Source organism: Spinacia oleracea, chromosome 1 (genome assembly GCF_020520425.1).
Source record: "Spinacia oleracea cultivar Varoflay chromosome 1, BTI_SOV_V1, whole genome shotgun sequence".
Taxonomy (NCBI): Eukaryota; Viridiplantae; Streptophyta; class Magnoliopsida; order Caryophyllales; family Amaranthaceae; genus Spinacia; species Spinacia oleracea.
Genome location: NC_079487.1, coordinates 7136201 through 7208289, shown reverse-complemented (window position 1 = coordinate 7208289; position 72089 = coordinate 7136201). Strand labels below are relative to the sequence as shown.

At 39.2% G+C, this 72089-nt stretch overlaps 4 protein-coding genes and 1 long non-coding RNA gene across 5 annotated transcripts; 2 read left to right on the top strand and 3 right to left on the bottom strand.

The window, feature by feature from the left end:
• Nucleotides 1-21833: 21833 nt before the first annotated feature.
• LOC130466250 (uncharacterized) lies at nt 21834-25210 on the bottom strand. Its single transcript, XR_008926284.1, has 2 exons — nt 24868-25210; nt 21834-22978 (listed from the first exon to the last, which is right to left on the bottom strand). It is a non-coding gene; the product is annotated as an uncharacterized lncRNA (long non-coding RNA).
• A 5427-nt stretch (nt 25211-30637) lies between these two features.
• On the top strand, nt 30638-32492 carry LOC110779034 (UDP-glycosyltransferase 75C1-like). Its single transcript, XM_021983567.2, has one exon. It carries the CDS (start codon nt 30800-30802, stop codon nt 32219-32221), a length of 1422 nt encoding a protein of 473 aa, XP_021839259.2. The 5' UTR covers nt 30638-30799; the 3' UTR covers nt 32222-32492.
• A 2623-nt stretch (nt 32493-35115) lies between these two features.
• LOC110779036 (receptor-like kinase TMK4) lies at nt 35116-37404 on the bottom strand. Its single transcript, XM_056831398.1, has one exon. It carries the CDS (start codon nt 37402-37404, stop codon nt 35116-35118), a length of 2289 nt encoding a protein of 762 aa, XP_056687376.1.
• A 620-nt stretch (nt 37405-38024) lies between these two features.
• On the bottom strand, nt 38025-38753 carry LOC110779037 (lysM domain-containing GPI-anchored protein 2-like). The gene has a single exon (XM_021983569.2). It carries the CDS (start codon nt 38751-38753, stop codon nt 38025-38027), a length of 729 nt encoding a protein of 242 aa, XP_021839261.2.
• A 30551-nt stretch (nt 38754-69304) lies between these two features.
• On the top strand, nt 69305-71555 carry LOC110778715 (phloretin 4'-O-glucosyltransferase-like). The gene has a single exon (XM_021983271.2). It carries the CDS (start codon nt 69723-69725, stop codon nt 71235-71237), a length of 1515 nt encoding a protein of 504 aa, XP_021838963.2. The 5' UTR covers nt 69305-69722; the 3' UTR covers nt 71238-71555.
• The last annotated feature ends 534 nt before the right edge of the window (nt 71556-72089 follow it).

The following is a 72089-nucleotide window of genomic DNA, read 5'->3' as shown; positions in this document are numbered from 1 at the left end:
TCAAGTGGAGATTTACGTTTTCATCATCGAACCTTCCCTTTCGGGAATGGGGACAAAAGTAGGTGTCTACAGTTAGCCCCCACTTTGACTGAGTCTTGGAATAAGACGATGGTCAAAGTATTAGACGGAGTGCGTCGCACAAGCCATGGTGACCTGTTTTGGCGAGGGTCTCACGAGCCCCCGAGTGATAACATTTGACTTAAGGGTCATCACTTGAAGTGTCGACATATCCCTCACGTGTCATTGGGATTTGTCAACGAATAGTATAGAAACTTCCTCACTTTGTCATTGGAAGGATCTAAAGGTGCGCAGAAACTCCCTCACTTTGTCATTGGGAGTAGCTACAGAGTTTTTCGAAATCAAAGCTATAAAGTGTAATTGGGCCTGGCCAAGCCCAATCACGAGGTAAAATGTTTATAAAAATTCTCATTTTCAAGGCTAGTTAAACGAGAAAACCCCCTTGTTTTTATAGGACGTAAAACGAAGGAAAATCCAGCACCCTAGTTTTTATAGGACGTAAAACGAAGGAAAATCCAGCACCCTTGTTTTTATAGGACGTAAAACGAAGCAAAATCCAGCACCCTTGTTTTTATAGGACGTAAAACGAAGGAAAATCCAGCACCCTTGTTTTTATAGGACGTAAAACGAAGGAAAATCCAGCACCCTTGTTTTCATAGGACGTAAAACGAAGGAAAATCCAGCACCCTTGTTTTTATAGGACGTAAAACGAAGGATAATCCAGCACCCTTGTTTTTATAGGACGTAAAACGAAGGAAAATCCAGCGAAAGTTATCGCTGCAGCGACTAAGGACCTGCGCGGTTTAATGGCGCAGACCCCGACGGCTAAAGATGGCGAGCCTGTCCGCTAAGGGTGGACACCTCGTCCGATAGAAGTGGACGAATCTGTTTTTGAAATTTGAAAATAAGGACCTACGCGGTTTGTGGCGTAGAACCCGCCGGCTAAAGATGGCGAGCATGTCCGCTAAGGGTGGACACCCCGTCCGATAGAAGTGGACGAATTTGTTTTGAAATTTGTTTGTGCTTTTTGAAAATAAGGACCTACGTGGTTTGTGACGTAGACCCCGCTAGCTGAAGAGGGCGAGCCTATTTTAAATTTGAAGACTTTATTTTTCGAAAACTGAGGACCTGCGCGGCTAGTGACGCAGACCCCGCCCGCTGAAGGTGGGCGAGCCCTGTCCGCTAAGGGTGCACGCCCCGCTCGCTGGAGGTGAGCGAACCTGAATTCGTCTTTTCGATTTGGGATTCGTGTGCCGCGATCTTGTCCGATTGAGGTGGGCAAGTCCCTATTTCATTTCTTTTCTTGTGATTTCTTTTGAGAATTTTTTTTCATTTATTCTTGCAGGAGCGAATTCTTTCGAGGGATGCTCGGATTTAGTTGCAACCTGAATGTGGGTTGACAACATGCTTAGACGGACCATTGTCTTATGGTCATCATCTTTATGGTTTTGAGTTAGTCCTTACGGCTCAATTTTGCCACTACCTGGGTCCTTGATTAGGGGACTATGTATAGGTATCAACGGCGACCTTTGTCTTGAGGTCGTAAACCGGTTTATTTTTTATTTTTTGAGACATCCAAACACGGGACTTCGTATAGCGTAGTCTGGGAATATTGTTTTTAACTTTGTATACTCTATATTTTCTTTCGAGCCCCTAAGAATTCGTGCTTGACGGTCATTTCTTGTTGAAGAGGTTCCTTGGGGATACGCATTTCGTAATGTCCTTGATCGTGTTTGGGATTGCGCTCGTAAGTGCGAGCGATCTTTGTAGTGGCGTGCTACTTTTAACAAAGCCGTGAGGTGCGACTTTCGGCAATTTTAAAGTCGAATGAATATGGCAGGGCCCTATAGAAGTCAGAGCTGTTTTTTTTTTGGGTCTGTGATCATTTTCGGCGCCCAAGCCTGGGCGTTAAAGATTTCGGCGCCCAGCGCTAGGCGCTGAAAATAATTTCTGGCGAGGTTTCTTGATGACATAGTTGGCCTCTTGTTCATTCGCTTATTTCACTTGGGAGTTCTATGTATTCTCTCTTCTTTTTTTTCTTTTTTTTAGAACGTGATGATTTTCTTGAGAAGCCGTAGCCGATTGGTGGACTACGGTGCTTGTTCCTTTGGGGCAATTATTTTAAGGAACTGTTGCTCTTAAGGCGTACAGTTATTGCGATAGTTGGGCGGGTCTATATGGCCCGAGGAACATACCTTGAGGTGTAAGACTTTGATCGCTCTTATATTTTTTTGAACGTGTTCGTGAATGATGATATGTATGTGCGAACGAGCGTTCATAGAATGGCCGTTGTGTGCGGTCCATTAATCAGATTGCTTGAATTGTTTGATTTTTTTTTTGAGCAACGACTGATTTTGAATAGTTTGCTTAGAAGCTTGATAGGGTTCAGGCCCATTCATGAAGTGGGCTCAAACATCGTGCCCTTTCGATTGTTCAAACATTTGCTTCGAGATTTTTTTTATTTTGCTATGGTCGTTTCGTAGCTTGGAGCTCCCAAGTATGCATGTTGGGATGCTTCCTTTTGGCGTACGATTTTTGTAGGTTCTTTCGAGAAAGATGCCTTGGGGTTCCGCTCGTGTAGGTGCGAGCTATCCCTTCCGTGGTAGGTAATATTTTGCTACCTTTAATCCTTAATGTAGAAGTCGTGTGGCTTGCATTTTGAATTTGGGCGATAAGTAGTCTTTGCCTCTTTTACACGTGCTCTTGGTCGTGCCTACATTAGTGCAACATGCCTTACTCTTCTTTTAGACTTGTACCGTGGGACGGTTGAACTTATGGTGCGACGTAGGCTTGTGTGGCCTAACGGCGTGTCTTAGAACATTCTTCCGGGTGTTGGGATATCATTTGCATTGGAGTATTTCATCATGCCTTGTTCAGGTGCTCGAATAAGTGTAGCACCTTCTGCGTGGGTTTGCACGGCTTATTACTTCGTTCGATGCGAGGATTCATAGGTGTTTCTTTCTTGTTTTTATATCAGGGCAAGATTTAGCAAGCAGAGATATTCAGCGCCCAGGCTGGGGCGTTAAAGATATCGGCGCCCAGCTCTGGGCGTTGAAAATGATTTCTGGGCAGAACTTTGACAGTTTTTTTGATTTTTTTTTTCTTTCGCTTTGGAACGATGTAGACTGTGTAACGGGCGCTTTATAGGGCGAGCGTTATGTGCAGTAGTTTGATCGGAGTTTTGGTGACTCGCGATTTTCAGTTACCCTTGTTAGTGGGGTGACTTTATATATTCTAAGTAGCGTTTAGAATTTGGGAGGGGTTGTAGCCATTCTAAGGTTAGTTTTGCACGATTAAAGCTTAGGATTGAGCCCCTATGACATGTATAGCATTAGCGTCGAGAATTTGCGATAAAATCGTCATTTCGAGCATTTTTAGAGTGTTTTTCTCAAGCCCCCAATTGTAGCTACGGGATTGGCTTGGTGCTATAATGCTTTGCATACGTTTTTATGCATTCATGGTGACACGGATCATGAATAGTTTGAACCAGACTCGTTTAGTGCGGGGTATGTTCGAGTAGTGATTTGCTACTTCTCTTGTAAATGTCGTATTGTGTGACATTGCCATGGTCAAGGTAGTCACATGTTGAAGTGTGCCTTGACTAAAAGCTAGGTGTCTTTCTTTACCCATAATCATATTTAAAAATCTTTTTGACTCACTTGCAACGTTGAGATGGACGCACACTAAGCTTAAACCAACGACACTTTATTTGTCCGAAAAAGTCTTTAAAAATCATTTGAAAATTATTTAAAATCCGAGTCCTATTGTGTACAATCCGAGGTGTCCTAAGTAGGTTGACTTATAGAAGGGTTCGTACAGGATTACATGAGTGAATCAAAATACTGTTACGATTTTTGGAATGCTGTCTTAGGATTTGCTGGAAGCCAGGGTGCAGGCGTCAAGATACACTTGTGCCCGTTTGGCATATGCTTTAGGCTCTTAGGGCCATCTTTTCCAGAATTGCAGGAATATAAACCGTTTTCAAATCGACTTAGATTTACTTGGTGTATGTCTGCACAAAAGGTCAAGGTATACCTAGTTCTTTCCCTAGCTCTTTCATTTCAATTTTTAGCCCCCAGTTGCTATTATGTCTTCCCATTAATGATGTTTTTAGATTTCGATTTTAGATGCCCGTGTCATATGTCTAAGTAGGGTGAGCCTTGGTTAAGTGCCAAGTCCTGTTGATAATGTCTGTTTTTTTTTCAAAGGGGATTCGCAAGCATTTGAGTTACCATGAACGGGTGCCCTGAGTTCGAAGGAACGATGGGGCAATGCCGTAGAACAATTCTCTTTATTGCAAGCTTACTGCCTTTACTACTTGTTGGCGATTATGACTGTGTCTAGGGGTGAAAGAAGGTCTTTAAGCGAACGACTATGTCTAGTGGTGAAAGAAAGTTTTTAAGTAAGTTAGTTCGCTTTAGGGAGGGTCAAGTTGAATACTTTAGAGGTCATGGACGCTTGCGCTAGCCCCCATTCAATTGAGGCAAAGCGATCTTTTTGAGTCTTGGCTAAGTGCCTAGAAGTGTGAGTGCTCCTTCTGGCAAGGGTACGTGCCCTTTATTATTTTTCGATGTGTGCTCATTTTGGCATTTTGATGACTTGGATTCTTCCTTTGATTTAAATTTTTCTTTCAACTTGGATTGCAAGTAATTAAATTTCAATAAGGGACTTCTATTTTTTATTCTTGTTTTTCTATAGGCTTTAATATTTTTGCAAATTGGTTGGACCGAATCATGGATTGCCTACGTATCCGCCTTAAATAGATTTAATTTGGAATCAGGTCTTGCGTAGTTCTTAGCCTAGAAAATGGTTTCTCAGAATGCCGAATTCGATAAGTATGTTCTGAGATGGAAACATATTATTTAAAATGGTAGAATAAGTGAAGTTTATTATTATTTAAATCTGCTGCCTTGCCGTAAGCCAAAAAATTTGTTTTATATATTTTTTGATTGAGTGCATGTATTTCTTTGGTGGTACGTATGTCTGAATACGTGTTGTACCCCTCCAAGTGTTCGTTATTTTTCCGTGCATGTGCGGATAAAATGACGAGCACTTCTGGACAAATTTTAGCAAGCAGAGAGAATCAGCGCCCAGGCTGGGGCGCTAAAGATTTCGGCGCCCAGCTATGGGCGCTGAGAATGACTTCTGGAATGATCTTTTTTGGTGCGCTAAATGCTTCTTTTTCTTTTTAGACGAACTTTTAAAGGCTCTTTGCAAAGTTTGCTTTTTTATTATTTATTATTTATATATATTTTTTTGTACTTTTCATTTGTCTTCCTTTTTTATTCGTGACTCAAGACGGTTTGAAAGATGGGTTGAATGAGATAGGATAATTTGTATAGGCATTGGTCAAGCATGAGGATTATATCTGCTAGGACTCACAATTTGCAGCCTCAAGCTAGTGTCACGCGTTTACATCAATCAAGGCCAATGAGTAGTATGGGGACGGCTTAAGGGTATATCAACAGGATGTATCCACACAAGTTATATGGTCATTATGCTAATGGTGGTATAAGAGCAGGTTTTGGAAATAATGTGTATGACGCATGCGTCAATGGTCGTGCGTGGTTTGCGGTTGACAACAAGTTCAAGAATAAGAGTCGAGGTAATGGTTTCTTGGGCTATGGCAATGAGAACATGGATGGGCTAAATGAGCTGAACAAGGGCCCAGAGCGAAGGCGTCTAAGAATATAAGGATTGGAAAGGGTAGACATCGTAGAATTTTTTGTAGTTTTTGTGACATGATTTGGATTGGTTGACTCAATTCTTTTCCTTCGTTTACTTGGGTAAATTTCGCACTTTGGGAGGTACGGGCTAAGTATTTCATGGCTCGCTCTTTTCGCTCTCCCTTTTCTCTTTCTATTTTTTTCTTTTTGCTCGGGATTTCTCCCCTCAACATAATTTTTTTTATTTGGGCTAAAAGGTAGATGGTTGTGGTCTTTGAGTCACGAGGCGAGACTGAATGAGCCTCGTTTGGTAGGCCTATAATGGAACTTTAATTTTAGTAGGCCTAGAGTGGACCTTTAATTTTTGTTGGCCTAGGGTGGACCTTTAAATTGTCTTACTTTGCAAGCGTGTTTAGTCGTTTCTTAGAATGTGCAAATAGCGTAGATTCAAAATGTTGTTTTTACCTTATTGAATTTTAACGAAAGAATTACATCGAAAATAATTTTTTGCTTCTTTTCAGATTCCAGTTTCTGGGATTTAATTGGAAGTTATGATTTAGACTCATACTTTCATTAATCTTTCTGATTATAACCCGTGTATGAATACAAGGAGGTGGCCTAGACTCAAAATAATGACATGGCGTAAGCCTATAATACTTGACCAAGCGACTCTCAGACTTAGGCTAATTGGACCATAACTTTCGTTGGTTGACACTTTAGATTTTAACCCTTGGGTGTTCACTTGTCAGGCGCCATTTTGCTTAATGTTGGCAAGGTAGTTAGTTGGGGAGATCGAATTTTTATTTTTGCAAGACTAGAATCATTAGTGCGGCTTCTCTCTTAGTGTGTATTGCTTTACCCCAATGGTAGCCTTATGGTATGCCGATTTGGGTATTTTCATGGTTGGTCATGTTGCATTCATGGAAAATCTTTTAGTCCATACTTAGTAGTATTTCAAGGAGCGAGTGACTCGAGAGGACTATGATAGTCATGACCCAATGTGATTATAAGCCTTGAGGCCATTAATTTTTTTCTTTGCCAATGGTGTTGACACCTTAGGTTCACTTTGGGGGTTGTGCGACTATGTGGGAATGATTTTCAAAATGTGACTGTTTCCATTTTGCAAATACTATAATATATTCTTTTTATTGGTGAGAGAGAGTATTGAGGCCGTAGACTCTTAGCAAGGGATGACAATTACATATGGGTGCTTTATTGATTTAAATGTTAGAAAGGGAGACTCAATATGGTTTAACCTTTTAATTTGCAGAACGACACCAAGCATTAGGACCGATTCTATGGATAAGACAACCAAGACTTAGGATTTAGATTGTACTTTGGCATAGCCTAGTCTAGACTCGGATTTACTTTTTATTTGAACATTATTTTTTGAAGACTTTATTCGAACACCATTTTTTTTTGAATTCTTTGCCCATGTGACATTCAAGGTCGTTTAATTAGCATGCTCGGTTTTGGTGCCGAGCATTGTCGTCGTAGGAGGCGTAACAACGACACAAAGAGTTATTTTATTTTTCACAAGTCGCTTTTTAGAATCGAGTGCCTTTCATACGCCCTCGCAGCAATTTTCAAAAAGTTTCTTTTTTTTGCTACGTATATTTTTTATGCGCGGGCACCGAGGCTGCTGTGCCTGACCAAAAGGCCAGGCAGCAACTTCAGCGCCCAGCAGTGGGCGTGAGAAATTCCGGCGCCCAGCCAGGGGCGTTGAAAATGCGTCCCTGGCTGGTTCTCGTTTTCAGTTTTCGTCTACTTTTGTTTTTGCGACTTTAAATTTGCGTGCTTGCCCTATAACGTCCTTTGCGCGTTGTGCAGCGTTTGTGGGATTTGTTACGGCCATCCCGAGCGTCGCTTATTTTTGTGGCGATCGTTCGGGCTTGCGGAACACGTATTTTGGTATAACTCTTTGGCCAATTGGTTCATGAATGTTCGGGAAATTTTTAAGGTCGTTGGTTTCCTATCATTATTTGTCTAGCATTATTCGTACGCACAATCATAACATAGTCACATAGTTCGCTACACATAACTACATTACAAACATGGATTTGAAACTTAAATATGTCACGTAGTTTATGATAGGCTTCTACGGGTAGTATTTGCGCCTGGCTTGGTACCGCTTCTATCGTAGATCCAACACATGCCCCGGTCGAGGTAGTGTCTTCAACAGACGAATTTCGCTCAAGAGGTCAACCCGCAAGTGCAAGCCAAGGGGGCATGCAGGCGAGAGGGACCTAATGAGCGAGCGATTGGGTTCGGGATAGGTGTACTACCTGCACAAGTACCGAGTGGGCAACATGCGCGGCGTATGCACCCCCCTATTGGCGAAAAAAGGTATCCTTAGTCCCAAATCCCGAGGGAGCCGAGATTCGTTATGCGGTTCTGCCCGTTCACATTAATATGCTGATTTTCAGGTCGTCCCAACTTGATGGGGAAATAAACGCGGGGTAGGATCGTTTCACCCTTCGGCTATTTTGATTACTTACAAGCACGAGTATTTCCTTCACTATCCCCAGCGGAGTCGCCACTGTGAGGGGGTCGAAAAAGCACGAGGCTAATGCGTGACCTCGTCCCTCGTGGGTGTGACGATTCTTTTATTCAATCAAGTGTGATTGGATTTCCTGTGAGTATACACCCAATTGACTAGTAATATAGGAGTCGCCATTCAGTTTTTAACGACAATGAGAAAAACTGACAAAACCCGGTTATCGTGACATAAAGGGAGTGCAATTATGTTTGACCACGAGGGCCGTAGGTTCCCTTGTGATCCCTGGTGTGGGGATCTCTCAACATACACCCGCAAGGTAGAGATTGAGGGTTCGGGGGACTGTAACTACCGAGAGGAGTACTTCGCTCGTCGATAACTCCAGAGGCAGGACATCCTTACTAGCTCAGCATAAATAATTGAAGGGACATGCGTTAACTATTAAACTAATCTGAGTTGATTTTAGCAATATGCAACATATAATACTAGATCGATCGTGATTATCTGATTTAAATAGTATTAAGGGACCTAGCATGATAATCCAATTTCCCAAAAATATTATATTTGTTAGGCGTGATAGAACAATCAGATTAGGTTAGTTTAACAGTTCATAAAAAGGGCGAGGAAAGCAGTTAAATCATCGAAAAGGGACACATTACGACGCACCCTTGAGAGGTGCGTCACGGTTCTCAGAAAACTAACCACTTTGACTTTGCTATTTCTCCTTTTTATTTAACGAATCTCAATTATGGGACAGGATACGTTCTGTTCGATTTATGGATCGATTGCGACAGAACGCGTGAACAGTTTCGCAGCGTGAGGCTTAGGCTAAGGGTTGGAGTCAATACTCAGAATATAATTATGTGTTGTGTGTGTTCTTTTCACGTCGAACTTAGGGGCTTATGTATAGGAAAAAGTGGCGTAGAAAGATAGTTTTTCAGGAATTTGAATACGAAATGGATTAGGAAAAGAAGCCGTCCCAGGTATATTCGGCGCCCAGCTCTGGGCGTCAAAGATTTCGGCGCCCAGGGCTGGGCGTTGAAAATAAGGTCTGGCAGAATTCTTTGTCAGATTGGACTCTAGAGTACGGAGTTCATTAAGAGACTTAATCCGAGTTATATGGTGCGTATCAATTTACGACGGAATGCGTCTGGGCCCTTTACGAACTCTAGGTTCGTTATGAGTTTAATTAATACGTTAACTCTTTTATCGAACTGCGATAGGAATAGAATTCCTTTTACAATTTCTATTTCTTTTAGGATTTATGTTGGAGTGCAACACCTAATTCTGACAGGTTTCTATCTTTTTATTCTTACTATTTTTAGCAACTACCCTTTACGGCAATTACTATTTTTAGCAGGTTTCCATAAATAGCAGGTTTCGGGTGAAATGAAAAGGGGAATTGAGATTCGTTATTTTATAGGAGATGCGTTGTCAAGTGGAGATTTACGTTTTCATCATCGAACCTTCCCTTTCGGGAATGGGGACAAAAGTAGGTGTGTAGCGGATTGGGATACCCACGGGGTTCTTAAGCATTGCCACAATTTACCTTGTAGTGGTCATCTTGGTGCTATTCCGACCGCCCATCGAACTCTTCAAAGTGGTTTCTATTGGCCTTCTATATTCAAGGATGCTCGTTTCTTTTGCAATGCATGTGACGAATGTCAACGAACGGGCAACGTTTCGAAAAGGCAAGAGCTACCACAGACCGAAATTCTTGAGGTTGAGCCATTTGATGTATGGGGCATTGATTTTATGGGACCATTCCCTTCTTCATGTGGGAACCGGTACATCTTGGTTGCCGTTGATTATGTTACAAAGTGGATGGAAGCTATTGCATCGCCAACCAACGACTCTAACGTCGTTAAGAAGATTTTCAAGAAAACTATGTTTCCGCGCTTCGGAGTCCCAAGGGTCGTGATTAGTGATGGGGGTTCCCATTTTCATCAACGGACTTTTAAGGCTCTTCTGAAGAAGCACGGAGTTACTCAAAAGGTTGGCATGGCTTATCATCCTCAAACGAGTGGCCAAGTTGAAGTTTCTAATCGACAGATCAAGAGAATTCTCGAAAAAGTGGTCAACAAGTCTCGAAAAGATTGGTCGTTGAAATTGGATGACACATTGTGGGAGTTGCGCACGGCCTACAAGACTCCGTTAGGGACAACTCTGTATCGGTTGGTGTATGGCAAAGCTTGTCATTTACCAGTTGAAATGGAATATCTCTCCAATTGGGCTGTAAAAGAGATTAATATGGATCTAGAGGCGGCCGGTGAAGCGAGACTTCTTCAATTGAATGAGTTAGATGAACTTCGGTTTGAAGCTTACGAGAATCATAGACTCTACACGGAGCAAACTAAGAAGTTTCATGATAAGATGATCCAAAAACGAGAGTTCAACATCGGTGATAAGGTCTTGCTTTACAATTCACGATTACGGCTTTTTCCAGGAAAGCTTAAGTCTAGATGGTCCGGACCTTTTACTATCACCGAAGTCAAGGAACATGGAGCTATTGAGGTTGCTAGTGAAAATGGCACCAAGTTCAAAGTGAATGGTCAATATTTGAAGCTATACACAGAAGGAGCGTTTATTGGAAAATTGGAGACGATCTATTTCTCCGATCCACCCACTGACGCTTGACTATTGAGGTTTGGAGTCAAGCTAATGACTTAAAACGAGCGCTTATCGGGAGGCAACCCGATTTCTAACTCTTTTTCTTTTCAATTTTTTCGTTTATTTCTATTTTTAATCTAATTTATTTTATTTATTTGGTTATTTTATTGAAAAAAAAAATTAGAAACAACAAAAGAACAAAAATATTTTATTTTGATTTCACTTGAATTCGTATTTTTATTTTATTTTTAGATTTATTTTTCGTTCATCGTATTTATTCATTTGTTTTTGCGTGTTCTAACTTTTACTAACGATCCTAGTTTTTTATTCTAGTGGTGCTTGATTTTTTTTAAAGAAGTGTAGGTGCAAGATCAGAGATCTCGCGACAACCAGCTACACTATGCGCTGCACCCTTGCTAGCGAGCCCAGCGAGCGCTCCCTCGATACAGCGAGGGATCTCTCGCCATTCATGACTACCCAGCGCTCGCCCAGCGAGCCCGCTTGCCTATTTTACCCAAATTGCTTCGTTCTCTGCCTTGCCCGCTGGCAAACCAGCGAGGTCGCTGGATTTCCCACCCCACCTGATTCAAAATAAAAATACGAAGTCAGCCACCTGCTCGTTCTCTCGCCCAACCAACCACCCACCATCCCTCATTCTGCTCGTTCTTTCCTCACCCACCATCACCCCTCTGCCGTCGAACCAGCCGGCGCCACCCTTTACCCTACCGTCGTACGGCGACCACTCCTCACCCACCTTCCCTTCGCGAATCGCCCCCCTTTCGTCCAGTCCACCCACACGAACCACCAGCACCGACCACCCTTTCCTCGCCCACCTACCCTCCGCCGGCCGCCTGTACTACGGTGGTCGGCGCACCACTCCACCCCACCACCTTCCCTCCTCTTCACCTCCACCATTATCTTGTTCATGAATTTTAAAACCCTAACTTTTAAAATCAATTTGGGGGTTTTTGATTCTTTGTGGGCATTGATAAATTGTGTAGTATTGTGGCTTGTTTGTGGAATTCACATGCTTTCGTAACCAAATTCTAGTCTTTGTGGTGCACAAAGGTATAAAAATTTCAATTTTTCTAAAGTTTATTCACTTGACTCATATTTTGAAAAGGAAATAGGAATTTTTATGTCAATGTTGATTGTTGAATCGAATGGTTGTCATTGTTGGTGAATATTGATTGAATTATTGGTTGAAATTGGTTGTCGCTTGTTAGTTGTCGAAGTTTGAATTATTGGCATTGGAGGATTATTGTTATTGCTTGAGTTGTTTGTTGGGATTGGTCGTTGGATATTGAATTGTGCGTCGATTTGGTTGATTGGAGACTTGGAGTACTTTGAATTGTGGTTGTTGCATCATGGGAACAACTAAACCAACTAGGTCTCACCCAAAATCCACCGCATCCCCACTTGCTCCTAAAAATTCCATTGCAAAGAAGCGTAATCCTACCCGCAAAGCAAGAGCCAAGCCACCACCAAAGAAATCCACCAAAGCACCATCTAAAGCCACTCCATCCACTACACACAAACAACCCCCCACCCCATCATCACCTTCTACGTGTCCCAATTATCCATGGTTGAGTGACACTCAACAAGAGACTTGCTTAGCCTTGCAAGGTCGGAGCATCATGCCCACTCTTCGTTATTCGGCCAAGCATGCTAAAGCCATAGGGATAGATGATTGCTTGCAAGGTCTTGCAAGCAAATATGGATGGTCCAAGGTTCTCAATTTGAAAGTCGAGGCTTATCCGGAATTGGTGATTGAATTTCTTGCTTCGATTGAGGTTGTTTCAGAGACAGGTGACATATCTTTTTACCTTGATGAGGTGGAAAGAACTATGACTTCGACGGAGGTCAATGAGCTTTTTGGATGGCCATGTGATGGGACCATCGGTCCTACGGAGTTCGAGTCATTCGACGGAGACAAGAATGGGCATCAATTCTTTTCAAAGGCCTTTTGGAAGGAGGTGACGGGTCAGGATGATTGGAGAGTTGGTCTTTCAAAGGCCTTCTCCTTTGTGAATCCGGCTATTCGTCTTTGGCATCGGATCATGACACATGTGCGTTATGCAAGGAAAGATCTGGTAATCTCACAACTAAAGATTTCAAGATGCTATGGTGGTTTGTGCATGGTGACAAGGACAAAATGGGTCAACTTGACTTTGGGAAGTTCCTCATTGATGCGTTCATGCGAGAGCGCCAAAAGAAGAAGGAAAGCATTACAATAGGGAGTTTTGTCACTCCCTTTGCCGAGCATGTCGGAGTCCCCTTGTCTTCTTTTGCAACTTTGAAAAACATGGCTCCCCTTACTCATCAAAGGTTGGAAAATTTTGACTGGTTATCGGCATGTGGAACTAGCACATATATGTGGTATATAAAAGGGGCAACGGAGGGCGCATGCAAGGTCTCTTATTCACTCCTCCCTAATCCTGCTACACGGTTGAGTTTGCCTAATGCTTTGTTGTTCACCCCTATTACCAACAAAACGCCCACTATGCAAGCAAGTGTTGATCTCTGACAACATGATACCACTACTTCGGTGCACGAGCCCTCATATCCACCTGAGGTGTATGATCTTGCGACCCCGAGCTCTGCCCCAGTCACCATGTAAGCGTTCCGAACGCTCCTAGATTTCTTTACTCAGTTCTCCAAGGATATCAACTCTTCAATATTTAGATCCCGCCTAAGTCAAAAAGTATTTTAGAGCCCTATCTAGTTCTCTAATTCTCTTTATCAAACAAAATAAAAAATAGTTCTCTACTTCTCTCTGCTTGTCCATGCTGCTTCGCGCACCACAACTTACATCAACTCCACCACCGCTGCGCTCCATTGTTGTCGCCTGAGTTTCTCGCCGGCGTCTCTTCTACTTCGGTTGTTATGATGCCCCCTTCTCTTCTCTCTTCTCCCTCGCTGTTGTTCCGCTACTCTTTTCTCTCATCTAGAACTCATCGTTCTCAGCAAGAGTGGGTACTTTTTCTCCTCAAATTTATTTATTTCTCAATTTTTCTTGTTTTGAGATTCAATGATTTTGATTTATTAAAATTTTAGGGTTTAGTTTTGTTATTCCGATTAAATTTATTTCGGTTAATTTTGATTTTCTGGGTTGTATTCTTAAACCCTAATTTCGTCCAAGGTCTTTTAATTTCATGAAAATTGACGATTGTTTCCCAATTCCACATAGTTCTTACAATTTGTGCTTAAAATTGATTCATGTCGTTCCTTCTTTGGGTACGGTATTTTTTCCCCCAACTAAGTCTATTGAGGAATTTCTTGTGGAAATTAGTTGTGTAAGTTTGATTGATTTTGTTTCTAGGTTGCCGAGTCACGAAGATGCGCCATTGGAGCTAAGTTTGGCTGAAGATTCATCAATTACTTCGAATTGACAGCTAGGGAGTGTTCCACTTAATTTGGTATTATCATTTCATTTTATAATGCTCTTATGTTGATCTAGCAATTAATTGTGACTTTGGTTCTCTGAAATTTAAGGTTCTATGATTCTCTTTTATTTTTATTATCTGTTACAAACTTTTGCACTGGTATTGGATCTGATAGATGATGGACATAATGCGGAATTGCAGACTCAATATGTGAAAGAACATCAGGATGTCTACATCTTACCAACCTAAGCAATGCTCTAATACCACCCTCAGCTCGTAGCTTGACCTTCTAGCTTGTCTGAAATGCAAACTCACTTTTAAAAAAGAACACTTCATAATAAGTTTGAATAATTTGCATACATAGTCTATACGACAGGTAATAACAACAGGCTGGAATTACTATTTAATGGTTTCTTATTTTCTTAATGTAGGTAACTTGAGGGTTCCATGGAGGGGAACCACAAGAGTGCGATGAGAATCAATGTGGCAGACTGCCATATGTGGGGGAGCTCCTCTCCCTAATCTCAGTAATTAGCATTAGATTGAACTGATGTACATGAACTATAAGGTAACAAAACTGACCTCCACCACTCTGCTTTTGTTCAGCATCGTATACTTCCACTTATCTGAACTAGAGGCACCGAATGGGTTGGTTTAGGGATTGTGGTGTATTTGATTGAGTTTATGATGGTTGGTTTTTCTTCCTTGCAAGTAATTATGGATGATTGATGTTGGTTGGGGTTGATTGCACCACAAAGATAGAAGCATATCTGAAATCGGATTGGTATTCTTTTCCCTCATTTGCTTCCTTTCCTGTTATTCTTTCTGAATCGTGAATCTCCTCTCTTTCCCTCCTCTCTTTTGCACTTCAAATTAAATTATGTGTTCCTCTTTACGACCTGTTTTTTAGTGATTATTTTACATTTTCTTATCTTTGCAATTTATTTTCTTTAAAGAAATTCTTGGTTCTTGCTTGTAAATTATAATTATTTCTTGGTCACTAGTAGAAACACCTCAAAGCTTCCAAACATATGCCCTGATCTTTCTAGAACTGGGCATTTCATAGAAGGAAAGTTGATTTTTTATTTTTATATTGAACTGCAGATGGCCTAGTCATGTGTAAAACATGAGCATTTTACTTATAATCTGCTCTCTTTTTTACTTGACCGCAACATTTGCCGAGTCCCCTTCTCGAGAGAGAAGGAGAAACTGGTATTCGGGTTTTTTATGTTTGGATTCATATCTGATTTCATGTTTAGCTTAATTGTCTGCTGAGAAATCTTAATACAATTCAATCTTGTTTGACTATGATCTTTCTAGTTTGAATTTAAGATTTTCATGTGTCTTATGCAGTGATACTTCATCGGATTTGAGATTCTCATGTTGTCTTATATTGTGATACTTTATCGAATTTGAGATTCTCAATTGTCTTTTGAAATATAATGCTGCCTTATTTCTTTGAGTTACACTTGTTTTATTTGATTAGCATTCAATATTCTCTAATCAGTTACACATACTCATTGTATGTAGTACTCCGTATAAATCTATGCCCAAAACAACTAATTAGGTAGTTTGGGAGGCGTAGTGAATAATTTGATGTGTGGAATTTTGTGCTAGATTATTAAGTAATCATTTACTTGTAGTCGGGCACCCATTTGACTGCTTAATCTCCCCTATTCTAAGTAACTGAAGTTTAACATACTACAGGTGATCATATCCTTGTAAAGATTCACTGCTGGATGCATTTTTCAGTTGGTAATTGTGCCACCAGAGCCATAGAGGAGTTGCTACGGGTGCTGCACTACTTTTTCCAGCTCCTGCAATTGTTGTTGCTTGGTGTCGACAAAACAAATTGCAGGATGATTTCTTTGATATGCCAAGTTAGAGGAAACTTGAAATATGGCTTGTGTTGACATTACAAAATTGCGACATAGTAATCTAAGGTCATAATTTCACTAATTGCAGCACATCTGATAATTTTAGCCACAACAATATTGTTGGAAAGGGTATGGATTGGCTGATGGATCTCTTGTGGTAGTTTCTTACTGTTGTACTGAAATTGTTGATGGTGGCTTCTAGATTGTTGATTTCCAAGTTATGTTTTGCAGGTATGTTGAATTTTTTCTCTTTTTGTGGACATGATATTGATTTTTCTTAGTTTGACACTCTGCGTAGTCGCTAGAAGCCTAGCCTTTGTAAGTCATTTAAGCTGATTGTACTTGTTTTTCATATCCTTTTTCGTTTTATTTTTAATTTAAAATTTGGTACTATATTCTCTTATAGTATAAGTTTGCATTTAGGTAATCAGATTATATTGCACAGAAGCTAACACAAAATCTATTCTTCTTTCTTTTTTTTTTTGTTGCAAATTTCCCATTTGCAGATACACTGAAATTTTGAGGGGTGCTGGAAGATAATTGGAAGCGGATAAAGAGAATAACATGTATTTTTAGATTTATATTTTTAAATGAATATACTTTTCTCATATTAATAATTTGTCATGTCGTTCGACCATGACATTTTTAGGGGAACTATATATGTAATGCCTGTAATTATTTATAGATACATTTTTTTTAGTTAATTATTCCATTATTTTTTTTTTCATAATTTTTTTGGTTTACTTTAGCTATTTGATTATGATTACGTCTTATAAATGATCGTACTTGGAAATGTATGAAATAAAATTTTGTAATTTAAAGCAAGATATATAATAATGTCAAATAAATGAAATAATGAAAAATATTATAAAATTGCAATAAAAACCAGGTGGAAGTTTTAGATATTTATGGTTGCCCCTAAATGTAAGCCTTTAGAATCAACTTTTAATATTGCCTCTAAATATGTTTTGAGGCAATAATACATGTTAGCCTCTAATTATATTTGGGGGCAAGAATATACAAATGCAACTAATTATATTTTGAGGCAAGAATATGTTGTTGCCTCTAATTATAATCCGAGGCAAAGATATAAGTTGCATCTAATTATATTTTGAGGCAAAGATATAGGTTGCCTCTAATCATGTTTTGAGGCAAGGATATATTGTTGCCTCTGAATGTATGGACTTTTAGAAGCAATACATTATGTTGCCTCAGAAAGGGGCCTTTAGAGGCAACCAATAATTAGCGACGGACTTATTAGAGGCATCCACTTTTTTGCTTCAAAACCCCATTAGAGGCTAAATCCCCATTTTTAGAGACAATTATGACTTGCCCCTGTATCCGATTTTTCTAGTAGTGTCATGAAATAGATTTTAAAGAAATTTTAACGTTTTATCAAGTAATTTTTTTTCCAATCGTGTTAATAAGTGAAGTTGATTTTTCAAAGAAAAACATAAAAACTAAAACTAAAACTATTATCTCGGGGAGAAGTATTCTCTGACACCATCTCAAAGAATCAGGGTGCTTTTATCTCAGGGATAAGTATTCTGCACAATGTTCTTATCTGCCAAGATTTGGTTAAGCATTACACAAGGAAAACAGGTCAAAAGAGCTGCATGATCAAGATAGGTATCAAAAAGGCCTATGATACAGTAGATTGGGGTTTTGTGGAAGAAATGTTGAAAGCTCTCCATTTCACACATCACTTTAGTAAGCTTATTTTGGTTTGCTTGACTTCTACTAAGCACTCTCTCCTTCTAAATGGTAGCTCTCATGGTTATTTATCTGCTAGGAGAGGTCTCGGACAGGGGGATCCTCTCTCTCCCCCCCCCCCCCCTATTATTTGTGATTTGCATGGAGTACCTATCTAGAACAATGATACATGTAGGCACCCTTTCTCAATTCAAGTTTCACCCAAGGTGTGCTGGGATGGGTTTAAATCACCTTTGTTTTGCTGATGATGTTCTGTTGTTTTGCAAAGGTGATTTTCAGTCTGTGTTTTGCATGATTCACGGTCTGAATCTCTTTTCTAAAACTTCTGGTTTGATGGCAAGCAAGGAAAAGACAGGTATTTATTGCACTGGAATGGAGGAAGGGGATACTCAAAGAATTGTTGCTGCTTCTGGGTTCACCCTTGGCTCTCTATCTTTTAGGTACTTAGGGGTCCCTATTAGTACTAAGAAACTAAATGTAGCAGATTGTGAGCAGTTGGTGGAAAAAATCACAGCAAGGATTAGGGTGTGGCAGTCTAGACATATATCCTATGCAGGAAGATTGGTACTTATCAATGTTGTTTTAATGAGCATTCATGTCTATTGGGGGCAGATTTTTATCCTCCCTAAAGATGTTCTCAAGCAGATAATCTCAATCTGCAGGGCTTTCCTTTGGTTAGGTGACCTAGTTAGCTCAAGATGTGGTTATGTTAGTTGGGAGAAGATGTGTGAGGCCAAGAAGGTGGTGGTCTTGGCATTAGGAATATCCTCATGTGGAACAAAGCTGCAATAGGAAAGCTGGTTTGGAACATTGCTCAAAAACAAGATTCCTTATGGGTGAAATGGATAAATGAAGTTTATGTGAAGCAGGGTAATTGGTGGGTGTTTGAAGCTCCAAAATCTGCTAGTTGAGGTTTCAAGTGTATATGTAAGGTTAAGCAGGAACTTGTCCACAAGTTGAGGTGTAACACCTGGCCTGTGGGGCAACATTATTCCATTTCTCAAGTTTATAAACAGCTGCATACACCTGGTATGACCTTGTACTGGTCTAATTTCATTTGGGCTAGGACTGTGATTCCTAAGCATAGATTTATTCTTTGGTTAGTGATGTTACACAGGCTTCCAACCTGTGCTAGATTGCATCATATAGGCATTGCTGCCTCTGATGCTTGTGTGATCTGTGGGTCTGCACCAGAAACACAAGATCACCTTTTCGGTCCCTGCATCTATGCTAGTAGATGTTTTACTGCTATCATGCAGTGGCTCTGATCGAGGGAAGAACTAGGTCGTTACTAGTCTCTCCTAATCAAACAAATTACCTAAACTAACCACTAAACACAAGTAAAGCGCTAAGTAAGGGTCGAAATCCACAAGGACCAAGGTGCGCTAATTTATGCTAATCGAACAACAAGCTAGGTAGGAAAAGGGTTGGAAAAGTCAACTAACCAACTAAAACTAAACTAACTACCAAAGGACAAAAATGGTCAAGGAATGAGATCAAACACCAACAATAATGAAACAAGTATACAAGCAACAATTAAGAATGATGATGCACAAGCAAAGTATGAATGATGCGTTTGCTAGAAATAGATCCCCAAATGACTCCCGCCAAGGATCAATTCTTAGAATAGTCAAATGCGAACTCCCGTCCTACACACAACTGATAGGTTATGATACATATGACAAAACATAAATCATGCAGAAAAACCTTAATGCCAGGAAACATATTATTTACACATAATCATTTAGCATAATTTAGGAGCATACACTTTGAAGCGTGCCCTTTCTAGCTGCGCCCGAACCGAACAAAAACAAGATTTTGGGACTCCAAATGTCGTCCCTCCGTAGATAGTCCACAGTACGCCCGGATCCGCCTCAAGTTAGACCAACTAGAATCGCCCTTAAGGTTACTAGGAAATTCGGTTAAGTGTTTGGCTTATTTTTCTTTCGAAACTTACCCTTAGAATACTTCAATCCCATGTGTATAAATTATGACCCTAGGGCTCCTTTATTTATAGAGGCTTGGAAAGGGAATTGGAATCCTAGTAGGATACGATTTAATTAAACTTAGAATCCTACAAGGACTCTAATTAATTAAATAATCCTTTTAGGAATAGGAATTTAATCATACACCAAATCCTAATAGATTTAGGAATTGTGCATGGACACAAACACACACACGCACGGCAGCCACGAGGGCCACCCATGCGCGTGCGCTTGGCCCACGCTACGCAGCCATGCCTTGGCGCGCTGGGCCTGCCTTGCGGTGGGCCAGGCGCTGTCATGGGCTGTGCGTGTTGGCGTGCGTCTTGCTTGCTGGGCGATGGCCCGGCTTCGTGCTGGGCCTTCGTCCGGCAGGCCTCGTCAGATGCTAATTCGTACGATACGCTTCCGATTAAATTCCCGGTTCCGGAATTCATTTCCGATACGAACAATATTTAATATTTCCGATTCCGGAATTAATTTCCATTTCGAACAAATATTTAATATTTTCGTTTCCGGAATTATTTTCCGATTCCGATAATATTTCCGATTCTGACAATATTTCCGTTTCCGGCAATATTTCCGATTCCGGCAATATTTCCATTTCCGATAATATTTTCCGATACGTACCATGTTTCCGTTTCCGGCAACATCTACGACTTGGATAATATTTATATTTCCAATACGATCCATATTTCCGTTTCCGGCAATATCATCGTTTCCGGAGTATTCACTTGCTTGTGACGATCTCAGCTCCCACTGAAACCAAGATCCGTCGATTCCGAATATCCATGGATAGAGTATTTAATGCCATTAAATACTTGATCCGTTTACGTACTATTTGTGTGACCCTACGGGTTCAGTCAAGAGTAAGCTGTGGATTAATATCATTAATTCCACTTGAACTGAAGCGGCCTCTAGCTAGGCATTCAGCTCACTTGATCTCACTGAATTATTAACTTGTTAATTAATAATGAACCGCATTTATTAGACTTATCATTGAATGCATACTTGGACCAAGGGCATTATTTCCTTCAACAACTACCCTTAGGTCACAATTAAGCACAAACCAAACAATAGTCAACTGGGGTCACGATCCCTCGATTTTCCTAAAGTCAACTACCCCAAAATCTAAGTCATAAACAAGTAGCTAAATTGCATACAACCAAGTTCGAGTATGATCAAACAAACAATAATTTAATCATGCAACATCACCAAATTCAAACTCATTTACCCAAATCAATCATTGTTAGGTTTTCACCCAAACCCTAACCAATAACTATTCCATAATCACAAAAATATGAAATTTATAGAAATTAACAAGTAAAAACATGATTCTAAACATTAATAACAACTAATCTAAACATGAATCATTAACTAAGCAAAATAATTAAACTAATTCAACAATAAATAAATAAAGAAATAAATGAAGAAATAAATAAAGAGAGAGATAGATAGATAGAAATTTCTCATTGATTAATGGTGGAAATCTTCAACCAAATTGCTACGGTTGATCAACAAAACCCCCAATTTCATTGATGATTTCTTACTTTTCTCTCTCTCTAAAAACCTAAGTTAAAACCCTAAACCCTAAGAAATATAAGAACTAAAACTAATTATGTGCCTTCTTCCCCTTACTTGATTTCTAAAAATTACTATTTATACTCTAATCCTAAAAACAAAATAAAAGAGAAAAGAAAAAAAAAATGAAAATGAAAATGAAAACTGAAATTAATTAAAAGAAATAAGAAAATGAAAAAGGAAGAAAAGAAAATGAAAAAGGAAAAAGAAGGAAAAGGAGAGAGATTTCCTTCAATATTGTATAAAGATCCAATAATTCCCAAAATACGTTACTTTCTAACTTAATTCCCACCATACCATCCACGTCAGCAAGAGAGAAAGAAAAGTATTTTTTTTTCCGGGTTCAGCGTTGAACCGCCATCTGAGATGACGGTTTTGTTTTAAAGCAAACCGCTATCTCAGATGGCGGTTCAATGGTATAAACCGCTATCTGAGATAGCGGTTTGTTTTAAAACAAAACTTTATAAAACCGCGTGGTTTTATAAGCCGCTATTTCAGATAGCGGTTTACCTCTTTAAACCGCTGTTTCAGATAGCGGTTTATTGTAGATTTTATAAAAAAAATTAGACCGGCTTTCTTGCTGACGTGGACAGTAAAGTGGGAAATAAGTGAAAAAGTAGCATATTTTGGGAATTTACGAATCATCAAACAATATTGAAGGAAATCGCTCGGAAAAAGAAAAGGGAAAAGAGTTAAAGAGATAAAGAAAGAAAAGGAGGAAAACCACCCTCCTTTTGTTTCACTCCTTGCAAAACCCCAAAAACCCCGTAGCTCCCCTTTTTTCCAAAACCAATCAGACCCCCTAGTCCTCTCATCTTCGTCCCTTTTCTTCTTTCTGCTACCCTGCTACGCTGCTCCAATTAAAGGAGGTGGGGATCTCCTGCTTCGCTGCGCCTCATCTCCTTAGCCACCACCCACCACCATCATCATTCATCAACGACCATCATCCTCTGCCATCGATCTTCATCAACGGTCCATCATCATCTTCAATCATCAGCCATACCCTAATCGCCTCCGTTCATCTTCATCAATCAAATTGCAACCGTCGATCGTCAATTGAATCGTAGCCGTCGAGCTTCATTAATTTTGTACCAAAACGCGCTCAATTGTTTGTCCGAACACAATGGAGCTTCGGCCGGACTTCGTTCTGGTTTGAGCGAACTTCATTCGGGTTCGACCGAACCTCATACAATCAGGAACTCTAAATTTTCGGTTCGTTCGAACTCCGTTATGGGTTCGGTCGAACCCGAATTGTTCTGTTTTTGCTCTGCTTTTTGCTCTGTTTTCTCTGTATTTTTGTGCTCGATTTTGATTGAGTTTTTGTTGTTGTTGTTGGTGGTGTTGATACAATGACAGTGATGATTGAATATTTTGGTGGTGATTAGATGTTGGTGGTGGGCTTGGTTTGATGGTGTGCGTGAATATTGAAGGGAAGGGGAGCAGTGATGGAGATGCGGTGAAGGTGTTGTGTAGGATAGGATGTATTAGTGGTGTAGGATAAGGTGGAGGGGTGATGTAGAGTAGGTGGTAGCATGGAGGTTCGAGACCTACAAAGACAAAGCCCAAGTTCTTTCTTTAATTCCTTGACAAGTCAACATATTGACTCAGATCGTTGAACTTGTGCCCGAATCTTAAAACACCAAACCACCTGCACATATAAAAACAACGAAAATTTCATGAAATGCCCTCGAGTTTTGCCATAATTCACCAAACGCCCATCAAGTTTCAATAATTCATAAAATACCCCTCACAATTCGTACAAATACCCAACATACCCTTACTAATAACGGGCCGTTAGTCCGCCGTTAGCCAAGTTTCCAATTTACCCAAATGCCCCTAGTCTGAAACTTATTTCACCAAATGCCCCTATTATGAAACTTATTTCACCAGATGCCCCAAATTTAAATATAGCTATTATGATGTTCCGACGGCTAGTTTTTGTGTTTGAAAACTGGTTCTTGGTCATGGTTGGCTATAAAAACCCCTTTGCTGAATGGTTCTTGTATTTTAGATGTTATTTTACTTTACTTTGCTAATTTCATAAGATTTGTGTCATGAGTTTTCTTTCAAAATCATCTTCCACACCCAATGAGTCCACATATATTAGGGTACCTAACAAATTTTGTTATTGTAGTAGGAATGGAGGTTGAAGTGGTGTTCCACAAGCTCTTCTGGATAGCTGCTAATGCTTTTTGGGGTAGTTTTTTGCACATCTGTTTTGATCTTGCACATATTCATTGAGTAGAAAATAACATTAAATGTAGTTGGTGCAAAGATGTTTTGTAAGTGAAGCTAAAAACAGAAATGCTTCCCAGTTTGGTATTTTGTGCAGATTATGCAACATCAATTATTTATGAAATGTGAATTTGTTTCTCATTACTTGTGTTTACTTCATAATTACAAATAGTAAAATTACAAACATCAATATCCCCATTTGTATTACAACTTTGACTACTTTTTGTTGTTGTTTTAGCTTCTTCTTCATTTGCTTCAATTCTTCTTGCATCTTACTGTTTCGCCTGTTTTCAATACTTTCTCCTTCGTCTAAGCTTCCCCCGCATTGTCCTTCGTGTTGTTGCCCCTTGTTTTCTTGCTCAACTACTCCCTTGCACCATCTCAGATCGTTTCAAGGATCACACTTGTAGTACAACCTTTGTGGATTGAGTGTTGTATCAGAGCTTCGAATGACAAATTTCCTACCACAATAATAAAATTTGGTAGGTACTCTAATATATGTGGACTCGACCATTGGGTGTGGATGATGATTTTGAAAGAAAACTCATGACAAAAATCTTATGAAATTAGCAAAGCAAATCAAAATAACATCTAACTTACAAGAACCATTCAGCAAAGGGGCTTTTATAGTCAACTGTGACCAACAACTACCCTTCAAACACACAAACTAGTCGCTGAAACATCAAAATAGCTATATTTAAGTTTGGGGCTTTTGGTGAAATAAGTTTCACAATAGGGGCATTTGGTGAAATAAGTTTCAGAATAGGGGCTTTTGGGTGAATTGGAAACTTGGCTAACGGCAGACTAACGGTCCGTTATTAGTAAGGGTATGTTGGGTATTTGTACGAATTGTGAAGGGTATTTTATGAATTATTGAAACTTGATGGGCGTTTGGTGAATTATGGCAAAACTCGGGGGCATTTCATGAAATATCCGTAAAAACAAACATGAGGGAAGAATCACGAAATAAAATAAATATATAAATAAATAAATAAATAAATAAATAATAAATAATAATAATTAGAAATGGAAATAAAATTAGAAAATTAATAACGGAAACTAAAATAATTAAACTATAAAATTATAAAACAAGTCAAATAAATAAATTACGGAATTAAGATATAAAAACTAACAAAAATAGCTAAAAATGCTAGACTAAGTTATAAATAATCGGAATAAGAAATTAAGGAAAATAAATATTAAAAATACTAAAAATAGAATAAAACGACTCAAAATATGCCTAAATCACTATCCTATGAGCGACATAAATGTCACTCATCAGGCTCCATGTTCCTTAAAGACCTGTGGTGATTGAGGCTTTGTGCGATGGATCAAAGGTGTTTACAAGGCTTCCAAGTGGAGAAAAGAAGTCGTGTTGGCTGCAGTTGCTGCTACTGTGTATATGCTTAGGCAAGTGAGGAACAAGGGTTTTGGGATTCTACAATTTGTGGGGTAGATAAAATTGTAAAGGACATCAAATTTCTTGTAAAAAATAGAAGCACACATACTATAGGAAAGAAAGTTAGTCGTGTTGATAGGGAGTGGATTGCCTCTCTATATAGTTTTTGAATTGTTTTTTCCCCATTGTTCTTCTTTAGGGTCCCTCCTAGAGGGTTCGTTTTGAAGAACTACCTCAAGGGGTGCTTGTACTGGTTTTGGTGAGCTTTGTTAATATAACTTTACCTTTAACAAAAAAAACTATTTGAGCCACCTATTAAATGTATGTGTACTAGATTTCCTGATTTTGTTCTTTGAACCTGTCTTGTTGGGGGTAGCTAGAGTAATGATATTTTGCAGGTTGTGAATATCAAGTCTAAGATTGGGGCAAGTGGAGGCCTAATTAATCCTCAAGGTTCTTGATGGTCTTAAGTTCGTGTTGCTAGAAAAAGGAATCATGTACTCTCTAATGTGTATTCAGATTTTCTTTAGAGTTTATGTTTAGAGGTCGTATTATTATTTTTATCCTAAGGAGATTATGGTGTATGATTTTGATTAAGTTTAAGTGTCGGTTTGGAGTTAAGTTTATTTAATTAAAGGCTAAGTGTGATTAGCAAGTAGCTCGTTAAGGGCGGGCTATTACATCTATCCTCAACAGTTTGGGTTCTACAGTGTGGATAAATCAGTGATGGAAAAGAATGGGTAGCGGGATGTACTTCTGGTGAGGTCAATTCGATTCCAAATTATAAAATCACTATGGTTATTACTAAAATCACAATTTTCAATACGTTTGTAAATTATAATATTGAGTCTTTAATTCATCTTTGAAAGGGATACGGGCAATAATTAACTTTTAAAGGTGGTAAGAATTTAAGCTCAATAGCGTGAATAAACGTGTTACGGGTTATAAACGTTTCGATTTAAACGGATTACAAGTTATAAACGTTTAGGATATTATTAAGCGATTTCTAGTTGAAACAATTCAGGTTACAACGGTTCGGTTCAAACGGATTTTCGTCGGGTTGATACATTTCTGTTGAAACGGATTGGGTCATTCACGGATTTCAAATCCATTTGGTTGTTGTTGCTACGATACGGTTTGTTATCGTGTTTCAATCTTAATCGGGTTAATATTATTGAGTCTTCTCGGATTCGCTTTGAATATAATCGAAATAGGATCGAAATTTTAATTCCAGCTTACGAATTATTAACGGTTTGAATCTAAACCATCGAATTAATTACCCAGGGGCGGACGGTACCTGACGTACGTCAGTGTAGTTTACGTGAGCAATGACTCAATGAGACTTGCTATGAGAGCATGCATGGTCCCAGTGGACAAATTGGGATCCAAAGAGTAATTGTCACGGGCATACCGCATACACTTCTTTCACACTAGATCTGTCGATCTCCGGCTGCAGTTCTAAGCTATTGTATCATAGAGCCTTTATGTATGGATCGACCTTATCTGTGACGGATCTTGAATAGGTTTACACCAAGATATTAGAATGATCAAACAATAAAATACACAATTTATACAGTTATATACAAATTTTAAGTGGTGCCATGACTAAAATACACTACAATTTGTTTTTTCCGTGGGGCCTGATCATATCCACCCTAGTCATATGGAACTTCCGTCACTAGACCTTATGTTTGCCTTTTCGATTTTTCTCCATCTACATAATTTAAATTTACGTACTCGGATCATAAAAATGATATATTAATGTACTCCCTCCCTTCCGGAATACTCGCAACGTTTTGACTGAACACGCTTATCAATATACAACTTTGACCTCCAATATCTTTAACTACGTATTATAAAAACTTATAAAATATTAATATTTTAAAAATATATATTAAGATGAAACCAACAATATATTATATGCTAACATTTGTTTTCATATACTTGAAATAAAATAGGGTCAAAGTAAATTATGGGAATAGTGCAAAAAGTCAAACTGTTTCGAGTATTCCAGGACGGAGGGGGTACGTTTTATCGATGAAATGATCTCTTTGTGTTTACGCCGAGTCTGTGACTTGGTTATACTCCCTCCATTCCTTTTTGTTGTTCCCATTTCCTTTTTTGGCGTTTCTTTTTGTTGTTCCCCTACTGAATCTTTACTATTTTTGGCCATAGTTTTTTTACCAATTTACCCTAAGATTTCCCACTATTTACCAAAAAACCCTAAGATTCTACACTTTTTCTACCATCTTTTTCCCCACCACCCTTATTTAATTATTTTCCCATTTCCCCTAACCCCACCCACTACCCGTCTCTTTCAATTCTCTCTCATTCACTTCACCCTCCTCTCTGATTTCTCTCTCTCTCTTCATTTTCTCTCTCCCTCCCTCTATTCATTTCTTGCTCTGTTTCTCTCATCCTCTACGTTTTTCACTCTCTCTGATTTCTCTCTCTCTCTTCATTTTCTTTCTCCTTCATTTTCTCTCTCCCTCCCTCTATTCATTTCTTGCTCTGTTTCTCTCATCCTCTACGTTTTTCACCCTCTCTCCTCCAAAACATCTCTCTGTTCTTCATATTTGGATGTGAGGTCGCCGCCACCACCACAACCAAACCTCCGCCGCCGACACCACTCTCCGTTAAAGTCGTAAAATACGGAAATATGGCTTTAGATGGTGAAATTCGACTACAAAAACTCTAGATCTAGAGTTTTCATGGTCGAATTTGACCTCTAAATCCTCAAAATCGTGACATTGAGATAAAGTGAGTATTAATTTATTTTTGTGCGTTTTTTTGTCGAACTTTTTGGGTGATTTTTGTCGAAAATTTGGGTTGATTTTGGTTGTTATTTTGGCTGAATTTTTGGGTTAAATTTGGTCAAATTTGGTGGTTGATTTTGGGTATTATTTTCTCGAATTTCAAGGTTTAATTTTCTATTTTTTTGGTCGAATTTCTGGGTTTAATTATCTCGAATTTGGTCGAATATTTGGGTATAATTTTGCTCGATTTCTGGGTATAATTTTGGTTGAGTTTTCTGGGTATAATTTTGGTTGAGTTTTCTTGGTATAATTTTGGTTGAGTTTTCTGGGTATAATTTTGGTTGAGTTTTCTGGGTATAATTTTGCTCGATTTCTGGGTATAATTTTGTCGAATTTTCTGGGTGGTTTTTGTCGAGTTTTAGGTTGATTTTCGTCGAATTTTTCGGTTGATTTTCGATGATTTTTTGGCAGATTTTTTGGGTTGTATTTGGTCGGTTTTTGGGTTAATTTGGTCGAATTCAATTGGTGGTTGATTTTGGGTTGAATTTGGGTTGAAATTGTTCGCATTTCTGTGTTGAATTTGGGTTGAATTTGCTCGATATTTGGTTGAATTTATTCGATTTTCTGGGTTGAAATAGTTCGATTTGGGTTGAATTTGTTGTTCGATTTTCTCAGTTTAATTTGGGTTGAACTTGTTCGTATTTCTGGGTTTAATTTGGGTTGATTTTTGTTGAATTCTGGGTTGATGTTGCTCGATTTTTTATTCGATTTTGGTTGAAATCTGGGTTAATTTGTCGATTTTGTCGATTTCTGGGTTGATAAATCGATTTTCTTGGTTGATTGCTTTCGATGAAGATAGTTTGTCGATTTTGGTTGAATATTCTGGGTACAATTTGTTCGTCGATTTTGGTTGAATATTCTGGATACAATTTGTTCGTCGATTTTGGTTGAATATTCTGGGTATTCTGGCCTTCTGAGTATTCGAAATTCTGGGTTTAATTTCTTACAAATTCTGGGTTTAATTTCCATTTATCTTATTTCTTTAATATTTTCTCTCTCTTCACTTTATTTTAAATATATAATTTCTTACACCCAATCATTATTCTTACACCCAATCATTACTCATATCCCAATACAACTCAAGATTCCATATTTCTTAAAAACCCCCAACATTCCTTAGGAGAACAACAAAAAGGAATGGAGGGAGTAGTTTTCAGAACCTTACAAATGGTGATATCGAAACCACTATCATAAGAAAATGTAGGGAGTTAACTGACTTCAGGACTCTAAAGGTAATGCATTTTCAAGTTTAACAAGCATACAAGGTACTCCCTCCGTCCCGGAATACTTGACCTGTTTTCCTTATCGGGTCGCCCTTAATACTTGACCTGTTTCTAAAAATGGAAATATTCTAACAATATTATATTATTTCTCACTCCCCCTATTAACCCACCTACCCCCTACTCCATACAAAAAATAATTAAACATTCAACCCCTACTCTCCCCCAACCCCACCCCTTTACACATTTCCCACTAACTACATTAAAATAATACCCCACTATCAACTACTACCTATTAAATTAAATAAGTCAATTCAAGTCCCTTAAACTCTGTGCCGGTCAAACCGGGTCGAGTATTCCGGGACGGAGGGAGTAGCTCACAAGTCGGTCACTGAGGTTATGCGACCATTATTAGGTATACATGTGACCCTAGGCACACTATGCACCCAAAGGTATTGTTATGCTCATTGGTGATTCCTGTCACATTTTTTCCATTTATATAAGAAAAAAATGTATAAAGGTGCACGATATACAGAGAGGTTATGAACTCTTTGTCTTTAGCTTTTAATTAATGGTTGTTTTTCTCTTTGTAAAATTTCGGTTATCAAAAATAAAAAACAAAATTGTTACTAACTTGTTTTATTTATTATTGTCTGTACTTCGTTAGATAATCTCCACAAACCTCTTGGCCACCAGAACTGCAACAACATACATCAACATGTACAGTTACATGCATGACATGTAGGCGACACTTAACGTGCTTGATTTCAGGAATTTTAAATTACTCAATTACAGACAAAATTAAAATGATACTATGAATTGGATCAAAATTATAAACTCTTAATTACAGTCACGTGTACAATAAATATTACTTATATCAGGCGAATGTAAATTACTCAAAATATTAAAGTTAATCCAATACTCCGTATAATGTAAAAGTTATTTTGAAAATAAGGATTGCTCTAATATAATTATCAACAAATTAAGTTATGATATACGTAGTAATATCTAACAAAGTTCAGCTAATCTATTTATCCGGTACATAAAATCTTGTTGTGAGCCATTCATCGATCAATACTTCGGCGGATATTTTCTATTCTCTTATTATTTATAAATTTATTTTATCTGAATTTAACTGATCTTTTCTAAACTTTTTAGAATTTACGTGAATATATTTTAGTTATAAAAGTAACCCTTATTTTCTTAAACTTATATAGAGTACAAAGTATATATTATCTGGATTTAATATAACTAGCTTGCTTTTTTCTGAAATAAGTTAATCAATTTTTTAAACTTATTAGAATTTATATGAACATATATTTAGTTATATTTGAGTTCTTTTAATTTTGTGAACTTATAAGAACTGAAGGATAGATTGAGGAACGCCGGAATATGTTACCAATCCAATTTTGCAACAAAATCCAACTTGCCAACCCAAACTTACCAATCATTTTACAATTAGTTATTCTAATAATTTGTCCAAGTTAAATTTATGGACATAGAAAAACGCAATCATGCATCTTAAAAGCTGTTTATCAATCATAAATCTCCAATCCAACCTTCTCTCAATTCGTCACTACAAACGTCACTCCTTTAGTGTGTGGCTAACCACTATAAAAGGGTAAAGCCACATATTTTCACAATATCCAAAAAATATAGCACCACAACAAATTCATAACCTCATCCACTCTTCGTTTCTTTCAAAGTAAACTTGCCACACCAAAGTTTGTTTCTTCCAAAGTAACTTGCCACCAAAAGTTTGTACACCACGCACCGTTGTCGCGCCGCCTTCGATCTATATGGGGGAGCAAAAGCCTCACTTCCTTCTAGTGACCTTCCCGACCCAAGGCCATATCAACCCGGCCCTCCAATTCGCTAAGCGGCTCCTACACTCTGGGGCCGATGTCACCTTCGCCACTGCGGCCTCTGCCCACAAATGCCTCAAGAAGGCCATGATCCCCAAGGGCATGACCTTTGCCAACTTTTCGGACGGGTATGACGATGGTTTTAAGACGACTGATACAGACGTCATGACCTATCTCTCAACGTTCCGCCAACGTGGGGTTGAGACCTTGGCGGAGCTCTTCGAGAAGAGCGCTGCCGAAGGGAAAAAGGTAACATGCTTGGTGTATACGCTTCTCCTTCCTTGGGCCGCGGAGGTGGCACGTAGGTATCACGTGCCATCCGCGCTCCTATGGATTCAACCTGCCATGGTTTTTGATATCTACTACTATTATTTTAATGGTTATCGTGAGGTTATAAATGATTGTGAGAAAGACCCCTCATGGTCGTTAGAATTACCAAACTTACCATTTAAGCTCAAAGCACGTGACCTCCCTTCATTCCTTCTTCCTTCCAACCCTTATCTTTACACTTTTGCCCTCCCTACATTCCATGAGCAAATACAAGAATTAGAGAAAGAGGAGAAACCCAAAATCCTAGTAAATTCCTTTGAATCATTAGAAGTTGATGCTTTAAATGCTATTGAGAAGTTCAACTTAATTCCTATAGGTCCTCTCCTTCCCTCCGCCTTCCTAGACGGAAAAGATCCCTCCGACAAATCCTTCGGAGGGGATCTCTTACAACAATCTAAGGAGGCGGATTACATGGAATGGCTAAACTCTCGAGAACAAAAATCTTCGGTGATTTATATGTCATTTGGAAGCATGTCGGTGCTAGCCAAGCCGCAAATGGAAGAGTTAGCCAAAGCCCTGATACAGACCCACAGGCCATTCCTGTGGGTCATCAGGGAGAAGACGAGCAATGAAATAGATGAAGAAAATAACGATGAGGACGAGTTGAGTTACATGGAGGAGCTTAAACAACAAGGGTTAATAGTCCCTTGGTGCTCCCAGGTGGAAGTACTATCCCACCCTTCAGTCGGGTGCTTTGTGACACACTGTGGGTGGAACTCGACTCTAGAGAGCCTAACATCAGGCGTCCCCATGGTTGGTTTCCCGCAATGGACGGATCAAATGACAAATGCTAAACTTGTGGAGGATGTTTGGAAGACTGGGGTGAGAGTCAAGGTGAGTGAGGAAGAAGGTGGTTTGGTTAAGAGTGAAGAGATAAAGAGGTGTTTGGAGGAGGTTATGGAGAGTGAGGAGATGAGGGATAATGCTAAGAAATGGGGGGAATTCGCGGTCGAAGCTGCCAAAGAGGGTGGATCGTCTGATATGAACTTGAAGGCTTTCATGGAGGAGTTGTTAATTCAATGTTGATTCCAAAAAGATACACGCATAATAATCTAGGTTTAATTTAACTAGTGGCTAAATGCATGGTCAAGTACTATTTTAATTGTTAATTTGTTAGCTGGTCTTATGCATTTAAATACGATTAATTAATTTCTAAGTTAATTAGCTACTTCATTCCTTCATTTGATACATCGAATTCGAATAGGCCATTGTAAAAAAATGAGTTTTGAAACTTCAAATTTGAAGTGGTTATATATATGTTTGTATGGAATTCGTACAATGCATTTTTGTTTAATAATGTCTTACTCTCTCCGTCACTTTTTATTCTTTCTGTATTTTATTTTGTGTGTATTAACCTAAGGGGGAGATAAGGAAAATCCCACAATTAAGGCCCATGAAATTTGATTCATAAACCACAAAGATCTAAATTGGGAAGTCATATCATTACACCGTACTTTTTTATCAATTTGTTTTTTTTAGTATGTACGGGAGCGGTGACGTTCAATTATTCTTTTTTATTTTCTTTAAAGTAAGATGAAGCTTTCTTTGCAAGGAGGGAGGAAATATGGGGATCCCTTTTATAAGAGGTGTGAATCGAACACTTATCACAAGGGTGGAAGGAGGGCATTCAACCATGACCAACCCTTGATTTTCAGTGACGTTCATGATCTATCGTCATACAAATACACAATGTTGTCATAAGTAGTCATAACTCATAACCATGCCAAAAACTCAGCACCAAAATAAGCCCCCATCAAACAAAACACAAAGGAGGTCTTGGGCTGGATGGTCAAGAGACTCAAAATCGAGGGTTTGTGTACGTTTAATTTCTTCTTTTTATTGTAATTTATACTTTCTAGGATTTGCAACATCTTTTTGACTTTTGTATTATTCATACATTAATTTTGACTAAACTTTGCAATATGTTGTTGGATTAGTGTTAATGCGTATTTTTCGAATACTAATTTTTTTAAGTTTTTGCTTATGTGTAATTGAATATAATTATAACAAACTACTCACTCCGTTTCTTTTTGTTGTTTACGTTTGGCCTTTTGCATGTTTATTAACGACTAATTAATGTGCATTGAGATTCCTCTATTGTTTTATTAAAACATTGAAAATTACTTTTATTTATAATGTTTTCACTTTTATCAAAATTCTGATATTGGGAAAAGGAGAAAAATTTAATGTCTCAATAGAAAAATTCTGATATTTTAACAAGTGCGCTGATCAAATTTATTATTATTATTTTTTTGGTGCGAATGAGCCACAAAATGCGGGATGAGAATCGATCCCAGGATCACCTGTAACCGGGATGGAAGCTCTAACCAACCGAGCTATCCATCATGATCAAATTTTTGCAAGTATGTAAGAACAGGGGAAGTATTGTGGTATCACAAATTCTTATTTACAATGGTTGTACAATAATTATTTACACCGGAGTAAAAGTTAACTCAAAATGCTTAAAAGTTATACTTATATATGTAAAAGTTATATAATTTTTGGTGATAAATTTTTTCATTTTAATAAAACTTATTTCTTCAAAATCACTAATAATGTATAAAATTAATTATTTAATCCTTTAACATGTTTATCTATCAACTTTTTTTACTAATATAAAAGTTAATCAAAACTAGGTTAAAGTACCAAAAAAAAATGGGTTTAAGTTATTTTGGTGTACACCTTGTGCGCGCAAGACCTTTTGTTGTTGTATTTCGTTCGCGCAAAAAATTGCCAAAATAAATATTCCGTATGAAAAATAAAAGTGGAAATATTTGTCTTCAACAAAGAAAGACTCGCGCCATTTTCGGCTGTGGCGGAGTAAATTGTTGTTTTCACAATCTTCGTTCTGAATTCTGTCAAATTCCGTACATTTTTTATTCTTCGTCTCAAAATAGACATTCTTTCCAATTTGTATGAAGAAAACTCATCTTCGAAATGAAGCAATTTGTGGGAGAGAAACAAAATTGAAGAAATGGCGAAGAGGAGTAAAACACCACCATGGTCGGAACTTTCACCGCAAAAAATCAAATGGGTATGGTAATGAAGTTTCCTCAATTTCCATAAAAGAAATTTGATTGGGCCATCTTCATTGCTGACGTTTGGTGAGATGATCAAGGGTTTTTGCTTTGCCTTTAAGGTGCTCGACGAAATGCCTCTTTGAATGAGAATGGGAAAATGGGTTGAGCGCTTGAGCTTCTTGAGCTGCTATCATATTTAGCCGGTGTTTGTCATGAAATTTGGGGATATTTAGTAATGCTCCTTGTGATCATTAACTATACCTTTTGAGATGGTAATATGAACGTTTTCTGTTAGAACTGTGGGAGTTGACAAAGGTAGAGGAAGATAGCTGGTGTTGATGCATATCTGGGAAGCCATTTCAAAGATCACAAAGCTCAGGTTTCAAGTTTACTAGTTGGATGAAGGCGGACAAGTATGGTAAAGGGGTTAGGTATTTATGGGACACAATGTTCTTTGTGGGTGTTAATTTTCGTAGTGCTTCAGTACTACTCCCCACGAGTTTCTTCTGTTGCTAAGGAAGATTAACTTCATGTGATTGTGTAGAGGATGTAGACAATCTTTTTTTGTCCGGGAATCAAAAAGATGGTGCTGGCAGTCTGGCATGAACATTTTGCAACACAGCCTTGCAGATAAATGTGCCACAGGACTTCTCAAGGTAGCTTGTGTTTTCATGTTCTCTCTTTCCATCTAATTTGGTTTGTGGATAATCTATTTGTTGCTATAGTCCTGCAATGTAAGCTGTTTCTTTTCGTTGCTTTTCATTTTTTATGGTTAACATTGTGAATAGCAATCCTTCATTACCTACATCATACGACTGTACGAGTATATGCTTTTACATTTCTATCTAAAGAAATTAAATAAAAGTTGGTTTTACATTTAGACTGTAACAGCCATCTTCCTTATCTAGGTCCTGATAGAAGAGAGGCTGAAATTTGTGTTTCCGCCCCTACAGTTGGATTTTCACCCATAGTAAGCGTTGTCAAGGAGTAGTGAGTAGTTGCATCTGGAATAGTTGCACCCTCCAAAACTTTAACCACCGTTGACATTGATGGCCGTGTTTCTGGTTCTGTGTGCAAACAACTGATTGCCAGCTTCAAAGTCTTCTCTATTTCTTCACTATGTTGCTGCACATCCTCACCACATTTATCAAGTAGATCAGACAACTGGCTTGATTCAGCCTTCTTTTTAACCACGTGTATCAGTAGGTTGCTCTCCTCTGATTGAGAGTAATCCAAGTTCTTCCTCCCAAACACAACTTCTATCACCACAACTCCATAGCTGTATACATCAACTTTTTCTGTTATCTTTCTGCCTAACCATTCTGGTGCAAGATACCCTCGAGTTCCTCTCATTTGAGTCATTACATAACTTTGGTCCTTATCCATTAGCTTTGCTAGGCCGAAATCTGACAGTCTTGCATTAAATTCCTCGTCAAGAAGCACATTTTGGGGTTTTACATCTAGATGTGCTATTCTCTTCTGACAATCCTCATGCAAATAAGCAAGCCCCTTTGCAATGTGCAAAATGATTTTTCTTTTAGTAACCCAAGCGAGGGCATCCTTTGAATTGATGTTGAAAATCCATTTGTCCAGTGACCCTTTGCTCATGTGCTCATACACCAAAAGTCTGTGCATTTTCTCAGCACAAAATCCAACCAATTTTACCAGGTTGACATGATGGATACTTCCTATAGTCTGAACCTCTGCCAGAAATTCCTTCTTTCCTTGTCCTACACGATCCAAACTTTTAACTGCGATTTTTGTTCCATCATTCATGCTTCCTTCATAAACAGTGCCAAAGCCACCTCCCCCGAGTTTCCCGTGTACATCAAAGTTGTTGGTTGCCGTTTTCAAGGCATGGTAAGTGAATCTTAGTGGAGAGTCAGGTACTAGGTGCAAGCACCATTGTTCTGAATCTTCTTTGTGTTCTGAGTGATGTCTTCTCTTTTTATATGCATACACAAGAAACCAAAATGCAATAATTGAAACTGTAGGAACCAAGACGGCTAGTAGAATTATTGCAGCTGATATTTTTTTGTGCCCAATATTCTTATTTCCCCCAGTTAGAACTATCACAGAGGACATGAAATTTGGCACTTTCCCTCTAAGATTATTGTTGGAAAGATTTATTTCTTTGAGCTTGTTCAAGGTCGTTAAAGTGTCTGGTATAGTACCAGTCAAGTTATTATCATTTAAGTACAACTCACTTAGAGATGTCAAGTTTGCAAAAGCAGGAGAAATGGTACCACTGAATTCCTGATTGGATAGATTAACTTTAATGACATTCCTAGAGGCATCACAAGTCACATATGGCCATTTATTGCATGCATCATTACCCTTCCAAGCCTGAGCGAGCATCAACGGATAACCTAATGCTCCTGAAACATCTAGCAATGTCATCACTTGGGGATCACAATCTCCTGAAACATCGTTGCAGAACAGGTTTGTCCCAAGTGTCACCATTGTGACGCTGTCTGGGAAACTTGGGAATGGGCCTTGGAGCTTGTTATTCTGCAATGAGATATTGACTAATCCGGGCAATGTTATCAAGGATTGTGGGACTAAGCCAGTCAATTGATTGTGTTGAAGTTGTAGATCAAAAATACCCGTGCTTTTTGAAAGGTCGGGAATTGGGCCAGTAAAATTGTTTCCTTGCAGCCACACCTGCTTTAATAAGCTCATTCCGGCAAGAACAGCAAGGGAGCCAGACAGACCTATTTGTTGATTTTCAAGCCTCAAATTCTGCATCTGGGTTTCATTTAGGGAACCTGGTAATGACCCTGTCAAATTGTTGTATGATAGCCTAAGGTTCTGGAAACTGATGAGGAAGCGAAAAATATCTGGTATAGGTCCCATGAGATTGGATTTGCTAGCATAGAGAGATACCAAAGTTGTAGAGTCCGCCAACTCAGCTGGGAAGTTCCAAGGACTGAGATACGGATTATTTTCTAAAGATAGATTTTGGAGGCGGACAAGGCCTGAAAAAATGCCATATGGGACAGCAGTGAAGTTATTGAAGTCTAGGTGTATTTCTTGGAGTAATTTGAGGTTGGCAAAAGACGGGAGAGGACCAGATAGTTGGTTATTCTGTAGGGAGATTGTAGTGAGCTGAGAAAGAGAGTTTAGATTCGAAGGGAGACTGCCAGATATATTTTGGGAGGGTAAGCTAATAGGATTTGACAAAGCCATTGCTGTGGCAAACTATTCCCGACCAGATGCAAAAATTAGGGCCATACCAACCTGATATACGACTGAGTGTAGAAGCCAATCTCTTCAGAACTTCCCCGTCAGCTTTAGGTGACATAATAAGAATTGAAACAACGATATGATTAGAAAGGTATTTTGTTAATCGCAACTTTGATTTTACATGTATCATTTACTCCTTGTATCATGACTGGAAATTCTCAATTGAGCTTTATGTTTATTTTGTCATATTTATTGTGATATTCTAGTCAAAACTGTGAAACATCCTATCGAATGATCATTTTTATGTAGGTTTCTTGGTGAGTTACGTTTCAGATAGCTTTCTTTTTATATTGTATACATTGATATAGTTAATCGCTTAAAATTACGACTTTACGAGAGTGCTACTGTTTTCATCAATACTTTAGCTGATTTTTTTTGTAGAAGACACTAATTCTTCTGTATTTAAGACAAATTTCTGGTTCGTGTCAGAAACTTGGTCTTAAGCAAATGAGAAAGTGTTATCTTGATGTCTTGGTAGCACATTTCAAGTGGTTGGGGTAAACATTGAATAATCTTGTATTGGAAACACTTTCATTATTTCTCCATAAATTCCCATTAACACTTTAGACTATGAGAAAGAGAGAGAGAGAGATAGTAAGGTTCTGAAGAACTTGACCTTTAAGAGGTACATCAAACACCTTACCAATGCGTATGGAGTAAGGATCGGTAATGTTATTTATACTAACTAATGTTTCTGTAGTTGTCTCAAACTCAGCGGCAATGGCATCCAGGGAGTCTCCGGGTAGCACGACATGAGCGTAGTGTACCACCTTCTGCCCCTCCACTTGATCGCAGCTGCAAGGAAGTGGGACCCACAACTTGGTTCCAATCTGCAAGTTCTGAATCTGCTGCAAGGTCACCAGTTCAGAATCTGAAACACCTGCTGCCACCAATCCTGAGAAAACATTCGTTGTTATAGAGTTTGGAGTATCATTCTTGGTAACTGTGTAGATTGGGATCCTGTCAGACAGACCAATGCCATTGGTACAGCGGCAAGGGAAGGGGATTTTAACAGTTTGACCCTCTGCTATGGTGTAGTTTTCAGGGGTGGTAGGAGGGAGGAGGTTTACCCCTAAAAGGGCGCTCAGATCGTTCACCTGAAATAGGGATTGGATGCGGCCGAGTGTAGTGTTGTTGTGAGAGAGGTAACCCACCAAGGCTTCACATGTGGCATTATGGGTCATACACTTGAAAGACGGCAAGTCTGTGTCTAACGGTTGAGCAGTGAGGGATGCTAGGGAAGCAAATAAATGGATTAGAACAAATGATGTGAGAAACCCAGAAATATGCATATTTGCTTGATTTCTCCAAGTCTCCAACTACAGTCTACAGGTAATTGTTGTTTTCAGTTTAACAGGAATCAGGATGTCAGAAACTGACAATTCCAATCGTGAATTAGTAGATCCTTTGGAAAGTATAGGAAAGGAAGGAGGAAGAAAATGATTTCACCAGAAGGAGACCGAGAAAGTCTTCCCATCAATAAGACCAGAAATATTTAATTATACACGTTCAAAGTCGTCTGAAAGTGTTTGTCAAAATTTCTATCTTGTTTATCTTCATGATCTAATCAGCTTTACTATATTCATACAAATTTGCTCCTTAAAATAACAATCTTTAAACAATAATGATTCAATTCAATGACTATACAATATTATATCAATTGAAACACTCAATCCACCATAGACTGATAGGAATCATTATTATTTGGAAAATTTGTCAATTACTATATAGGTTGCGATGTCAATTGTTACTTTAGTTAGTTTAATCTATATTTTGGCCAATATTTCCACTAATGACATCATAATTAACCCTTAATTATAATTTAATTATTTTAATTAATTAATAAAAATTAAAATCTGATAAAAAAAAATCAAAATTTATAATTTCCACGAGATTCAAATATGACCTACAAAGTATTTCCTCCGTTCCTAAAAAATGGTCATATTTGCTGAAATGGAACGGTAGATAAATAGATGTTCCAAATTAATCAAAGAACAAGCCTTGGACGGATAAAAGGAAAAAGACTATCATCCTGCACATTGCTAGGCTGACTCGCGTATTTGCACCGAGATATGTCATAAGAGAATAGCTCATAATCATATAGGTGAAATCCCAAAGTTCTGTAATGACACAAATGAGGGGAACTTGAGGGTACCTTGCACCTGCAGAGTGCAGAAGACGGGCTAAGTAATATGGTGCTCCAATAAGGAAACCAACCAGTTAACTGATCTTCTTGACAGCAAAATGGCGAAGAAGAAGAAGAAGAAGAAGAAGAAGAAGAAGAAGAACTACTGATGCAGCAAGAAGGCCTACTATGTGTCTACAAGACTACAACTCTACAAGGCAACACTAACCAACAGTGCAAGCATAAACCTGGTACCATCAGAGAGTAATTACCAGTTCAAAATGCAGGAAATATGATCCATTGAGCTCTAAAATAATGCTTTCATGAAGCAAATTGCCACACCCTTTCAACCTCCCCGGATTTGTATCTCAATTGACCTTCATTCCACAAGAGTACAAGAAACCAATCATCATGAAAACACTTACTGTTTCATATACATGCTGTAAAATAACGAATTTCGAAAGGATGTTTTTTTGTTGGTGGCCATATCTGCTTAAAGAGTATATACTATGATAGAGCACAATAATTAAATTATTTGGCTGGAGATATTTATTTGATACATCCAATTCTTGCATCCTGAACTAGCTAGATCATAACAAACTCACTTGAGACGGGAACATAATTTGAAGAGGCTTAACCTTCTGCAATGTAATCCTAAACTTGTCATCTATGTCTAAATCTAAAGGATTCGAACCATCTTCAAGTTTCCGGTTGTAGTTGTCAAGGAGAGTAGCCGATATCAAGTTCAGCATCTGTATCATGTACATTCTTTGCCATAACATAACCATAAAACTCTACATCTTTGTTTGCCTTTCGAGGGAAGAGAAACACTGTAGCCTGTAGGATGCAAATGTAGAACAGTAGTACTTAATCAAATCATTTAATTTATAAAATACAGTAAAAGAAATATTTCAGTATTTCAGGTAAATCAAGCTCATTGTAGTTTCAACAGTTTTTATATTGTCCTGATAAAATAAAGCACCTTCCTCATCTAGTAATCTGAGTCCTGATAAAATTGAGGCAGAAAGTTGGGTTCCGTTCAATACTGCTCTACATCTTACTGGAATACTATATGTTGGTGGTTATGTCCCCCAAATTCAACTTACCCTTTCAAATTAATCTACAATTATCTAGATTATCTCTAAAGTTGGTTCATACAGCATAAATATCTTTCTGAATCATTTACATCTTAATGCAGATGCTAATCGAGAAGGTGCTAGATAAGTCTTCCTTGGCAAGTGTGGTAGTTGTGCAGATATTTCTTCACATTTCTTGCCCATGTATGTAACTGACATTACTTCAAGCCAATTTCATCATCTATAAATAGACGTTGGGCATCAATTTTGTGAAACACACAAGAGAAGCCATTCCTTACTATAATCTCTCCTGATCTCTCTCACACACACACACACACAAATCCTCTTTATACTATCCACCTATTTCAATGATCTACTATCCCTTTGTAACTACTCCTTTGTGAATGATTATTATTTTCTATTTCTATCTCTATTTATTTTCTCAATATCTACCTATATAATTTCTTTCAGCTACACACTCACGTTCCTAACGCTATTTACAAACTTTTATATAAGGCGGTCTTACACAAAAGACTGCATTGGTGTCATATAAGTTAAGCAATGAGATTAATTAGTTAAGCACCGAAACTAATTAGTTAAGCACTAGAAACAATTAGTTAAACCATGAAACTAATTAGTTAAGCACTAAAAATAATTAGTTAAGCAATAGAACCAATTAGTTAAGCAATAAAAGTGGTCTTTCCGGTAAGGCGGTCTTACACAAAAGTTGTCGAACACTATTTGTTGCCTTTTTTTTTTTTTTTTTTTTTATCATATAATACTTGTACATGAACATCACGACCATGATGAAAAAAACTTATACCTCTTTGACTTCCATCATTTCTCATATTGTTATTCCCAGAAGTAAGCAAACTCACCCCATGCCTAAAATTCGAAGTTTTCCTACTAATATTGCTCTTAGTTAGTCAAGTTTGCAAAGTCTGGGGAAATAGTACCCGAAAACTTTGTTTTATGATATTAACCGTAATGACCTCTATTTGAATCACGCGTCACAACAAGCATCTTTACCGCTCATAATTTTAATAGTATTTATATTCCTTCAAAATCTATTATTCTCTAAATACACTTTCTCAACCATGAAGAAAATCAGGAAAAGTCCTTTGAAGATTATTATTTTGGAAACTAACATTTAACAACTTAAGAAAAGAAACAATCCTAGTAAACCTGATTCTGGAACTCACATTTGTAATCTCTTTTTGTTGATCACAAATGTTTGGGCTCCCAATTGATTCTCAATTGGGCCACTAAGTCCAAAGCCCAATGGCTCTAAACAAACAGCATCAAACCTACCAATGGCTAGTCAGCCATCCATCAAGGCCCAAGGCCCAAAAGCAATAAATGACCTATGGGCATTTATTATGCAAACACTATAAATAGGCCGCCAAGGCTCACACCTCAAGGTACGTCCAATTTATCGCCTTAAGACTACTCTTCTAGAGAACTTCTCTCTAGAATCCGAGCATCGTTCTTACTTAGGCATCGGAGGGGCTTTCCTCGGAAACACCCCCGAGGCTAGTGACTTTGCTCTTGTGCAGGTGAATTCGGACTCTACTCATTCAAACAAGCAAGATCTTCAACACATACGAAAAGACCTTCATTCGAAGCCCATTGTTTCCATCTTTACAATACCGGAACAATTTGGCGCCGTCTGTGGGGAAGAACACTTCAAAGCCTTTGAAAGACATCAATCACCTCTTTCCGCGAAAATGGTTAATGATGTTATTAACAACAATGATGACGATATGATGGTGCGGTCAGATTCAGAATCTGACCAAGAGGAGCACCCTCAATCGATGGCGAGGTCACAGCCAAGCAGAGCTACGACCGCCACAAACTCAGGACCTCCGATTCCAACTAGGGAAGAGCTCACTGCGGCCATGACCATCATGCAAAACTTCCTCTTCAATGAGAAGCAGCAAGGATTGGCAAAGGACCGCAGAGAAGAGAGGAGGACTAGGCGAAGGCTGAACGAACAGCCCAGTGTAGAAGTGTCCAGACCCGAAAGAGAGCTCCTCCCCTTGACAGGAACACACCTGACGTCGAGATGGATGGAAAGCACGTGGGACACCCAAAAAAGGGCACAACAACAGCCAGATTGGTTTGCAAGACCATCGCCTACTCCAACAGCTCTCCAAAGCGAATCGACTACTCGTAACACTCGGATCCGAAGCTCGGTGCTCAGCAGGTTGAGGCCCTCGGTCCACTCAAGGTTAAGACCTTCGATCCATACGAGACTCGGGGTAGGTGAGTCAAGCAGATCTGGCGAACGACCCGAGGTTAGTAGCCGAGAAAGAAGAAGAGACAGGAGGCATGATCGAACCCCTAGTCCCCATCGTACGCCCGAACGTTCTAATCACAGAACCTCGGCAAACGAAGGCATCAGGGCTAGACTCGGGAAAAGAATCATGACTCCCACGTCATCCCCTTTCTCGGAAGAGCTGATCATGGAAGAAATACCGAAGGTAAGACTGCCAGCACACCTAACCTATAGCGGAATCACGGATCCGAGGGATCATGTCATCTCCTACGAGCAGCAAATGTTCTTGGGTCCCTACTCCGAAGCATGTTGGTGTAAATACTTCCCAACCACGCTAACCGGAGTGGCGGGAGAGTGGTTTAGATCGCTGCCGAAGGGATCGATCAAGAGCTGGAAAAAGCTGAAAAAGAGATTCTGCACACAGTTCGTGAGCAACAATCGCCCCGAGCGAACCACAGCAGAACTGACCTCAATCCAACAAGAAAGAGACGAAAGTCTAAGAGAATTCATGGCCAGATTCATGAAGGAATCAACAAACATACCAAACTTGCAGCCAGACGTGGCCATCTTCGCCTTGAAGCACGCGCTCCAGGAAGGGAAATTCCGTGACGAACTCTCAATGAAGGACCCCTCCAGAATAGCTGACGTGCTCCAAATGGCTGATGCGTTCATCAGAACCGAAGAGTTCAACAAGGCCGCTGCAAGATTGAAAGGATCGTCGGATCCGAGAGACACAAAGAATACCCAGAGCAAGCCCGAGGGCGGCTCAAGGAAAGGGAAGGAGAAAGTAGGAGCTAGAGAGATGAGCCCGAAGAAAGACGGGAGAAGGGGTGAACTTCAACCCAGATACACTAACTACACTCCACTGACTCTGCCCCGAAAAGAAATCTTTAGCCTCAACAGAAATGATGAAAAGTGGAAACTACCTGGGAAGCTCAAGTCCAACCCAGCTCGGAGAAACAAGAACAAATGGTGCGAGTTTCATGATGACTTCGGTCACCACACCGAAGAATGCAACTCGCTGAAAGACAACATTGAGGACCTCGTTCGCCGAGGCTACCTGAAACAGTACTTGTTAGACCGAAGGGAGGAAAAAGAAAAGGCCGCAAGTGGCAAACAACACGAGCAACCCCAGAAAAGGGTCTACGAAGCAACAGGGCACAAGAAGAATGACATCCTAGTGGTGTTCGGGGGACAGAAGTCTGGCCAAGCCAGCAAGAAACACCTAAGAGCCCTCTCCCATCGGGTCAACTTCAGCGTGGTGGGAGACAACCAGCCACACCCCCCGAACATGACCTTCACTGCTGATGATTGCTTCGGAGTCCAGTACAAACATGACGATCCTCTAGTCATTTCCATGGACCTCAATAACCACAACGTACATCGAGTGTTAGTCGACGGAGGAAGTGCCGTCAATATCATCTTCAGAAACTGCTTCGAGCAGCTGATCCTCGAAGAACCAGAGGAAGCACTGACGAAAGTCAGTTATCCTCTGATCGGATTCAACGGATCCGCAGCTACCCCTCGAGGAAAGATCACCCTGCCAGTCACGGTGGGTGAAGGCCAAGCAGCAAAAACCCTTCGGGACGAATTTCTGGTGATGGACTGCGACTCCGTATACAACGTAATCATGGGAAGAACCATGATTCACAAGATGCAAGCAGTCCCCTCCACATACCATCAGCTGATGATATACGTCTCGGATGCAGGATTTGCCGAACGAATCAGAGGTGATCAAGAAGTGGCGAGAAGAACCTGCCACACTGCTGTCCGAAAGCCCAAACTAGGGGACGGCCCCGAGGAAGAAAAAGGAGTTACGGGAGAGGAAAGCGAGGCAAAAAGGAGAAGAGCAAGCACGAGCAGCTTATCTCCCGCAGAAGTTGATGCCCGCCCCGAAACCCTATCTCCCGAACCAGATCAAGAAATGGAGGATATCTTCCTCGAAGAAGATTCAGACAGGAGCGTTCGAATAGGCAAGGGCCTAAGCTCGGGGCTCCGAATCGATTTGATCCGACTACTCAGGGATCACAAAGACATCTTTGCATGGTCAGCAGCAGATATGCCAGGGATAAATCCGAAGCTGATTTGTCACAAGCTGGACGTCAACGCTGAAGCTCGGCCAATCAAGCAAAAAAAGAGGAATTACTCCTCGGAGAAAAACAAAGCCATCGCCGAGGAGGTGAAAAAGTTGCAAGAGGCCGGATTCATCGAACCATGCATGTATCCGAAGTGGCTGGCCAACGTGGTGATGGTCAAAAAAGCGAACGGCTCCTGGCGAATGTGCGTGGATTTCACAGATCTGAACCGAGCCTGCCCCAAAGACTGCTATCCCCTGCCAAGGATAGATCAATTGGTTGACTCCACCAGCGGCCATGCACTGCTCAGCTTCATGGATGCCTTTTCAGGCTACCACCAAGTGTTCATGCACCCCGACAACAGGGCAAAGACAGCATTCATCACAAGTGCAGGAGTGTTCAACTACAAAATGATGCCTTTCGGCTTGAAAAATGCCGGAGCCACCTACCAGAGGCTAGTTGATCATGTCTTCGCCGACCAGAAAGGGAGGAATGTGGAGGTCTATGTGGATGACTCCATCGTAAAAAGCATCAAGGAGGAAGACCATGTCAAAGACTTGGCAGAGACCTTCAGAAATCTGAGGAAATACAGCATGAAGCTGAACCCAAAAAAATGCGTCTTCGGGGTGAAGTCAGGGAAGTTCCTTGGATTCATGGTGAGCGAAAGAGGAATTGACGCGAACCCAGACAAAGTCCAAGCGGCATTGGATTTACCTGAGCCGAAGACCAAAAGAGATGTGCAGAGGCTAACCGGCAGGTTAGCCGCACTAACAAGGTTCATATCAAAAGCTTCGGACAAAGGAGCCCCCTTCTTCAAAGCACTGAAACCAAAGAACCTCCCCGGGGGAGAAGCAGAACCAGTCAAGAGAAAGGGGGTCCCGAGGAAGGTGGATCCCGAACTGATATGGGAACAGGAGCAAAAAGAAGCTTTTCAGCAACTCAGAGCCCACCTAGCTCAACTGCCGACACTGGCCAGACCAAAGGAAGGGGAAACCCTGTACCTATATGTCGCAGTCAGCCCTGGAACCGTCAGCGCAGTGCTTCTTCGGGAAGAAAAGAAAAAGCAACAGCCAATCTACTTCACCAGCCGAACACTCACAGGGGCCGAAACTCGGTACCCCCTCATCGAGAAAGTCGCATATGCAGTAGTGGTAGCTGCGCGAAAACTGAGGCCATACTTCGACTCCCACCAAATCACAGTACTAACTGACCAACCGCTCGAGAAAGTACTCGACAAAATAGAGAGGTCAGGAAGATTGGCTGCCTGGGCCTTCGAACTATCAGAGTTCGGCATCAAATACCAGCCGAGGACAGCAATCAAAGCACAAGCGTTGGCAGACTTCTTGGCCGAGTGCTCATACCAGGAAATGCTGGATGATACGAAAAGCACTTGGGAGGTCTTCACTGACGGATCTTCCACAATAAACGGCTCAGGAGCAGGAGTTGTACTAATCCCCCCGACGGGGAAAAGCATAGAGTATGCATTGAAGTTCGGCTTCAAAGCAACTAACAACGAGGCCGAATATGAGGCCGCAATCGCAGGGATAGAGCTTTGCTTATCCCTGGAGGCCGAGCATGTTTGCCTCAAAACTGATTCCCAGCTTGTAGCCAACCAGATCCGAGGGGAGTATGAGGCCAAATGGCCCAGCATGACAGCTTACTTAGCAAAAATTAAATCCTTAACGTCAAAGTTAAGATCCTTTGAAGTCATTCTCATCCCCCGAGGACAAAACACGCAAGCAGACGCACTGTCAAAACTCGCAAGCTCAACACTCATCGACCTAAACAGGTCGGTCCACGTGGAAGTTCACCAAGAGAGAAGCATTGACTTGCTACCCACCACAGTATGCAGCTTACGTACCGAACCCAGCTGGATGGACGCAGTAGTTGCATACAAAGAAAGGGGAGAGCTTCCCGAGGATAAGCTGCAGGCGAGAAAACTGAAAAGATTCAACAAGTGGTTCATCATCAGCGCCGAAGGAGAGCTCATGAGGAAATCATTCTCCGCTCCGCTGCTAAAATGTGTGGGTCCAACAGACGCTGACTACATCCTAAGAGAAATCCACCTCGGGATATGCGGAAACCACATCGGAGGCAGGACATTGGCACATAAAGCCCTTCAGGCCGGATACTGGTGGCCCACTATGGTTTCCGAGGCAAAGCAGATGGCAAGGAAATGCGAGAAATGCCAAAAGTTCGCACCAGCCATCCATCAACCAGCTCAAACCCTACAATCAACACTGTATCCCTTACCATTCGCACAGTGGGGGTTAGACATCATTGGTCCCTTCCCCTCAGCTACGAACCAGAAGAAGTGGCTGATTGTAGGAGTAGACTATTTTAGCAAATGGATCGAAGCTGAAGCTGTCTCCTCCATCACTGAACCTCAGGTCCGCAAGTTCATATGGCAGAACATCATCACAAGGTTCGGCATACCAAGACTGATGGTCTTCGACCACGGGAAACAGTTCGACAACACCCCGTTGCAAAAATGGTGCAAACAGTTCGGCATACACCTAGCTTACTCGGCAGTTTGCCACCCACAAAGCAACGGGCAAGCCGAAGCTGCTAACAAACTCATCCTCAATGCACTCAAGAAAAGAGTCGAGGATGACAAAAACAAATGGTTAGAAGAGCTACCCGGAACACTATGGTCCCTTCGGACCACTGAGAAAGAAGCTACCGGGCAAACACCGTTCCACCTTGTATATGGATCCGAAGCTGTCATCCCTGTGGAAATCGGAACAGAAAGCCTAAGGATCCAGGCATACAACAGGTATGATGGGCTCCAAGGAGAAAGCAACAACCAACTTCTGTCCGAAGCTCTCGATCTACTGGACGAAGCTCGGAACGATGCAAGGACACTCAACGCAGCATATTTGCAGAGGGTCAACAAGCATTACAACCGAAGAGTCAACGCCAGACCCCTAAAAGTCGGTGATCTAGTACTCAGAAACGCCGCCTCGGTTCAGAAAGGACGGATCCATGGCAAACTCTCAGCCACTTGGGAAGGACCATACATCATCCATTCCGAAAAAAGGCCAGGCACGTTTATGCTGAAGCAGTTAGATGGAACAATTTTGAAGAACCATTGGAATACCGATGTTCTCAAGAAATATTTTGTATGATCTATGTCTGTAAACCAAGTAAGTTGTTTAATGAGAAGAGGAAAGCCATCGGCACCATGTGTTTCATTAAACTTATCTCTATATTTATTGTCCCTTTATATATATATATATGCAGCCTCGGATCTGATCAATCTGAGACTAAAAACAGGTTGACTTTTCCCATTCCTTGATAAAATGCAAGAAATGACCAAATCATACACTTCAGGGAATCGTCCAGAATCCTCGGATTCGCGATACCCAGATAAAACTTGTTCGCAACAAACAGTCGCTCGAATCAAGTTATAAAACTTCGGCTCAGATCCACGGATCGCCGAAGTCATAACTAAGAGGCAGACTAGCGATCTCTTGCCCAGGTTTCCGAACCACAAGAGATCGGAAGAACAATCCAGACCTCTTAGCAGATCGACGGATTTGAAGAGTCTGGAAATAAAAGAGTCTCTTAGCAGATCTACGGATTTGAAGAACTCGCAAAACTAAAGAGTCTCTTAGCAGATCTACGGATTTGAAGAACTCGCAAAATTAAAGAGTCTCTTAGCAGATCTACGGATTTGAAGAACTCGCAAAACTAAAGAGTCTCTTAGCAGATCTACGGATTTGAAGAACTCGCAAAATTAAAGAGTCTCTTAGCAGATCTACGGATTGGAAGAACTCGCAAAGTTAAAGAGCCTCTTAGCAAATCAAAGGGTTTGTAGCAAGTCTACAGAAGAAAGAGCTCGAAAAGTCTACGGATTCAAAGACTTAAAATTGCGAAAGTACAAAATTGAAAAGAAGCAGCCAAGTAACAAACATTCATTTTTCATTCAATATTTGGGGGAAGTACAAATACATTGAAAACCTCAAAAATTGAAAACAAAATGAAACAGTTAAAATTGGCAGCCATCAACAGACAATACCGGCCTACCGAAGTACTAAGAAAACAAAAAGAAATGAGTACAACGCAGCGCCGAGGCAAAAGGGGGAAAAGCAAGCACATATTCGGAAGTCCTCAACTGGAACCGACCGACTCTGAAGAAGACGACTGCCCGAATCCCTAACTCTTGGGAGTCTCAGGAGCAGCCCCCAGGGGAGCATCCTTCGAAGAACCCCCAGCAGTAGTGTCACCTTCGGAAGTCGCCTTCTGGGCCCGAGCCTCTGCAAGAGCAGCTTGGCGTTCAGCTTCAGCTTCGTCTCGATCGGCCTGGCACTCCACCAAGTGATCCTGGGCCCTCATCCAGAGCGGAACCTTCTCATTCCAAGGGAAATGAGGCATATGCTTCGCAAACATCCGCCGAGCACCCAGGATGCCATTCCAGTATTGCTCCCTACACTGATCAGCAGTGTAGAGGTCAACTCTCTCTTGCTCCAACTTCCGAATGGCCGCATCCTTCTCTCGGATCTTCAGCTGGAGAACGGGCACCTTGTCAGCTTGATTCTGAATAATCTCCCGATGCTTGACAAACTGCTGAAGCCTCGCCTCCGCTTCCTGGCTCTGCTTAGTGGCCGCCTCAAATTTAGACGTCATCTCCTTGAGAAGACTGTCTTTTTCTTCAAGTTCGCTCGCAAACTTGGCGGTCATTTCTTTCCTCTCCTTGTTGAAGGAAGCTATCTTTTCAGCATCCTCCTCAACTTGGAAAGTGAGCTTCCCAACTTCGGCCCCGATCTGCTCAGCCGACTCCCTAGCCTCACGACTGTACTGAAGGTACAGTTGCTTGACCTCCACCAGCTCGGCGAAGAGCTGCCCAGCCTTCTGGTCCAAGATAGGGATATCACGAGCATAAGCCTCCTGATATCTCCTCAGTTGTCTCTCCTCAACCGAGCTACACTCGGAAGCGAACGAGGACCAGAAAACAGCCTGGGGAAGAAGAAAAGATGAGGAAAAGTAAAAACAAAAACGGAACTCAAAAGAGAAAATCCAACACTTACCTCATTCAGATAGTATTGGGCCATCATAGCTGGGTTCCTCTCCTCAGCTCCAGGAACCCTCCACTGCGGGTTGGCCCGAAGAAGATTCTCCCGTGCAGCTTCGGGACCCACCAAAGATCCCACATGAGCCATGGGGTTCTCCCCCAAAACCGGAGCCCTAGCATAGCGACCCATCGCCTCCCTTACCTCCTCGGGGATCCGTTTCAGCGGAACATCCGAGCAAGGGTCAGCGTGGATCAGTCTATCCAAGGCCGAGGTCGAAGTAGAGCCCAAGGTCGAGTGGCGCCTCTTCCTCGTCAGACCCTGTTCGGGCTGCTCCTCCTCAGAAGAAGGGACCTCCTTCTCAGCTTCGGGAACCTCAACATGTGCTTCGGTGAGGTCCACCATCTCCTTATCTGGACTTTTCTCTCTTTCAAGAGAAACGTCAGCAGATTCCCTCTTCTGCTCAGCCACAGTAAGGACATCCGAACCAGGAACAAGGTCGGCTTCAATCGCCTCCATCACCTTGGTGATATCCTGAATCTCGATCCCTAAAGCAGCAGACGGCTTCAGAGGAGAGGGGATGGTATCTTCCTCAGCCAACGGTTGGTCCACGGGCGGCGGTTCCGCAACCACCACACTCTTTAACTTCTGCCCTGGCAAGGGCATGAAGTGAAGGAGATTCTTGGGAGGAGGCATGTCTTCCGAAACAGTTTCCTGCAAAACAAGCATTCAAAGGTCAGCTTCGGAGAAGGGAAAAACGGACAACAAAAAAAAAAACTCCAAGTCAGAGCAAATACCTTCTCCGAGGACTGGGAAGCCTTCGCTTTCTTCGGATGCGCGGAAGGCCTCAAAAGAGTGCTACCCTTCCTTTTGCGTTGATCCTAAAAAGGGGAGACCAAGGGTCAATAAATGTAAAAGAAGACAAAGGAAGAAATAAAAAAAAAAAAAAAAAAAAAGCGTGAAGTACCCGGTTCCTAGATAAAGAGATATCTATTCGAGCCGGAGACGAAACCGAAGGAACGGCACGCGGCACAGCGTCAGTCCCAGGACCCTAAAAAGATGGTCCAGGACCAAGACGTTAGCCGACGGCCAACCAGAAAGAAAGACAAACAAAAGACTTCGGGATATAGAAACACTCACCGGATCCGAGGTTGTCCTCAAATCAGGAAGCACGACCTTCACTGGAACAGCTTCGGGAGAGGAGGCAGAATCCCACGGATCAGCTCGAACTTCAGATATCTGAGCGACACCCGAAGGAGACAGCACGTAATCCTTCAAGCGAGGATTACGAGGATTCTCTTTCCCGAACTTGTAATCAGGAGCCGAGTCGTGAATAGTCTTCAGATCCAAAGAAATGCCCAAAACCACAGGATCAATGCAGCTAAAGCCGTACTCTGCAGAAACAAAGCACAAAACAAAGTCAATAAAACGAGACAAAAAGGAGGAGGACAAACTTACTAAATCACGGTCCCAACCGAAAGACACCTACCCCTGTCAAAAATCCTGCTGAGACCGGCAACAGCAAGAATGTCCTCCCGCAAGATATAGTTGAGGTTCGGGAGCCAGTTAGACGGCAGTTTGTAGTTGTCCTCCCGAGCCAAAAACCACTGGAGGAGATCCACGTAGTGGTGATGGTTCCGATCCGGAGCAGCCACGCTTCGCATATCAGGATCAGGAGTCACAAACCACTTCGGAGGGCGATAAAAATGTGGATGCTTCGGATCTGTCGGCACACGAACAAACAACCACTCCGTCTTCCAATTATGGTCAGAGCTGAGGTAAGGGTAGGCCGTAATGTAGTTCGGCTCCCCCTTTCTTCGGGACTTTTTGTTGATGATGGTCCACCAACCATACCCATCCCCCTTGGAAGCGTGATTGAAAGACAGATCGTGGAGATCCCGAAACACGGCGACAGAGCAGGGAAAGTTAACAAAATCGCACACCCATCTAAATCCGATGATGTGCCTCATAGATTTGGGGGTAAGTTGGGCCAAACTGATGTTATACGACACCAGGAGCTCGGAAATGAAGGGATCCAAGGGAAAGCGGAGACCGTTCTCCAAGTGATGAGTATACACAAAGATGAACCCCCTCGGCGGATGAGTCACCCGAGGACGCTCCTGATCGGGAAGCTCGCACCAGTACCCCAAGGCGTGCTGGATTCCGTATAACTCTTCGGCCCTCCGATGGTAGTTCCCCAGCTTCGCCTCCACCAACCAGTCACCACTGACCGATTTCTCCAACGGACCATCGATCTTAGTGGTCTCATGCAGGATCGGGGCATACTTACCCTGCGGATCAGCTTCAGTCCAATGAACTGGAAACTCAGGGTAAGGACGGCGCACACCCGAAGAACCAGCTTTCTTACCAGAAGTTGCGCGTTCAGACGCGCTAGACCCGCCAACAACATCATCTTTGGAAGCGTCCCAACCAGTCGAGCGCCTCTCCACCGACCTCTCCGAAGGCCGACCCCTCGAAGTTTTTCGGTAACCTTCCCGAAGGCACGTTCTCCCTCTCACTAGAGGAGCCAACGACGAACTTGCTTTTGCCCCTATTCTTTGCCATGGTCGCGAATTCTCGGTCTAGGGTTTAGATTGAGGGGTAGAAGGAAAAACGAAGAGGAAAGGAGAATTCAGAAACAAATTACCTTTTTCCGAAGCGGAATTCGCCGATAAAACGAACAACCCAAGTTCCCGAAGTCTAAAGCTGGCCGAATTTCGTAGATCTGAAGAAATTTGAAAACTGCGATCGCCGGAATTTAGAGAGAGAATAAGTTTGAAAGAAGGAGTAAAAAGTTCGAAAGGAGCAAAGCACCCAGTATTTATAGAAAAGAAAAGGGGCGCATCAACTTCCTCAACCCATGATCTCCACGACACAATACAAATCCCCACACTTGTCATCAATGCAAGTCGTCTCTTTTCAAAAAAGAGAGGGAACTTTTGGACTTCTGACAGCTGGAAACCCACCCATTTAATTCTAAATGGACCGGGTCTGGGGGGCATGTTGTTTGGGCTCCCAATTGATTCTCAATTGGGCCACTAAGTCCAAAGCCCAATGGCTCTAAACAAACAGCATCAAACCTACCAATGGCTAGTCAGCCATCCATCAAGGCCCAAGGCCCAAAAGCAATAAATGACCTATGGGCATTTATTATGCAAACACTATAAATAGGCCGCCAAGGCTCACACCTCAAGGTACGTCCAATTTATCGCCTTAAGACTACTCTTCTAGAGAACTTCTCTCTAGAATCCGAGCATCGTTCTTACTTAGGCATCGGAGGGGCTTTCCTCGGAAACACCCCCGAGGCTAGTGACTTTGCTCTTGTGCAGGTGAATTCGGACTCTACTCATTCAAACAAGCAAGATCTTCAACACATACGAAAAGGCCTTCATTCGAAGCCCATTGTTTCCATCTTTACAATACCGGAACAACAAATATAATAGCATAAACTCTTTGCTATTTTTTCAAATAGACAGGAACGTGTGTTTAAAAGAGAAAGGAGAAGAAATTATTTGATTAGCTTTATGAATGAATCTTTATTGCACTCATGGCTGCTTTTTATGGAGCTAACAATCTCAAAGCTTAAAGCACATATTCCAGCAAGCTATAAACAGAATCAGATACTGTACAACAATTAACTGATTTTGGCGCCAAAGTTAACCACCTCTAAAATTAACTTTAGTTATCTAATTTTTGTCAAACAAAAGATCCATGACCAATATCTCAGAGCAATCAGATATATCTTGGTCATACACGAAACAATTGACCGGGCGAAGAGACATTCAAATTATAGTAATTGTTATAGTAATCAGAGTATGTTTATAATTTGTGATTTATTGCATATCTTTGTGATTGAGCGATTGATTATAATTGATCATGTAATTATCCCTTAGTCATATTTACCTAAACTATAAAGGGCATAACTTGCGACATTTAAGTTGTGTCACAATGATGAAATGACATGCTTATATGTCAATATGTAAAATATTATATATGTTACCAAAAAAAAGTATGAAAATCTTAATATTCTATTTTACAAATTGAATAATATAATTTTTTATTTCAAAAAAATATTTATGATTTGTATAGGAAATATTTGTTCCCTTCTTTGTATCGACTACCTTAATTACATTTTTTCATAGTAAAAATATTGCATTGATGGTAAAAATATTTTGAAGACGCATGGCCTACGTGACGCCCACATGTACCATTTAGAATCCAACACGTAGAATTTCGACAACTAAGGGGCGTTTTGTTCTCCTTAAAAAATTAAGTTTTACGCATAATAAGTTCAGATAAGTTCAGATATGTTCCAATAAGGCCATGTTCTGTTTACCTTATTTCCACTTATTTCAGTTCAGATAAGATAAGTTCGGGAAAAATAAGGGTTGACCAAGTACAATATATTTATAATTAAAATAAGTTCTGATAAGTTCATATAAGTTCAGTTAAGTTCAAATAAGTTCAGATAAGATAAGTTCATGAAAAATAAGTGAAAATCAGGTGATTAGAATGCAGCTTAAGTTCAGATAAGTTTCAATAAATTCAGATAAGTTCCAATATTAATAATAATAATAATAATAATAATAATATTATCATTATTATTATTATTTTTTATTATTTATTATTTGTTATTGATTATTGATTATTGATTATTGATTATTGATTATATATTATTGACTATATATTATTTGTTATTTGTTATTTGTTATTTGTTATTTATTATTATTTATTTTTTACTCCCTATGTTCCATAATGTTCCTCATGTTTACTATTCACATAGTCAAAGTTTAAAAACGTTGACCGTAATTAATAGTATAAGTAAGAGTAAAAATATTAACTTGTGGGATATCGTTGGATTCGTTTCAATATGAATTTTCTAGTTTTTTATAATTTTTATTAATGCGAAACTAAAACTATTAATGGTCAAAGTAGTGCGTTAGAGACCGCGCATAATGGAAAAGTGAGGAACATTATGGAACGGAGGGAGTATTTTTTATTATTTATAATTTTTTTTTTTTTTTTTTATTATTATTATTATTATTATTATTATTATTATTATTATTATTTTAAGTTTCAATAAGTTTCAAAAGTTCAGATAAGTTCAGGTCAAATAAGTTGAATATAACACACCAATGTTGTTGCAACATGTCACCTTTATCATCACCGGGATGATAAACTCTCACGGAACAACTTCCTCCATGGTATCATGAGCCACAATTTTTCTCCCCTCTCCCAAACCCTAGTTGTGCCCTATATACCTTCCTCTTCATCTCTTCTCTCTTCCTTCCCCTCATATTCACCTTGACAACAGCAGGAATTTTATCCCCCATAAGATTGGAATTAGAAAACGCTCAATACATCTCATGGGAAGAGCTTATAAAAATTCACGATATGACATACTCCTTCCGTTTCGAAATAATGTGGACACTTTGACTTTTGACACTATTCACAAATTTCCAATTTGACAATATATCTTTTGTGATTTATAAGTAATGAAAAATGTAGTCATGTGACGTCTTATTTGATTCGTCTTGATATGAACTTTCGGAATATCAACTTTTTATTAATGTCAACTTACGGATACAAAAATACAGATATTAATGTCCAAACATTTACATAAACAATCCGTGGACTATGGACTGTGGTGCACATAGAGCATGGTGCACCAAGAGAACATATGTGCATAAGCAAAAGAACATGACATTACGACAAAAGAACATGCGATATAATATTTCACTTTTTTGTTATAAAAATAATATATTATTTTACTATTTATTTAAAACCTAAATAAAAAAAATACTCGTGTTCTTTTCTTGTAACCGGATGTTCTTTCAATTATATACTAGTGTTCTTAAGGTGCACCATGCTCTATGTGCACCATAGTCTACTTTCTAAATTGCGTCAAAACAAAGGTTGAGCAATGTGAATCTCATAAGCAACTTTTTCATGTACCCATTGTCCCATTCACTTGTATTTTTGTGGAAGCACTATCGAATTGCAAATGAGCTTTTTAAAAAATCAAAAGATGTCTTTTTCACAAAGCAAAAATATGGTGCTCTCCGTACAACAACAAAGGCCAGATATTATGGCAAAGTCTGACATTTACTTTAATCTGTACTTAAACCACATGAACTCCATGATTGCTAATTAGCTACACGAATAATTAAATTCTAATTTTCTTTGATAAATATGGTACAGGATATAGCTCCACCCAACTTTGTCGAGTAGAAAAAGAATTAGAAATAATTAATAGGAGTACGTTGAATTCTTCATTTAGCAAAGCCACATGAAATGCTCAGATCAGTACCAAATATATGTAATCAATTCTATATACACACTAACAATCCGTTTAATAGGCGGTTAAAAATAACGAGACAGAGAATAAATTTATAGCATAATTAATTTATCGATTGTGAAGGTTTATCTTATAGAGCGGAGGGAGTAATAATTACGTAGTAACTAGTAAGTGATTGTAAAGGTCTCCGGTTAATTACCTTTTTTTTTTGACGGGTTTTCTTCTTCCGCTTAATTACCTAAAATAATGATATAAAGCTACATCAGTAATCACGACAATATTGAAGATGAGAATTTAAAGTTGTATATGAGAAATGAATTATTTTAATTCCAAATTTTGTGTTATTAGTCGCAGGGGTTCGTCGATCTAGTTTTTTGTTTTTTTCCCTAAGGGGAAGATAGTTCGACATTTTATTTTGTTTCTCGTAAATCTAGTTACTTGTAATAAATGTGACATAACTTATTTATTTATACTAGTATTATTTTTTGGCAAAATAATTAAAATAGCTAATTAATTTTACAATTTAGCAAATATATTTATATTGCTACAAAAATGAAGCAAACAAGCTAAGGTGCTAAGAATTTTCAATTTGGATAGTGGAGAGAATATATTCAAGATAATATTACTGATCTTATATATTCACAACTATCCACCACTATCATACTACGGACTACTCTTCTATAAGGCATATCCTAAATCTAATTCCAAATGTATCGAAAAGAAAAATAAAATATCAGTGTTTTTTTTTATGAAGTATATTTCTTTTATCAAAAGACACAGCCACACAATGACACGAGCCATTGTGTTTTATTCATAAATACTCCCTCCGTCCCGGAATACTTGATCTGTTTTCCTTATCGGGTCGTCCCTTAATACTTGATCTGTTTCTAAAAATGGAAAGATTCTAACAATATTATATTATTTCTCACTCCACCCATATTAACCCACATACCCCCTACTCCATACAAAAAATAATTAAAAATTCAACCCCTACTCTCTCCAACCCCACCTCTTAACCAACCTCCCACTAACTACATTAAAATAATACCCCACTATCAACTACTCCCTCCGAACCTAAATGTTATTCCCGTTTGTCATTTTACGCGGTTATTAAGGAAAAAGAAACATTATAAGATTAACTATTATTAATGTAGTTTTATGGGAAATTGTTGCTTTTTGATTCCATTTTCACAAAAAAAAAATAGTTGAACCAATAGAATTGAAGGAATAAAAATGCCAACTCATTAATCCATCCACACTTAAATCAACCAATGAGACTACAAGGTTTTTATTGATAAACCAATGGAATTACAAAGTTAAAATTACAAGGAAGAGATTAAAAAGGAAATAAAAGAAATGGGAAGATTATTTTGGGACACTAAAAAAGGAAACGGGAATAACATTTAGATTCGGAGGGAGTACTACCTATTAAATTAAATAAGTCAATTCAAGTCCCTTAAACTCTGTGCCGGTCAAACCGGGTCGAGTATTCCGGGACGGAGGGAGTAATAAAATTACAAATATCCCCACAACTAAAAGAAATTGCAAATAACTAAAAAAAATGCTATGTACATAGTGTTAGGTTATGATACATATGACAATTCATAAATCATGCGGAAAAACCATTTAGCCAGGAATACATATTATTTACACATAATCATATAGCATAGTTTAGATGCATACTCTTTGTTGCGTGCCTTCCCTAGCTGCGCCCGAACCGAACAAGAACAAGTCTTTAGGACTCCAAGTGTCGTCCCTCCGTAGATAGTCCACAGCACGTCCGGATCCGCCTTAAGATTGACCAACTAGAATCGCCCTTAAGGTACTAAAGATTTTCGGCACTTATAGACAAGAAATGTGTCTGAATTTTCTCTCAAAAACTCACTTTGAATACTTGAATAATCTATGAAAATATGTGACCCTAGGCACCTATTTATAGAGTTATGGAAAGGGTTTTGGAATCCTATTAGGATACTAATTTATTTAATTATAATCCTACTAGGACTCTAATTAAATAATCATTATCTAATAGTTTTAGGATTTAATCACACTTCGAATCCCGATTGCTTCAGGATTCCCGCACAAGTATTGCACGAGCACCGTACACCCGCGCAAGCCTTGCGGCCCACGCTAGGCGCACAGCGCTCGGCCCACTGCTGTGCTCTCGCGCGCGCTCCCAAGGCCTTGGCTGGGCCTGGCCTTGCGCTGGGCCTGGTCGAGGCTTGGCGTGCGATGGTGCGCGTTGGCTCGCTGGGCGACGGCCTGGCTTCGTGCTGGGCCTTCGTCTAGCGGGCCTCGTCCGATGCTAATTCGTACGATACGCTTCCGATTAAATTCCTGATTCCGGAATTCATTTCCGATACGAACAATATTTAATATTTCCGATTCCGGAATCAATTTCCGTTTCGAACAAATATTTAATATTTCCGTTTCCGGAATTATTTTCCGATTCCGATAATATTTCCGATTCTGACAATATTTCCGTTTCCGGCAATATTTCCGATTCTGGCAATATTTCCATTTTCGATAATATTTTCCGATACGTACCATGTTTCCGTTTCCGGCAACATCTACGACTTGGATAATATTTATATTTCCGATACGATCCATATTTCCGTTTCCGGCAATATCATCGTTTCCGGAGTATTCATTTCTTGCCTGTGACGATCTCAGCTCCCACTGAAACCAAGATCCGTCGATTCCGAATATCCATAGATGGAGTATTTAATGCCATTAAATACTTGATCCGTTTACGTACTATTTGTGTGACCCTACGGGTTCAGTCAAGAGTAAGCTGTGGATTAATATCATTAATTCCACTTGAACTGAAGCGGCCTCTAGCTAGGCATTCAGCTCACTTGATCTCACTGAATTATTAACTTGTTAATTAATACTGAACCACATTTATTAGACTTAACATAGAATGCATACTTGGACCAAGGGCATTATTTCCTTCAGTCTCCCACTTGTCCTTAGGGACAAGTGTGCATTTCCTAATTCCTTTGTCGCTCGATGCTTGCTCTTGAACATAAGGTAAGAGTTGTCATCCTTATTGTGTCCAGAGGTGTTTCTCGGTTTCAGAGTTCAACTGATCAAATAAACAGATAATCATAGCCTATGATTCATCCGAGCACGGCCATGCATTTCACAGTTTCTAGCTCTCCGAGTGGCCTTGTACAACTTTTAAGCATCTCATCCCGATTTATGGGAGGACAATCCCAATCTTGCGATCTTGAGATTAGACTTCGTTTGATAGGTGATTACCTGAGCGTTGCCTTTATAGCCTCCTTTTACGGTGCGACGGTTGGTCAACGTCAAAGCAACCAGTTCTCAAACAAGTAATCTCAAATCACTCAGGTATTGAGGATTTAGTGTCTAATAATTTTAATGAAATTTACTTATGACAGATTTTCATCTCTTACAGTAAAGTTTCATAGGTCTTGTCCGATACTAGTCTTCCCAAAGTAAGTATCTATGCAAATGATTATGACATTGCCATGTCCACATAGTTCAAGAAACAGAACTACTAGTCATCTTGCATTCTAGTCGTCTAACATTTTCTATGCGTCCAATTTTATAGAAAACTCCGACTAGGGACCATTTTCAACCTTTGACATTCAAGTTCACTTGATAGACATTTCTTAGTCACAGGACTGGTCCTGACAGTCTATCTTGAATATATCGTCAAATTTGAAGGGACTCATCATTTAATACTAAACCAAGATTAAATGGAATATGAAAATACATTTCATATATGATAAATGTTCAACCCCAATGTTTTATAACCATGGGCCTCAAACCCATCTTCTAAAACAATTCATGGAATTCAAAGCTATGCTTGATTTCCAGTGCTACAACGTGAGTGTTGCTTCTCACTTGTTGCATAGGTTTAGTTATCATGCTTTGTCAATCTTAATATCCTTTTCATCGAATGTTCTTCGAGATATGATGATAAGATCTTTTCGAGTTTGTTTATTATGTGATCTAGTCTTTCTTACTTCGATGGTGGTTTTACTCATTTTGCAATGAAGAACCATCAAGTTAGCAGACATTTTTCTTGCTTCAAGAGTGGTTCTACGCATTTTTCAATGAAGAACCATCAAGCCAGCAGATAGGTGATCTACCCAAGTTCAGTGAAGAACTTTAAACAACCCTGTTTTATTGCTTCTTAGGCAATAATTACTTTTACTTCAACTGTATAGGTTGCTAGTGATGCTTTATTTGGATTTACCTATCCAGGCAGTTCATAGATATGTGGAAGATTCTCAAACTATATCTTAGAACATAGAAATTATTATTTTAATTTCCCACGCAACAACTCATGGTCTCCAACCCATGTTGCCATTTTCAAAACACGATGCTCTATAGCTCGTCCTTATCAATGGTTAACTCCAAAGGGTCTTGCTTGATCCTTTGCCAGTGTTTATGCGTGTAGCATGAATATTTAGCATATCTTTATTTCCTTGAATCAAGAACTATTCCTATGTACCTTTTCAAGTACCATAAGTATTCTTGATCTCAATCTAGTTGATCTTTACTTAGATCAATAGAGATTGGTATATGTTCGTCATGGCTAAAGTCATACGATACGTTTTTGGCGATCCTCATATTATATTATATACATGATAAATTCTTTTGCAGAATAATTCCCAATTGAATTCTATTCATGTAACTTTAGCTCATTCAGTTACAGTAGATACTGAATCCAACTAAATTCTTTGACATATAATATAGGTGAAGAATCTCATTAGATTCTTTGATGTTTAACTTAGTAAATTCTTATACATAGTTCAAACATTCATTACTTAGATTTATTCATATGGATCGAATATCTCCAATGGAGTCTTTCGTGTTTGATTTAGTAAATGCCATTACTAAACAATATCATAAGATCTTTGTAAATAGATCTTAATACCCAGTATGTACTAAGTTTCGCCTTGGTCCATCATTGATGAATAATTTCAAACCTAAGTCATTAGCATTTGAATGTTATTTCACAATAGAGAGATATGTGTGATACACATAGGACCAAATAAGTTTTAAGTACTCCCACTAAACTTCTTATATATCTATAAGAATCATGTATATTTTATGAAACTAAAATACTTATTAGCTTCACTAAAATACAATTCCAATTCCCAATTGCTTGCTTAAATCTGTACTTAGATTTTATAAGCTAGCTTTCCTTTTCAAGCATTTATTTGGATCCACAAATTCTATGACATACCATGTACATATTATGTTCCAACATTTGATTGAGGAATACGTTTTGTCATCCAATTGCCATATGTACCAATATGCAATCATTGCTTGAATTATAGACTTAAGCATTACGATTTTGCATGAGGTTTCAACACAATCCATGCCATGAATTTGCTTTTAACCTTTAGCAACTAATCTAGCTTTGTGTGTGAACAATATTCCATGTTTGATGGTTTTTATCCTTAAAACAAACTTGCAACCAATAGGTGTGAAACTATTCTTGCAAATCAACAAAATTTCAATTTTGTCATCAAAACATTGAGTATGTTTTATGGCCTTTAACCAATTAAACATATAGTCTATATATGGCCTCTAACCATTTTAGGGAATCTGGGTTTCGTCATAGCTTTCTTACAAGTCACTTCTTTTAGTTTGACTGCAAGTTGTAGGTTTCTTTACTATCTAATAGAAGAATTGCATAGTTTCAGTGACTTGAATTCTATGCCTACTTGGGTATAGAACATCAAACAATAGAATATCAATAGCCACTTGAAAGTCCTTTGAATATTCTGTTCTCCTTGAAGCACTTGTAAAGTCTTCTAAGAGATGTCTATTCTTTAAAGCCACTTCTAAAGTCCTTAAAGAATAAGTTCGGTTTTTCTGAAGCACTTCGAAAAGCCTCCGGAATGTCCGTTTATGTTTGTTGTTCGCCTCGAAGACTTTCGAGGTCTATTTTCTCCCACTTGTCATTTTGGAAACGAATCTCCAAAAGGACATCATTTCGAGCAAACAAACATTATGTTCTCAAAAATTCGTGGTAGAAACAATACCCTTGTGTCTCATTTGAATAAATCACAATGAAACATATATCTATACTTGGGCCTTAGTTTGTTGAATAACAAACACTAAGCTCCCACTGAGTTTTGCAACTCTCTAGATATATATTATCGAAAAGATATTATGAAATTACTTTTCAATAGCTTTGACGAATTTGGTTTAGTTTGGTGGTAGTTGAGCATTTTGTTTTAGAAATTATAGGAAAAGTTTTTATGATTCATCATTAATCGAATCAAGTACCAATTGACTTCGATTATTCCAACTAAGATATTCCATATCTTATGGACCTAGATTGTGAAATTACAACACACAATCATTGATGATCATATTTGGTCTCAAGTAATCATCAACATGATCTAACCTAGATCTTTATGATTTCTTGCCAAGTGGATTTTATACTTCTGAATCTTTGAACTAGCCAAACAGATTCAACTTATATCACATTTGAGTAAATAAACCTATATTCACTCAAATCCTTGTGAAATAATAAAGTCATAAAACCTTTCTTTAGCTTTGAACTCTATCGTCTAGGCGTTCTAACAATAGTTCATATTCTTTGTTACTTTCAACAAGTAAGACTAGCTTATCTTAAGTTGATCTAGAAATCAACCAACTTTCAAAAGTCCATTAAAATAGAGCTTTTGAATGTTAACTTGTTGATATGGTCTAAGCAACAATGCCAAAGATTAGTGGAACTCAAATCAAGGGGTTGATTTGAACCTAGTAAAGTTCTTTAAAGAGTTGTTTGTTTTAATCAAGCATATTGACTCATTCCGTAAATGACCATTTCATTCAAACAAACAAGCATTGTTTTTGTTCTTCTGAATGTGAGTCTTTCTGTGTTTGAAGCAGAAATTTAGGTATGCTGATTATGGAACAAAACAGCCATTTAGTTCCAGCCTTTGAAAGGAATTAAAACAAACTAGATGACCCTACAACTAATGTAGCATTGCCATGCTTCATTTCCCACTTGTAGGTCATTAGTGTATCCTAGCTTCCATTGTTTGAGTTATTACCGAAGTAAGAACCTCAAGCGGTATATGATACCAAGGAAGTTTGATTGCTAGGTCACTTCTCTTTAAACATAAACTTATAGGTAGAAACGGAATCGTAAATTCCTTTCATATGTTCCTTTGTTTTCCTATTTCTTGTACCCTTTCTCATAGTCTTAAGAATTGAATTCTTTAGTGTTGACTTTTATACTTTGTTAGACATGTCCAATGTCACCAACAAGGTTCTTTCCATTTAATTTATGTTGAACATTCTGTTTCAACTAGATGATCTTACCAGAAGCTTCTAAAGTTCTCTAAGCATCGATCTATTCGAATGTCTAGGGACTAGACTCATTCGAGAATTAAATGGACAAAGATATTAGGTTGTTAACCATTGGTAAAGCTGAGCGTTTTTAAGCTCAATGCTTTATGATCTCAAAACTACATTGTATTTTGAATTCACAAGCACCAATTGGTTTGCCATTCGATTTTGATATTCGAAAACAACCATAAAAGTCGCTAAAAGAAACGTACATTTTAAATTGCTCACTTTCTCTCATTTCCGTGAATCGTTCTTGGATTCACTACCAATCGAGGAAATTTACTGTTACCTTTCTAAAAGGATTTACCGCAGTGCAAGATATTTAATTATAAACAATAATTAAAACATACATTGAAGCATGCAAAGTCTAAACATTTATCATGAGTAATAACTTGAAAATTAAAGCAATCATGCAATTTCAACAAGTTATTAGCATTTTATTCGAATTTATTGTTCCGGCAGGTGTGAATAAAATGATTCCAAGATCCTAAAATCATTGAAAAACTAAGCACAGTTTGTCGACTTAATCCTAAAACATCTTAGGTAAGCAAAAGCCTTTTGCTAATAGTCTAGAAACTATTCCGCATAAGTACTTATTAGGTAAACCTATCGATTTTGCCACGACATAAAAGGACTCCTTACTTATATCGTTGAGTTTCACCAAAACTAACATGTACTCACAATTATTTGTGTACCTTGCCCCTTTAGGACCAATAAGTAACACCTCGCTGAGCGAAAACTATTACTAGATTGATGTAAAGGATATCCAAGCAAGTGTATATTTTGGCATGGCACCTTATAACTCAATTTTTAAGTTTGGAACTTAAGGCTCTTACTATGTTGGTTAGATTTTAAGTGAACTAAAATCCTTAATCATGCAACATAATCAAGCTTTTGATCTCATGCATTTTAAGACATATTTAAAGCAATAAATAACTTAAAGCATGCATAAGATAAATGTGATCTAGTATGGCCCGACTTCATCTTGAAGCTTTAACTTCAAAGTCCGTCTTGAAAATCTCCGTGGGAGGCACCATTTTCTTCAAATAGGATAAGCTATAATTAAAACTAATTACAACTATTTGATGGTACGCAGACCATATTTGAATTGAAAAACAACTTTGGTACTTTAGACCAATTACATTCAAATTAATGGTACGCATACCATATTTTCTATCCTATTTGGGCCATACTAGTCACTTCATAACCTGCAAAACAGTACATATACAATATATACCATTCACCCATTCATTATCATGAATGGCCCACATAGCTGGTTAGTAAAACACATTATGCATCACGTAAACATTTGCAGCAATTAATCAAGGGCACCAATAATCTACCAATTATTCAGTCCTTATTAATTCTAATCAAGTTGTTTTAACCTTAAGGATTTGTAGACCTAATCAAGAGTTTATGACTAAAAAGGGCTCCCACTCAAACCAATAAATTCATATGCTTTACTAATTTTAAACATAAAAAAGTATTTCTAGTCTAACCGGAAACATACAATTTTAATTAAAATTTAAAGCTCATATAAATTTATAATTGAATCCAAAAAGTTTAATTTAATTTCAGTCGTATTTAAATTAATTCATGATTTTAATTTTAGTAAAATAATTAGAATAAATAAAATTTATTATAATTACAATATTCAAAATTAAAATCCAAGAAAATAATTTAAATTATTAATTTTAAAATTAATTAAAATTACGTAAACTGAAATTTCAAATTAAAACATTCAAAACGATCTAATCGTAACGCAAACACCCTACGCATCGCACGCCCATGGGCCACACGCACACAGCCATCGCTGGCCATGTGCGCGCAGCCCATGCGCTCGTCGCATAGCTGCTGCATCTTCCATCGCAAGCCATCGCACAAGTGGTGCTCGCTGCGCGCGCGCCAGCGCTCGATGCACGCGAGCCATCGCTCGCTGTGCGCGTTCGCCAGCGCTTGCTGCGCGCGCTCCAGCGCTTGATGCACGCGAGCCATCGCTCGCTGTGCGCGAGCAATTGCGCGCGATCAATGCTGGGCGCAGCGCTCGTGGCACGCGAGCTTGCGCTCGCTGCGCGCGAGGCTGCGCGCGCTTGCGCGATGCAGTGCGCGTTGTGGCGCAGCTCGCTTGCTGCCCACACGCGACTGCCATGCCTTGCCTTCGCCCATGCCCATTCATCCATAGCTCGTGGCCCACGACACAAGGCAGGGCTGCTGCCTTGTGCTCGTGCACCATGCCCTTGCTCATTGCATTCGTGCCGCATGGGCGACGAGCTCCCTTGCTCGTCGTCGCATGCCCGCACTATACAACACCCCTTAAGGGTAACACGAAGCGTCCATTGCTTTGTGCGTGCAAGTTATATGAACGAATCGCATAAAAATTTAAAATTTATATTTAAAATTAATGACAAATTAATAAGCTAATATTAATTTCACAATTTTAGGACGAAAAATCGAAAATTTATTATTCAATTGATTTCCGATTATCATGGATTCAAGCCTAGGTCATAAAAATTTAAAATTTATCATAAATTTACAATTTTTATGGTGGTTTTTAATCATAGGTTTCTAATTAAATTATAATTAATTATGAAAATCAAATTAATTCTAAATTATTCTAATTTTCAACAAATTAATCATAAGTACAAATTAGATTGCATAATTAACAAGGCTAGGCATTCAAACTTGTTAAACATATACAGTAGGTCAATCAAAAATTCAAGATTTATCAACAAGAATCGCAAATATTTAATTTAACATCTTAAATTTACGAAATTTTGCATTCGAAAAACTAAAACCTTCGAAAAGTCATAGTTAGGCTTCGAATTTGAGAATTCTGGGTTCGGCAGAAAATTCTATTTTTGTCAAAATTTTAGAATGCCTTTTACATGCGGAATTGACACAAAAATCACTCGATTTGGATGAGTAACGAAGAAACTGCAGAAAAACTACGTACGTATAATTAAATAAACGCAATTTGCAATTAATTAACAATTACGAAAATTAATCACCCCTTTTAATTCTTGCAAATTTGTAATATTTGACCATGTTCATGCAATTTAGATTATGAAAATAATAAGAGGCTCTGATACCACTGTTAGGTTATGGTACATATGACAATTCATAAATCATGCGGAAAAACCATTTAGCCAGGAATACATATTATTTACACATAATCATATAGCATAGTTTAGATGCATACTCTTTGTTGCGTGCCTTCCCTAGCTGCGCCCGAACCGAACAAGAACAAGTCTTTAGGACTCCTAGTGTCGTCCCTCCGTAGATAGTCCACAGCACGTCCGGATCCGCCTTAAGATTGACCAACTAGAATCGCCCTTAAGGTACTAAAGATTTTCGGCACTTATAGACAAGAAATGTGTCTGAATTTTCTCTCAAAAACTCACTTTGAATACTTGAATAATCTATGAAAATATGTGACCCTAGGCACCTATTTATAGAGTTATGGAAAGGGTTTTGGAATCCTATCAGGATACTAATTTATTTAATTATAACCCTACTAGGACTCTAATTAAATAATCATTATCTAATAGTTTTAGGATTTAATCACACTTCGAATCTCGATTGCTTCAGGATTCCCGCACAAGTATTGCACGAGCACCGTACACCCGCGCAAGCCTTGCGGCCCACGCTAGGCGCACAGCGCTCGGCCCACTGCTGTGCTCTCGCGCGCGCGCCCAAGGCCTTGGCGGCCTGGCCTTGCGCTGGGCCTGGTCGAGGCTTGGCGTGCGATGGTGCGCGTTGGCTCGCTGGGCGACGGCCTGGCTTCGTGCTGGGCCTTCGTCTAGAGGGCCTCGTCCGATGCTAATTCGTACGATACGCTTCCGATTAAATTCCCGATTCCGGAATTCATTTCCGATACGAACAATATTTAATATTTCCGATTCCGGAATCAATTTCCGTTTCGAACAAATATTTAATATTTCCGTTTCCGGAATTATTTTCCGATTCCGATAATATTTCCGATTCTGACCATATTTCCGTTTCCGGCAATATTTCCGATTCTGGCAATATTTCCATTTCCGATAATATTTTCCGATACGTACCATGTTTCCGTTTCCGGCAACATCTACGACTTGGATAATATTTATATTTCCGATACGATCCATATTTCCGTTTCCGGCAATATCATCGTTTCCGGAGTATTCATTTCTAGCCTGTGACGATCTCAGCTCCCACTGAAACCAAGATCCGTCGATTCCGAATATCCATAGATGGAGTATTTAATGCCATTAAATACTTGATCCGTTTACGTACTATTTGTGTGACCCTACGGGTTCAGTCAAGAGTAAGCTGTGGATTAATATCATTAATTCCACTTGAACTGAAGCGGCCTCTAGCTAGGCATTCAGCTCACTTGATCTCACTGAATTATTAACTTGTTAATTAATACTGAACCGCATTTATTAGACTTAACATAGAATGCATACTTGGACCAAGGGCATTATTTCCTTCACATAGCTAAGTCGTATTTTATTCACCTTCTTTCCTCCTGTTTTAAACTGAGATTAATAACTTTGTACTATATCAAATAAGTTTAAGAAAAGAAAAAAAAAAGTTTCACAATTTTAATTTACAATAAAGACTAGTATTACACGTAAGTTTTAATAAATTTAGATAAATTCATTTAGGTTTGGATAAGTCAGATAAGACACATAAGTAAAAATTAATTGAATAAAACGCACTTGTAATACATGCAATAAGTTACAATGAAATACATTTGTATCTCTATTCTATAAGGAAACTCATGAGGTTATTATGGTAAATGATCTTTTGGTGTCCCCTATAGAATAGTCTATAGCACCCTCACTCACAATTAAATTAATCAAATTGTATTAAATACAAAATTAATATTAAGTTTAGTGAAAATTTGCAACATATGCTATTTTCCTAAGGCCGGGTAGCAATCTGATTGAAAAAGGTCAAAGCAAGATTATTTAACGACAATAATAGTTCGTTAAAAAATGCAAATAATGCACGTATTCTTTTTTCAAGATTAGGAGTAGATTTGAAGTACATAAATGTACCATTTTTTTTTTTTAATTCAAGTTGGGCCTATCTAATTAAAAGAAAAAATGTATCAAATTATACACTAAAAATGTAGTATTCGCTTTTCAAAATTAGTAGCAAACAATATGAGTGTTAATTTTTCTTTAGATAAACTTTGTGAATAATTTTCTTGACTATTTTGTGTATTTATTGATAATAACAATATTTTAAATTTTTAAACGAAATACTTCCTCCGTTCCGGAAATATCGCACCATTTGTTTTTTACACTATTCATACTACGACTTTGGCCATTTTTTGTGATTCGTACGTAAGGAAATTTTAGTCATGTTGGGTCATGTTAGATTCGTATTGATATATATTTTCCAAATATTAAATTTTTATAATTTTTGCTTGCACACGATATGAGATATTAAGAATCAAAGTAAGGCTTAGAGGAGTAAAAGTCAACCATAGTGCAATATTTCTGGAACGGAAGAAGTATATATATTATTGTTTCACGTATCATGTGCACATAAGATTGAATATATGAGTGAAAATTTCACGTGGCTATTAATTTTTTAAAAGAAATGTTAGGCAATTAATTCATTAGAAACGCTTAACTTTACAACCATAATTTCTAGGATAAAAGTCAATAATGTACCGAGGAAGTACAAGCGCATATCAGATATGTATGGGCAAATACATATCACAACAAAAGACAAAATAAGAAAAAGGACAAAAAAATAATTAAATGGTACTTTTTTTTACAGAATGGTACTTTTTTTTAGCGAATGGTACTTTTTTTTAACATGAATGGTAATTCTTTTTTGTCTTTTAGCTATTTATTTTTTAGTTGATATGTGTGTTTCCACACATATCTGATATGCGAAAAAACAACCTCATAATGTACCCTTAAGCTACAACATAAATATCTTACGAAGCACTACAAGGAGTCAAGGACCACAACCACACACTTCACTTCTCATCTACACTACTCCATTGCTTTCTCTCTCCTCAAATTCTACATTCTACACTTACCATGAGCAGCCAAAACCACCGTCATCTTCTTCTCATCGTTGCCTCGGCACAAGGTCACTTAAACCCCACGCTCCAACTTGCTAAGCAACTCACACGCGCCTCCCCAACTATATATGTCACCTTTGCCACTACGGCCAACGCCCTCACCCGAATCAACCTCCCCTCCAAAGGATCGTCGTCGAATCTTGACCGTTTTTTCTTTGCTACCTTCATGACCGGGTTTGACGACGGTGTTAAGCCGTCGGACGATCCACGTAGCGTAGCTGAAAAGGCCAAGCGCGTGGGGTCCACTTCCCTCCATGATCTCATCCTTTCACTCTCAAACAAGGGCCGCCCGGTCGATCTTGTGATCTATTCTTTAATGCTTCCTTGGGCTGCTGACGTAGCGCGTGAACTACACGTGCCATCAGCTTTGTTGTTTATCCAATCAGCAACCACGTTTGCAATTTATAACCGTTATTTCAACGGTATTAACAGAAATGATGACGACGACAACAAAAAATGCCCCCAACTTGGCGTAGAATTACCGGGTTTGCCACTCTTTGAGAGTTGTGATCTTCCTACTTTTCTGCTACCCTCAAGTCCACACTATTTCGCTGCTCCCACTATTGAGGATCACATCAGAGTCCTTGAAAGGGACCCCATTCTAACGGTCTTTATTAACTCATTTGATGCTCTTGAAGAAGCTGCGATTACCAAGGCCTTTGATCATGATCATCGTATGAAAATGATCACCATCGGGCCGTTGATTCCGTCCGCCTATTCAGACATGATTGATCCGTATGATGCATCATACGGCTGTGATTTGTTTGAGAGGTCCAGGGAGTATTTAGCATGGTTGGAGAACAAAGCAGAGAAATCAGTTATCTACGTGTCATTTGGGAGCATGGCCGTTATAAAACGGAAGCAATTTGAGGAGATATTGCATGGGTTAGACTTAACGGGCCGGCCTTACTTGTGGGTAGTTCGGCCCATTACCCATAATAAAGTTATGGGAGATGAAGATGAGGTAGTTATAGATGATATATTAAAAAACGGGCTTGGCCCATTTGGTGGTAGCCCGCTAGAGAAAGGGTTGATCGTGCCATGGTGTTGCCAAGTGGAAGTCCTAAGCCATCCTTCGATAGGTTGTTTTGTGACACACTGTGGGTGGAACTCGATACTAGAGAGTCTGGTAATTGGGGTGCCCATGATTGGAGTCCCACAGATATCAGACCAACCTACCAACGCCAAGTTGGTGGAGGAGGTTTGGGGAGTGGGAATCAAGGCGAAGAAAAAGAATAACGAGGGTATTACTATTGTGGGACGAGAAGAGGTCAAACGATGTGTAGAGAAAGTTATGGGAGACGAAGAGATCGGACACAAGATAAGGAAAAATACAAAGAAGTGGATGGAGTTGGCCCTAGAAGCCATTATGGAAGGTGGTTCTTCTAAAAACAATCTTGAATGTTTCTTAGTGGAAGTAATCAACATGGAGGGACCTTTAAAAGACAAAAGATCTAGAATTGCTAATTGAAGAACAAATGTTATGAAATTGAGGAGCTTTTTGGAAAGAAAAAGGAACATCATTTCATCAACTTTTAGAGAAGAATATTGAGTTAATTATTTGAAGAGGGAAATCATAGAAAAAGCTTAGGATAGATAATCAACTTTTCGGTAAAGAAATTCTTATGTTGTTTAAAAGTTGAAAATTATGTATCTTAATTTATTAATTACTCCGTAAATCACTATTTCCTCCGTCCATTAAAAGTTGTCCCATGATAAACTCATTGGGCCTTACACAAGTCCAAGAGATTGACCGCATATATATAAATTAACCTGGTGGATTTCCATCCTAAAACCCAATTGGTTATATGTTAGTTAATCTCTCTCTATTTCTTCCATGTGAAACAACTAATATCAGCTCACATGTGAATCAAACTCTTAACATCTCATCCCCTTATTTTACATTACTAAAAGTTGGCAAGTTGCATGTACTGGATTATGAATTTTGATATAACGAAGAAAAAACTCAATAATGGTGATGTTGATTGAATTCGCTCTAAGAGCAACTGGTATTAGAGTATTTATACAGTGACGGGGTATGTTCTAACTTCTAAGGCTAATCTTCATAGGAGTACCTCTATAGGTGCATCCTAGATTCGTGTAAAATGTTTCACTTGTCGATAATCGGGATATCAATCTAAACTGTCGAATTTTCTTGTTTGTGTGACTGGATTGTTAGTTTATGCTTGTGTACGTGCTTATAGCTATTGACAAATATCAAAACGTGTGAGATGTGATGCGTATATTACGACAAGACTTTGCACTATAAGATGTTGTACTCTTACAATGCGATGTTGTAGATGCAAAATTTGAAAAAAAAATA

Excerpts from the sequence above, each read along its gene's own strand:
- LOC110779037 (XM_021983569.2), bottom strand. The coding sequence starts at position 38,753 with ATGCATATTTCTGGGTTTCTCACATCATTTGTTCTAATCCATTTATTT.
- LOC110779036 (XM_056831398.1), bottom strand. The coding sequence starts at position 37,404 with ATGGCTTTGTCAAATCCTATTAGCTTACCCTCCCAAAATATATCTGGC.
- LOC110779034 (XM_021983567.2), top strand. The coding sequence starts at position 30,800 with ATGGGGGAGCAAAAGCCTCACTTCCTTCTAGTGACCTTCCCGACCCAA.
- LOC110778715 (XM_021983271.2), top strand. The coding sequence starts at position 69,723 with ATGAGCAGCCAAAACCACCGTCATCTTCTTCTCATCGTTGCCTCGGCA.